At 43.8% G+C, this 72,089-nt stretch overlaps 1 pseudogene; it reads right to left on the bottom strand.

Annotated features, from left to right (window-relative positions):
- Nucleotides 1–28,247: 28,247 nt before the first annotated feature.
- Nucleotides 28,248–29,646, bottom strand: LOC147733223 (uncharacterized; annotated as a pseudogene).
- Between the last annotated feature and the right edge of the window lie 42,443 nt (nt 29,647–72,089).

Genomic DNA, 72,089 nt, shown 5'->3' with positions numbered 1-72,089 from the left:
TTCTTCTCTTCCTACATTTCTGATAGAAACTACTCCAACACAATTCCTATTACATGGTCATATTTCTTCACGTGCAAAATCAGTTAGTAAGTATATAATAATGCTCTGTTATACACCAACTGCTGTTTTTAAACACTAATTTACAAGAGTATTTAATTTTTAAAAACATTATATTTACAGATATACTGAGATTGTCCTATTTCTACACCAAAAAGGATAAAAATACACTAATTACACATGTAAGTATAGATGTGTTTGTTATGAAACAGCCAATTTTCTTATTGCACATTTCTAAGTAGGGAAGATGCTTTTTACATCTTCCCTATAGATCATTTGAAAGATCCAACATCAACTATAACAAAAGACAAGAGTACCCTTCTGAAAAATGTAAATATAATTGTAATGTGTCTAAAACTGGTCACAAAAACGCTAACTATATTCTTAACACCATGTTATATATTTTGAATTGCCTCTACAGATATTCTGAAAACATCATGGAAAGGGGCGACCACTCGGTCCCCCCGAACGTATGGTGGAGTACCCCGATACCCCCGGGAAACCATTTTGGGCGGGAGGCGTGTCCCGGCTGGTATGCCCGAAGCGGCGTAGCTGGGGCGCGCCTTTTCCCGCCCAAGAGAGGGTTGTCCTAGACACCGACACCGCCAGCCACGCCCGGGAGGCGGATTGGAGGAGGGTCTACGCCCGCCCGAAGAAGGATAAAAGGAGCGACAAGTCAAGGAAGCATCCTCTTGTTCCTGTGCTCTGAAGCTGCACCTCCTCGTTGCACGTGAGCTCGAGACGGAACGAAGAGCCAATTTTGAAATTTGTAATTTCTCTTTTTTCTCTTTTAGCGCGGTTTCCTCCGAGGAGCTGGGGTTGTGGACGGATTCGGCAGGGAGTGTTGGATTTGGCGCAATTTTTGGTAATCATCGGTCAGCACAAACCTGGCCGGCATGGTGGCACGAGAATGGGCTCACAGGTAACATTGGGTTTCTCGAGCTGTTCCCTATTCTGGTGGCCCTGACAACATGGCCTGAGGGATTTCGTGACCGCACTGTGGTATTCTGGTCGGATAATATGACCGTTGTTGAGTGTATCAATAGTCAGGCTGCCCGCTGCAGATGGATCCTGAGATTGCTGAAGGAAATTGTTCTGCTGTGTATGAGGCTAAACGTCCACTTTAGGGCAAAACATGTGCCAGGGATGTTAAATCAGGCGGCTGACGCGCTTTCTCGTTCCCGTATGCAGGCCTTCTGGGGTTTCCTACCCTCAGCGGACCCGGTGGCGGCACCATTTCCCGAAGCTCTCTGGTCTCTCGGTGCCCCGGACTACAAGACCTCGTGGGAGAGAGTTTAGCGCCCAGGACAAGGAAGGCATACGAAGGGGCGTTCCGTTCCTATTGGTCCTTTTTGGGTTCTGCTGGTGGGGAGCTTTGGGGCCAAGAGGAGTATGTCCTGAAGTTTCTGTTATCCTTACATCAGGCAGGCAAATCAGTGGCCACGGCACAGAGGCACCGGGCCGCCATTTCTTTCATGGCACGGGCTCATGGTATCCAGGACCCCACAGCGTCTTTTGTTGTACAGAAGGCGCTGCGAGGATGGCAACGCCTTGAGGGTCGCAGAGTGGACGAAAGGTCTGGAAAGGTTGGCCCTATTAATGTCCGTACTCCCTGCAACATGTTCGTCTCAAGCAGAGACAGTACTATTTCGAGCCGCTTTTTCATTAGCATTCCATGGGGCTATGCGGGTAAGCGAGCTGGTAGCACGGAACAAGCAGGATACGGGGGGGGGGCTGTGCCGAGAGCACATCCAAATTAAGGGGGAGACAATGGTAGTCTCGTTTGCCAGGTCCAAGACCGATCAGGGAGCGATCGGGGACTGTGTAGTAGTACAGCGGATTCCCGGATCTCCCGTGTGCCCGGTGGCATGCGTTGAAGAATATTTGGCGCAGAGGGCGGCAGCATGGGGGGGAAGCTTACTAAGGCACGCCGACGCCACCCCACTGACAAGGTTTCAGTTCCAGCGGGTGCTTGTGATGGCAATTGCAGCCGCAGGCTTGAACCCGTGCGAGTTCGGGACCCATTCCTTCCGGATAGGGGCTGCTACTGAGGCCACAGCCAGGGGTCTGAGTGTCGAAAAAGTAAAACAGTTGGGGCGTTGGTCCTCGAATTGTTATAAACGGTACGTGCGGTTGCACATGTTGTGAAGCTAATGTCATGCACTCACGCTTCTTGTTTTTGTTTGGTTTACAGTTTCGCAAGCTTACGAGGCGGGGCAGACTGTGCAGTTGACCCGACACCTGGGGACCAGCGGTCAAAGAACACCGGCTGAGGAAAGAGTGGTGTGGGTCGTGGGACACTCATACGTGAGGCGTGCCGCAGACGTATTCAAAACAGGTGACATGATTCACATGGCTGGGGAATACGGGTACAGGGTGACCTTCTACGGAAGGGGCGGGCTCTGTATTGACCAGTTTCAGAATTTTATGGAGGGTTTGTTAGGGCGGACGAGGTCACCGCCATCTATAAACATAGTGCATCTTGGGGGCAATGATTTGGTGACCATTGGTCGACGAGTACTTCTCGAGGTGATACTATCCACTGTAAGTTGGTTGGCGAGAAGGGTCCCGGGGTGTACAATTGCATGGTCCCACATGATCCCACGGAAGGTGTGGCGGGGGGCTAATTCTGTGTCTGCTTTAAATCATTCTGTGAAGAAAGTGAATAACAAACTTGGTAGATTGTTTCGTACAAATACATTGCATTCTATTCCGCATGGATGTATCGGGGGGATCAGATGTATTTAGAGGACGGGGTTCATTTGTCCCGGGTGGGGAATGCTTTACTCATAGGAGACTTCGTAGCTTGGTTGAGGAATTTGCAGCCATGACCTTTAAGTAGGAGTTTTGTGGGGGGTCCGGATAGCCGGTCAACTATCCGGGCCTGTGGCGGTAAGGTCATGATCGGTGAGCAGTAATTGGAAGATCCCTAGAGGTTTGGGAGTCACCCATTATGGATGAGAGCGCCCGGGGGGAGGCGGCCATTGGCCCCTCAAACGGGAGGCGGTCCCCTCTAAGGATGGGGACGCCGAAAGGGAAGGCGGCCATAGGCCCCTCCCTGGGGAGGAGGGGCTACGGACCCCTCCTCGGAATTTCCCGGGGCCCGGACATCTGCGACGGCAGATGTGGTAAGTTGTGTGGGGTGGGAGGGGGGTCTACCCTACCTTCTAGACACCTCACACGAGTCCTCGGACGACCACTAAGATGGCGTCGAGTTAACAGGGGGCCCCCGCTAAGACAAGGGAAATTGGAAGTGGGCACAGAGGTACAGTCCGATGTGCGACCGCCCCTCACAAGTGAGGGGGGAATTGGTATTGGGGATCTGACACCGGTTACGACCTTGCCGTTGGCCCGTAACGTTAGGATGTACAATTTCAATGTTCAGAAATGCATTTGCAGGATGTTTAGTATCGGCTAGGAGAACCTTTGTATTAGAGATGTGTTAAGGTCAGCCAAGAACATCGTAATGTGTAAATGAAATTGTACATGATATGAAACTGTTATTTTAATGTTTTAATTTTGTTTCATATTTTTAATAAATACGGCCGGGAGGGTAACTCCCTCCCGCCTTCCAAAAGTTCAGAACTGTTTCCGTCTTCCCATCCTTGGGGATTTGTGTTGAGAGGGGGTGGCGGGTATCTCAGCCATATACATCTATTCTACATATCCTATGAAAACATCCAACACAAACTATACCAATATACAAGAATACCCTTGTAAAAAATGTAAGTATACTTGTCATTTCTCTAAAACTGCCGAAAATAACACACACTATGTTCGTAACAACATGTTATCTATTGTATATTTCCTCTACAGATATTCTGAATACATCATACAGCTATTCTGCCTACAACAAAGAAAACGACTTATTTAGAAGTTAGTATACTTTTAAATATTTCCCATTTTCAAATGGTTCAATATAAAAATTATAATAATTTTCATTTATTTCTTCTATCTACTCTACAGATCAGACCTGTACTAACTTGATGTACTCCACCAATTACTACAACTGTACTATTTAAAGAAGTAAGTATATGTAATTTTTACATCAAATGTACAAGTAAGCAAAAATGACAACTGCTTTTTAGTAGGAAATACGTTTGTTATGTGTAAACATTAACGTGGCTTTTCTATATTTTCATACCAACAGCAAATAAAGACATACATACAAGAAAATCCTTCAGAAGACATTTCTGCTTTTGTGACTACTACTTTGATTAACTGTAAGTATAAATACATCATTAATGATGTTAGCACCACAAAAGTAAAAATATGTGTTTTGATTTTGTTTCTTTCTACTCTTTCCTAGAACAAGTAAATCAAAATGACTGAAGGTGCAGAATTTGTCATGTCTCAGAAAAATAAATTACTATTATGCTACATGGGTTATGTGTATAATCAGGAAAGACAAAGTGGTAGAAAAGTTTTTTTGGAAATGTACCAAATATTACTCCAACAAATGTTATGGGAGGGCTACTACAGAGGAAACTAATGTGCTATTTACTAGGGAACACAATCATCCCCCAAATGTCACAGAAATTGAAATTAGAGATGCTTTAGAAAGTATTAAAAGTGCTAGCACACAAAGTGATAAACCAACAACACAAATCCTTAAAGAAGAACTGGTAAAAGTCCCAGCCCATGCTTCAGGTCAACTACCCTCTATTGACTCCCTGAAACGCACAATTGCACGCACTAAACGACTCACTAGCACAACCCAACCCAACCCAACAACTTTTGAGGAAATAATTATTTCACCAGAAATGGCCATCACACACAATAAAGATAAATTTATCCTTTTTGATAATGAAAGCAGTACAAACAGAATAATTATGTTTGCAACTGCAAGTAATTTACGAAAAATCCAACAATGTCCCCAATGGATGATGGATGGAACATTTAAACCATGCCCAAAACTTTTTTATCAACTGTATTCCATCCACGGTTTATACCATAATTCTAACATACCTTTCATTTACTGTTTGCTACCCAACAAACAGCAAAACACTTACACAGAAATATTAAATGTTCTCAAAACGGAAATCAATAATTATTTTCCTGAAAAAATAATTATTGATTTCGAATTAGCTATGATTAATAGCATTTTGAGAACATTTCCCCACCCCACACAGCAATCCAGGGTTGCTATTATCATTTTAATCAGAGCATATGGAGGCATCTCCAAAAATCTACTTTAAGTATACTATATTCTACAGATAGCACCTTTGCCTATCAAGTTAAAAAGTTAATAGCCCTGGCCTACGTCCCTGTTACAGATGTAGCGGAACATTACAATTTATTAATTGACAGCACATATTACAAGAGGAATGAGGATAAACTAACCCCATTCCTGGACTATTTTGAAGACACTTGGGTGGGAAGGTTGCACAGATCTGGACATCGACGCCAGCCCAAATTCCAAATCCCTTGGTGGAATGTCTATCTTAGTACTTTAAACCAAGAGGCTAAAACAAACAACAGTGTAGAAGGGTGGCATAATGCTTTCCAAGCAACTACAAACAGAGGCAAACCCACATTCCATAACCTTCTAGAAGCTTTGAAAAAAGAACAAAGCTATCAGGAACGAAGAATGGAACAATCAGTGTCACAAATAGGTCCAAAACTCACTAAACAAACTAAACAAATGTTCCGACTACTTCAAAGTCAAGTCACATTATACCCTACAACTAGAGGATTAGAATACCTGTCAATAATAGCTAAAAGTCTACTATAAAAATGTCAACTAAATATACTAATGTCTTCTTACAATAATAGTAAAATTTAAATGTCATAAACATATATAATCAATTATAAATAATACATATTTGTTTGACAAACATATTAAAATTATGAAAAAAAAATCGTAACAAATATGCAATGTTTATAAATTCATCACACATACGCATAACATTAAAATTCGACATTTCCCACCCAATGATAAATGTAAATTAAATACTTACAATTTTTGGAGATGAGAAAGACGCAATCAAGCAAAAAGCAATCCATACAATCCAATCCAATATCTTACAATTCCAATATGGGTAACCCTCAAAAACCCGAAAATAAAGTATAAAACTTAAAAAAACGCTCCAGGAAATCCCGAAAACAGTAGTGTGGACACTGTAGTATTTAAAGTGATATACACACAACTTTTAAAAAACGGTCACGCATATCAATGTATCAATCCGATTCGAAACCCTCCAAAAAACCTGAAAAAGGTAGAAAAAGTGTTAAAACTGCTCCTGGCAAACACGAAAAATAGGAGATAAATGTCAAAATATAAGCATAATAAGTCAAACATTTGTTTCTCCGTAAAAAAACACGCTTCCTTCCATGTAGTTTTCATGCGAGGAACCGGAACCTGTAAAATAACATACATAACGAAACCCACCCACAAATACCCCCTTCACATTTGTAAATATACTAACAATTAACATTAACCATGTAAGAAGACATTTCGGAACACTTAAAATAACACTTGAAGCAAAAAAATCACGAAACATCTATAACGGAGACTTTTCACCAAAACGCTTCTTAAACAATTAATACATACACCAAAATACACTACAAAGTTCGATTATACCCTCAAACATGACCACTTACTTATAATTTGTAGGTAAAAATAACCTTACCTCTCTCCACGCGAAGCAACTCCCAACCGCGAGCTTCTCCAGTCCAGAATGGAGCGCAATAACCTTACGCGGTAAAAAAGTAGTCCCCTTAACCCATTTGTGTAAAAGTATAATAGACAATACAATGTAATAGTTTAAAAATATAATACATACACATGTATAATTTAACAAATTAATACACTATACTCATTACAATTTTCCTTATTTAAGAAAAATAAATATATTTAATATAAATTAATATATAATAATTATTATATATTAATAATATTAAATAAATATGTAAGACTTTGAATAAAAGATGTAAATATTTGGTTATTGTGTACATTTATATGAATAAGTTTGTGTTTATTTTTCAGTAAACATTATAAATGTTTATGGTAATAATTAATAATAATAAATAATATAACTTATTTATTGTTATTAATATAACAATTTGAACCATTTACTATATAAACAATTGCCAGAAAAAAAGTATTTATTTTATCTGTGAATGTATGTTTTTTAGAAAATAAGAAATGAATGTTTATGTTTATTAATTAATAATAATAATAATAAATAAAATAGTTATTATTTTTATTAATTATTACAAAATGTTTTAGAATAATTTCTAACTATAACAAAAGTATATAATAGCTTAACTAATATTTTGGCAATACCAGATATTATAATTAAACATATTGTTTCCCTATACAATTATAAAGTTTACAACCGAATAGATTTCTATGTTTAATTTTAAAACAACATTTTCTGAGAAATATACCAACAAATATTTTATTTTGTATTTCAATTTCTTCTAACAAATGTAATAATAGTCATGTTACTTGTTAAAATAAAAAATGTTTTATATATATTTAATGATATTAATATTTAATATTAACATTATTAAATATTAATGTACAAAATGTATTAAAAATCATTTTTTTATGTATTTCAATATAAATACTTGTAACTGTAAGTGAATGATGGGAATATGTTAAATTTACTGAAATAATGTTGTAAACACTTTTATTTTTATTATTGACAACATGTATATAAATGTAAATGTGCTATTCTATGAATACTAAAAGTCAAAATAATGTGATGTTATTTTTGTTTGTGATTGTATTGTAGTACACAATAAAAATTTTGAAAATTGTTTAATAAAGTTTTTTGAAAACATCCATGTAGCATTATTTTTTTATATTAAAAGACAGTAATGAACAAATGTATGCAAATGTGCTGCACACTGACCAATTTAATATGGCCTATTGCTACTCCAGTCAAGCTAATATCATAAAATGTGGTGGACACTGACCAATGTTTATTTAGTAATCCAACTCCAGTGTAGGTAATATCAGTGTTGGTGCTGGACACTAACCAATTAATAATTAGAATTCCAACTCCACTCTAGCTACTGTCTGGAAAGATGCTAATACATATATTTTTTAGATAAAAGTAAAACTTAATAATGTAAAGTTATATTTCTTTTATTTTCCTGTAATAGCTTTAATGTATAAGTGTTGTATTTTACACTATACACCAGCACTCCAAAATACCCTAAACTGTCCCTGAACACTAAAAATACCCCTTCACCCCAAAGCCCAAAACTGACCCAGAACCCTACAAATACCCCTTTATCCACAAACTTAAAACTAACCCTGAACCCTACAAATACCCCTTTACTCAGAAACTGAAAACTGACCCTCAACCCCAAAAATAAGAACTTAAAATTGACCCAGAGCCCCAATAATACCCCTTTACCCACAAACAGAAAACTGACCCTGATCCCAAAAACATACACCTTTACCCAAGAACTGAAAACTGACCCTGACCCTTTAAAAAACTCCTTTACCCACAAACTGAAAACTGACCCTGAACCCTACAAATACCCCTTTACCCACAAACTGAAAACTGACCTCAACCCAAAAAATACCCCTTTACCCAAGAACTGAAAACTGACCCAGAACCCCAAAAATACCCCTTTACCCACAAACTGAAAACTGACCCTGATCCCAAAAAATACACCTTTACCCAAGAACAGAAAACTGACCCTGAACCTTTAAAAAACTCCTTTACCCACAAACTGAAAACTGACCCTGAACCCTACAAATACCCCTTTATCCACAAACTGAAAACTGACCCTCAACCCTAAAAATACCCCTTTACCCAAGAACTGAAAACTGACCCTGAACCCCAAAAATACCCCTTTACCCACAAACTGAAAACTGACCCTGATCCCAAAAAATACACCTTTACCCAAGAACTGAAAACTGACCCTGAACCCTACAAATACCCCTTTACCCACAAACTGAAAACTGACCCTCAACCCAAAAAATACACCTTTACCCAAGAACTGAAAACTGACCCAGAACCTTTAAAAAACTCCTTTACCCACAAACTGAAAACTGACCCTGAACCCTACAAATACCCCTTTACCCACAAACTGAAAACTGACCCTCCACAAAAAAACACCCTTTACCCAACACCTAAAAACTGACCCTGAACCCTATAAATACCCCTTTACCCACAAACTGAAAACTGACCCTAAACCCTATAAATACCCCTTTACCCACAAACTAAAAACTGACCCTGACCCCAAAAAATACACCTTTACCCACAACCTGAAAAAACTCCCAAATCCCACTAAATACACCTTTACTCACGAACAGAAAAATGACCCAGAACCCTAAAAAATTACCCTATACCAAAAATTATTTAACTGACCCTGAACACTATAAATAATAATGTACACAACATTAAACATTAATATTTAATTTAAAAAAAAAATAATTAACAAAAACAAAAAGAACATATATTATCACATTAGCTATAATAATATATTTGATTAATTAATATTGTTTAATTCCAATTAATTAATTAACATGAACATACATTTATACATTAAATTTAAATGCATCCAATTAATGTAATTAAGTCATTATTATTAATTAATTACCAATTAATGAATTAAAATAATATGCAAAATATTAATAAGATAATTAACTCATTATAATTAATTTTTAACCAATTTTTAAATTTCAATAATATGCTAATTAATAATAAAATAAATCACTAAGTATTATTAATTAATAACAATTTATCAAGTAAAAAATATACACATCAATAATACATTTTTTTACTAATTATTATTAATTAATTACCAATTAATCAATTAAATAATATGCTAAATACTTAATAAAACAATTAACTAATTAATTTTAATTAATTACCAATTAAAATCTAATTAAAACAATTAACAAACATATATTAATTAATTAATTATTATTAAATTACTTCCCACCCTATTCCCCTATAAACCCACAACCCGCTCCTAAACATTAACTACTATTTATTTATATTATTATTATTTTTTTTTAAACATTTTTTTCTACATATTCTCGATATTTTTTACTTTCACTATTTTTCGATATTTTGTCTGGTCGATATTTTTGAGTCGATATATTTGTATTCGATATTTTTTGGTCATTTTTTCTGTCGATATTTTGTCCAACGATATTCCTATAGTCGATATTCAGTTAATGTCGATATTTTTCCGTCGATATTTTGTCCATTCGATAATATGTAGTCGATATTATGTCCAGTTACCTATTTTGAGGAACCCCATGAGCCCGCACTACATGCTGGTCGAATATCTGCACTAACTGAAGTGCCCAGGGCACTGCTTTTGGTGGAATGAAGTGTCCCATTTTAGAAAAACAAATCAACCAACACTTATATGACTGTGAAACATTGACTGGATGGTAAATCTACAATTAAGTCTAAGGACACCATATGCCAAAGATATGGTGTATTGGGCAGTGGTTGTAACAGTCCCTGCTGGGCTTGTCTGCAAGGTTTCCCTTTGATGCATAATTCACAAGTTGAAACATACTGTCCGACATGAGCCGCCATGCCTGGCCACCAAAAAAATCTCTTGATCAGATCTAAAGTTTTCTTAACGCCTTTGTGACCAGCCAGACGATCATCATTACATCCTCTCATAGCTTTTTCTTGCATTTCTTTCGTGGGAAGGTACAATTTCCCCTCATGATATGGAAGACCTTCAGTAATTGTCTTCTTGTTGTCTTCTCCAGCCCACTCCTTTAACATTTTGTCTGAAAAGTGCTTCTGAATTTCCTCTGTAAACTCTTCGATATGGACTGCTCCTATGATTTTGTTCAAAGGAATAATGGGTTCTTCAGGGGGAATTTGTATATCGTCAGGTGGATTCATTCGAGATAGCGCATCGGCTTTCCCGTTATTTCTTCCCGGCTTGTAGGTGATCACGAAATCAAACTCGGAGAAATACAAAGACCATCTTAATTGGTGTGGTGTGAGTGTTTTTGCTGACTTAAGAAACTTCAAATTACGATGATCTGTGAACACAGTCACACAGTGTTTGGCTCCTAACAGGTAGTGCCTCCAATCTTGCAACGCTTCTTTAACCGCAAGCAACTCTTTGTCAGCTATGGAGTAGTTGGTTTCTGGTTCTGACAATTTTCTCGACCTATAAGCCACGGTATGAAGCTGACCCGTTAGTTTATTTCTCTGAGAAAGAATTCCGCCTGTCGCAAAGTCAGAGGCGTCAGTGTCCACATAAAAGGCCTGGTCCAGGTCAGGGTGCATCAGAATTGGAGCAGGGACAAAGGTTCTCTTGAGAAATTGAAATGCCTACTCTGCTTCTTTGGATCATTCAAACTTCTTCCCTTTCTTCAACAATTGAGTGATAGGTGAAACCTTAGCGGAGACATTTGGAATGAATCGTCTTTGAAAATTTGCGAAGTCAATAAAACTTTGTATTTCTTTCATGTTACTTGGAGAGGACCAATCTTGTATGACCTGAACCTTAGATGGATCCATCGCAACTCCTTCAGCAGATAACACAAACCTGAAAAACTCCACTTGGTCTGCGTTGAATGAGCACTTTTCAAGTTTTACAAACAGATGATTCACAAGCAATCTTTGTAGCTCTCACATGTTTCACATGATCCTCCATGCAATCCGAAAAGATCAAGATGTTGTCGATGTACACAACAGCGATTCGATCCAAGAATTCACGAAGGACATCCTTGACCAGATGCTGAAAAGCTGCTGGAGCGTTGCTTAATCCATATGGCATCACTTGGTATTCAAAAAGGCCATATTTAGTCCTGAAGGCTGTTTTCCATTCATCGCCTTCGGCCACTCTCACCAAGTGATAAGCCGCTCTTAAATCGAGTTCGGCATAAACCTTGGCCCCCTTGACCTGATCCAGAAGTTGTGAAATAAGGGGCAAGGGATACCGATTCTTTACCGTTACTTGATTCAAAGCCCTGTAGTCGATGCAGGTGCAAAGAGTACCTCCCTTCTTTGGTCGAAAGAATAAAGGCGATGACAGTGACGGTGGCGATGACGGTCTGATAAAACCAATCTTCAAATACTTATCTAAATATTCCTTCAGATAGACATTCCCCGCCTCTGTCAGAGCGTAGATGCAACTGCACGGTAAGGTGGCCCCTGGTTCCAATTTAATTTTGCAGTCGTATTATTATCGAAGACACTGGGTAAATCTTGATATTCTTTGAGAATTTCTTGTGTCTCCAATACACATATGCTATTGGTAAGGTGTGCTAACTCGGTGGCTGTTGATCCTTCAAACTTTTGACTCGTTCTTGAAAAACAGTTCTTTTTGCAATGCTCGGAGTTCATTTTCACTGTTCATCTCTCTCAATCAATTGTGGGGTTATGTTCAGTCAACCACCGCAATCCTAGAATCCACTGAAATTGCGGGGCATCAATATGGTTAAACCTTATATATTCATGATGACCCTGTAACCCAACTAACTCCAAGGTCTCAGTCTCTTCAGTGATTGGACCAGAGGTGAGATTTGTGTCGTCCACAGCCTTGACCACCTCACAATGTTTCTTTTTGATGGCCTTAATTCCAATTTCTTGAGCATATTTCAGATCACAAAGTTCCCTGTTGCACCTGAGTCTATCATAACTGATACACCTTTAATTCCAAATTTTACATCGAATGAAACGGTTAAATACCGCTGATTGCAACGTATTGACTAGCTGCAGATGCTCTGGAGTTAACTCTCCTAAACATCCCACCAAGGCAACTCCCTCTATTGGTGGGATTTGTCTTTTAACCCCAAATTGCCTTTGGTTTTTTTAGGATACTTTTTTCACGAAATGTCCCGGATCCCCACAGTACAAGCATATGATTTTTGTTTGTTGCTTTTCTTTTTCCTCTTTAGTACGAGGACCTCTAATCGATCCTATTTGCATAGGTTCCTCACCACAACCTGTGTCGGTTTTAGTGCTTTCTGACTTGATACGATCTAGCTGAGGAACAAAGGATCTGAACTCTTTCTTCTTTTCAGATCGTCTCTCAAAAAGTCAATGATTTATTTGCAAAACTAGGTCGATTAATTCAGAAATTTCCTGAGGTCTCTTAGGAATTTGAGTGAGATCATCTTTTAATTCATCCTTGAAACCACTGTAAAATATGGCCGATCATTTACCCTCAGGCCAGTCAGTCTCTACTATTAGCTTGTTAAATTGCGCTATGTAGGCTATAAGATCATGGTTCCCTTGTTTAAGGTCCAGCAGTTTGTTGTCTGTCACTTGATTTGCTGTTCTTCTATCAAAAATTCTCAAAAACTCCTTCTTAAAAAATTCAAAATCATACAGAGCCGTATAATTACCAGAAATCAAGGGCATCGACCAGGCAGCAGCATTGCCACTCAAGTAGGACAGCATGAATGCAACCTATGCTTGATCCTCCTTAAACACTACAGATCTGCATAAAAAATGTAAGGAGCACTGGGTAAGAAATATCTGAGCTTTGTGTGGATCTCCACTAAACTTCTCAGGATTGGCTAAAGGAACTATCGGTAGCGACTTCTGCTGCTGATCTACGACTTGGGTCTAACCCTGGTAATGGAGTTGTTCCTGCTAGTAACTCCTCCATCCTTTGTTTTATCTGATGAGTCTCCTGCTGGGACCTTTTAATCTCCTCCCTCAGACTTCTGTTTTCTCAGCTGACTGCGCCAATTGATTCTGCAACCCTTTTAAGACTCCCGCTAGGGACTTTAAGTCAAAACCTTCAGCCATATCGACTCGGTGGACAAAATGGAACTTCAATCTGTCAGATGCCGGTGTGCCCACAGGGGTCAATGCTACTCCCACTGCCCCACCACCTCAATCACCACCTGAAATTTCCTCAAGGTAGTGTCTGAAGCAGGGGGTAAAGGGGAAGTGGAAAGAGAGACTGCCTTTGTCTTGTAGAGTTGGTATCTTCTTCACTCTAGGGTCGTGTGGCACCTTCTAAATATGCACCTGGAGAGGACACAAGATGTAAACACTATGCCAGAAAACATTCAAGTGCATTAACAACTAATTGTAAATCTCATTACCCACGATACATTGGCTCTAGCTTCTCTCTTGGTTGATAGTTGTTCTGGCTTAAGCAGTTTCAATGCTGAAAACAATTACACCATGGCATTAGAGATAAATGCGTGCATATGTTTAGTCTAAGACTGTATTCTTTAACCCTCCCTTAATTACCTGGTCACTGCTTATGTAAGTGTGGTAATTCTTCAACTGAACTTCTTTTAATAGTTGTCTTAATAGCAATACCCACGGCTAATGACTTAACTACTAAACCTAACTATGAGTAAAGTAAGGTTAACTGTCTTGCTCAGGGTTTGCTTCCAATTATTACGCTAAACAAGTTCGGTACCTTGACTGCTTAATTTATGGACACCCCAAATACCAGACTTTGGCAGGACGAGTCCCGCGCCGGCTCAATGAACTTTGGTTCTTTCTCTATTTCTTCCGAAATTCTCTTCTCTCAAAAAGGCTTGAATCCCTCGTTGTGCATGCGTTCTGTTCTGTCAGCTGTTCTGAATTTCTTCGCGCAATAACACATTGCGCTAATTTATGGTCTTTTGTGACTAAACACCATGCACAACAAGGAGACACTTCTCCTCACTGAAAAGCTACACTTGAAGTGCGCAGTTCCAATTAGGAACGCGCACGTTGTTCTCTCTGCTGATCGCACACTGCTGAACACTAAACTGCCAACCTGCTCTCTGCCGATGTCGGTCTGTTCCGCCATTTCCTGCACTACATTGTTGTAATGTTTTCAAACAGTTTTTTAAACAGAGAATGGAAACTAAATTTCGTCTCTTCCAACGGAGGTATTTAGACAATTTCTTTAGATTTTTATTTGTCTTGGGTTTAAGTCTCGCATGACTAGTACCAGCCACAGCAGTCTTGACAAACTGTAACAGGTTTTCCACCTGCCTAATTTCAGCTGGAAGTTTATTCCAAGCTCATGCTGCTGCATTACTGAAAGCTCCACCTCCTGTATTGGCTTTCCGAACCCTGAGCACTCTTACCAATTTAGCAGAAGAGGAGCGGAGGTTGCGCACTGGAAAATACCACTCAAATCTCTTCTGTAATGGCTTGGGCCCAAGACCATGCAGAACCTTAAAAACAATGCAGAGAGACTTAAACTATCTGCATGACTGGAAGCCAGTGAAACTCAGAGAGAGCCTGGGATGCCGACGATTGTCGTGGTTTCCCCAAAGCTAGTTAGGCCGCCATCGACTGGATTCTCTAGAGTCTCCCAATCGGATATCTGTAAGACTCCAGCAGTAACGTGGTACAATAATCCAGTCTACTTAAAATAATGCTCCCTACCACCAATGATCTTGCTTGTATAGGGAGCAACGGCAGGATCCCTCGCAACACTCAAATCAGAGCAAAATAGCTGGCAAATGTCTTAGTCACTTGGGGCTCTAAACTTAGATTACAATCACAACTGACACCTAAATTACGTACTACTTTAACAGGGGTCATTGGTGCTGTCACCGGGAATGGTCAGAAGTCTGTTGGCAATGGACGGGAAACCTTCCTGACTGGACAATACAAAATCTCAGTTTTGTCCCCATTGAATTGCAAATAGTTATTACGTAGCCATGCAACAGTGTCTTGCAGACATTCTTGCCATATTTCCAATGAAAATGAATGGTAGTCTTCTAACGACAGATATAATCCATGACTTTTTCTGAATCTGACTGCTTTAACTCCGTGGCGCATCTTCCCGATATTGCAGCCTTCTGAACGACCGCTAATACTTCCTCCAGCGGGGAATCCTTATTATCCACAGTATTTCCTGGATGGCTGCATTGCTAGAATGCATGACTAAATCGTCATGTAAATTGCCAAATATGCAATCAATAGACAATTTTTATATTCAGAAATGAGTTAGTTGAGGAATATGTTACGGCTTTAAAAAACATAACCCTCACTTGTTGTTTAGTCAATGTGCACGGTGAAATGAAACGCAATCAAACTGTTATGCATGCAGCATATTCCCACTCCGAGAAACATTCATGGGCCAAGGGTAACTTGCCCATACAGTAGGCTGATGACATAGTTTAAAAGGGCAGAACTCACTGGACAGCATGCTAAAGCTGTCTCATGTGAAGAAATTGACACAGTGGAGAAAGAAACAGTTGTGAGGATTAGTTTCACAAAAACTACATCACACCATCAATGTGTTACTGGAAAGAAGGATTGTTTCGATAACAAAAATCATCTGCAAGAAGAATCCATTTAACATTTTTTTTACAGGGGATGTTACTGGTGTGGAAACACTGGTTATCTGGAAAATGACAAAACTGTCCTGCTCGCAAGCAAACATGTTCTGGGTGTGGAGTATTTGGGAATTTTCATAAAGTGCGTTGCACAAGGAATGATAAGTCTGTGAAGCTGGTAGAATAGGATTCAAACTCAGAGTCAGAAGACACAGAAGAAGGGGAAGGTTTAAACCTATGTGTTTTAAACATTAACATTGATGTGTTAAATGTTAGGGTTGATGGAAAGAAAAAGTATCTGTAATGTCTATTGATGGGGAGAACATTTTTGTAGTTGCAGGTTCAGGTTCACCTTATAAAATTGCAGACAATGATGTTTGGCATGATAAGTTTAATCCTATTTTAGGGGTGGATGTAGAACCTGCGGACATCAAAAACGTTCACTAAAGAAAAAATTGACATGGTTGGCTATAGGAAATTTCTGTTTAATTTTAAGGCTAGGAAAGCATAAGGTAAATGTGATTGTAAGTCAGTGGACCATCATTGCTGGGTTGGAGAGATCAGAGTGAGCTGGATATTACTTTGAATCCCAATAGCCTGAACCAGTTTTATCACTTTAACCTGAAGAAGAATTTACATTTTAAATTCTCACACCAAAATATTTACAGGAAAAGAGGCAAACTGTTAGGATTCCTGTCACACCAAGGGTCCCTCACCTCTGTGGAAGTAAAGATCTTCTACCACTTCACTCTGAGGTTCATCTATGGTATCAGAAGAGATTACTAATACCGGTGACTAACCCTGGAGAAAGGTGTATGGGAGAGAGAGCGAATGAGAGTCCTGGTGTGCCTGGAGTTGCCATGCAAAGAATGGTGAGTGGGTGTTAATTCCTATGAGCTAGACTTCTCAAACTCCAGTGGTAAGGAATTCTCCTTATGCCAGGAGAAAAACTATGCAACAAGAACGCAATCACTTTGGACAGCTATACATGAGTGCTCTACAAGTAGCCTGAGGTGTAGGTCCTTAATGGAACATACCTAACAAGAATTACTATAAGAAATTTGAGTTCTTGTGGAGGGCCCTTGAACACTGACAATCCCTGTGCTTAATCCTGTGCTTGTATCCTTTAGTCTCTACTCAGATGATTCTGAACTCTTTATCTGTCCTTAAAATTGTGTACATTCATACAACTAGACCTTTTCCTTCATCCAAGTATTTCTTATTCAAACTCAAATTGCTAGGGTGTCTTTGAAGATAACTTGATAACAAAACGAGAAGTGCCTGGTTAGTGCACTAACCGAAGGTCCGTGCAGTGGACCAAAATAACTTGGGCATTGGGAGGGTGTGACAGAATGAGGGTCGTAGTTAAGATGAAGGGGGTATGGCCCCACCACCTAAACAAACAGAATCAAAAATTTGCTAGCATTCGCGACAAGAATTTTCAATTCTATTAAGGACACGGAGGCGAGGATTATGCTTCTCAATCTTTACTGCATAAAACACAGCAGCCAATGAAAATTAATATTTTCACAAAAGACAGTAAATAAACTTCATTTCCCATGAACACACATGAATATAGGCACGCCCCCATAGTCAATAAGAACCCCTCGCGTGCTCTCATCATCCTCTTTCTTTGACGCGAAACAAGTCCAACGAACTTGAACAATCACAACTCCTCCAACGTGGAAGAGCATCTGTAGATTATCATCCTGACATCCGAGGTCATTCAATCCGACTTCTTATCAGATCCTGAAAGAAATAAATAACACCACCGTAATCACTGGATAATAGGGTGGGCGGGCAAGATGGCCGCCGACAGACCGTAGGAGGCAGCAGCTCCTGACCACTCTCCAGTAGTTAAAGGCTGGGAACACGGTTTGGATGAGGAGAATCGAGTGATATGGTGCATTTTTAGAAAACTAAAATGAAGTAACAGTAACAGTAACAGTTAAGGAGTGGTGAAGTAACTCAGTTGTGTTACATAGTGGGATGCTTACGGACCTGATCAACTGGTTTGATTTAGCAGAGTGGCCTTTAACATGGGCGTTCGTTAGCTCTGAGAGAGGGCCGAACATCTTCTGGCGGACATTTGGAACAGTGATTGAAGAGACGCTCCAGCGATTTCAGAATACTTGGCACACTGGGAAGCGACTCATGGCTCCGAAAGTAATGAAGGTAGTTAAGGATATGGCTGGAAGAGAGGTCGAGGATTTACAAACAAGCGACTCTGAAATACAAGCAGCAAATCTCAGGGCGAAGGCTCGACATAGAGCCCAATTGCGGAGAGAGGCTGCTAGGACACGTGAAGAAGAGAAGCTGTCTGCAACGGAGAAGAGAAAACAAGACAAAGAGACAGAAAGGAGGAAAAAAAAAGAAATATCTGGAAAAGGGCTTACTAAGAGCATGGACGCTGGCTCTGAGTCTTCGAGGGAAGCTACTCTGCGGCAGCCGACACTGTTTGAATCATTCCCGGTGCTAAGAACTGAGAACGCGCCCGTGAATGCCGCCGGATCGAACGACTTTGACGGGTCAGCTGGGGTTACAGAGCGGCTGACATCATTGAAAGATGTAACCGAGGCTGTGCTTCTAGAGGCTGAGCTGGAACCGGAGGGTGACGTCAACGAGACGAGGAGTGTGGTGCAATCCGGAGCTGCAGCTGCGGTGAGTCAGGGGGAAGAACGGCATGACACGGTGGAAATTAGCAGCGGCTCACGGAGAGGGTCGACGGCAGGCAAGGAAGCAGCCCTGGAACTTGAGAATGGATCGGTCGCCTCAGATCGCGGGGAAGTTTTTTAATAGAAAGGGGCTCCCAGAGGTGGCGGCAGATCAGGAGCAGATAATTGACTTAAAAAGATAAATACAATGCTTGGAAGCGCAAGGGGGGAAATGGGAGAAAAGGATCTACAGAACAATGATACAGCAAGAGAAGCCGTCGTAGAGGTTGAGCCTCAGTCTACAACGTTAATACTTGAGAATCAAGTCCAGACGGGTAAGGAGCAAGTGGGGGGTTGGCAAGTGACCAAGAGTACCTTGATAGCTGAAATGACACAGCAACCTCCTGGCAATAAGGAAACAATAGGTAGACCCACCTCAATTAACAACTCAGGAGATAACCTCGCAGATAACCCAGCAGATAAAACGAGCAAGGTTAAAAATGGTATTAAGGATAATACCTCCGAGGAAGTTCCAAATTACTCTTAAGCAATGACTGAGGGGGCGGATAAGGGGGTTGCCGATAATAGGAGTAATTATCTGCCTGCAGCTACTGGCTCACCTAGCGATGACTGTTTTTTTACTGGAAATGATGATGATAAGGATGATAATGAGGAGAATGAGGAGGAGGACGAGATTGAAGAGTCAGATCTAAGTCATAACTTATCTATTAACTTAGATAATTCATCATCACCCACGGAAAGTGGCTCGGCGGTATCACAGATAGATACTTCAGAGCTAGAAACTGAATCTGAGTCAAAACATAATACTGTATTAAAACGAAATCAAGTGAGTAAGACAAGCAGAACCAAGGGAAGGACCCGTAGAAGAGCAAAGAAGCGGGGGAGCATAACACAGTCAGGCGTGGCTAAAAAATTGGATTGGGACTACGCAGCCACCTCACAGCTGTATCAGGAGAGTGCGGCAGGCAGCTCTGTACAACCAAATAAATTGCAGGCTCAGGCTCAGACCCAGGAGAAAGACTATGCAGCAAGTTTTGAACTTTTGTTTTCAACCCTAAAGCAGATTCAGGGGGAGGCTCGGCGGGAGAGTCAAAGAGCTAAGCACGCAAATAAGAAAATACAAGGGTCTTTGCGTAACGTTGATAAAATGTATGCGGAAATATCTGGTAGACTGGTGGAAGTGGAGGAGAGGACAGGCAAAGTAGAGGATGAAGTTGTAAAGCTGCGGGAGTACAGAGACGAGCAATAAAAGATCTCATTGGACGTTTTGTGGAAGCTCAAAGATTTCGAGAATAGACAGAGGCGCAACAATATAAGACTGCTCGGTATTGAGGAAGGGAAGGAGGGGGCGGATGTACGTGCCTTTGTTGTAGAGTTGTTGAAAGGAGCTTTTCCAGAGATGGATAAGTGGGATTGGGACAAGGAGGTGCAGCGGGCACACCGTTTTCCTTTAACGCAAAGAAAAAACACAGGCTCTAAATCAAGGGCCATATTAGTGTACGTGGGAAATTTTTTGCTAAGAGAGGAAGTAATTAGAAAGGCAAAGCCAGTGGCCAAGTGCTCATATAAAGACATAATTTTTTTTGCTCGCCCAGATTTCTGCCACACTACTGTGGAGAGAAGGTGGCGCATGAGGCAGTTAATAACACCCTTCCAAAATGTGGGATGTGAGATATACTTGATGTTCCCCTGCCGACTCAAAGTTGGCTTTAATGGCCAGTTTAGGTTTTTTTTCTCTCAAATAGTGGCACAGGAATACTTGACTTACTTAAAAGAAGGGAAGGCACAAAGAGAAGGAAAAGCGCAAAGTGACAGGGCTGCAGCTATAAGGCAAACTGCTCATGTGACACAACAAAAATGAAGGAAGCTAGAGCTAGCGAGGGAGGGAGCAGCAGGGATAACCCTGGCGATGTAGGATCAAGAAAGGGATACTGAGATCCTGGGAGAGTGGAGGGGGAGAGGCTTCCCGGGGGGGACTCAGCTGTCAGACACAGGTCACTATTGACCTGCTTGCCAGTAGGGGTGGGAGGGAGGGCAGGGGTCAGGGAGGGGGAGGGGGGTACAGGGCACGGTACAGCAGCAAAAGGTAGAATCACTTATAGAAGTGGAGGCGGGAGAAAGAGGAGACAAGATAAGAGATTTGGGGCTGAAAGGAAGGAAAGGTCTATCTGGTGGTGGGCACAGATTTGAGAAAACAGGAAATAACAAAAAAAAAATTTGTATAAATATATGAGTATATATGGCAGCAAAACAATGAATCATTTATGGGGACTAGATATGTAACATGGAACGTGTGCGGTTTAAATGATGCTCAGAAAAGGTTAAAGGCTTCAGTGTTACTAAGGCAAATGAACGTGGATTTTATTTTTTTGCAGGAAACACATGTTATGACTTCACAAGAATTTTATTTGAAACAATTGGGTTTTCAGGTATTAGCAAGCTCACAGCAAAGCGTAAAAAAAAGGGGAGTAGCTATATTATCCAGGAATAGAAATTTGCTGTTGAGAAAAAAGGCGCAAGATCAGTGGGGGAGATGGGCAATGGTTGAGTGTATGATAGATGGGGAGTGGACTACGCTGATAACTGTATATGGGTCAACCGAGGATGACCCAGAGATCTTTCAATTCTTGGATGTGGAATTAGCTACCTGGGCGCCTAGAATTATCATGGCAGGGGATCTGAATATCAATGGCGCTGATGGTTTGGGCTTGGGTTCATTTGGTAAATATTCAGGTAGAAAGAGGCGGGTATGTCATGCCCTACAGGGATTAGTTGTAAATAATGCTCTATCCAATGTCTGGGGGAAAAGGAGGGTAGGAAATAAGGGTTTTACATATTATTCTGCCCCACATAAAATCTGTGTAAGATTGGATTATTTTTTTGTTTCGAACACACTCTTATCGGAATCAAGGATAGAAAGACTCCCAAGGATTTTAAGTGATCATAATCCCCTAATCCTTACAACAACAAAGTCAATAAACACCAAACAGCAAAGAGTGTGGACTTTTGAAAGAGGGTTACTGCAGGAAGAAAAATATGTGGATCACATGAAAATATGGATTAAAGAATTTTTTGAGAATAATAGAGATAGTTCTACTGTAGGGGTAGTATGGGATGCCTTTAATGCGGGGGTGCGGGGGAGACCCTGAGTTTTAATTCCTATAAGCGTAAACAAGAGCAGATGAGGAATATAGAACTTGCAGGGGCAGTACTTAAGGCTGAAGAGAAACTAGAGGAGTGTATTATGAGTGGAACCCCATTAGATAATGCAATGATGGAACTCCTAAAAGCGAAAGGGGATGCAGAGGGAGACATCGCCAGAAAGGCTGCAAAACTATATACAACAAAAAGAGAGAAATGTCACGAATTTAGTGAAACAGTAGGTAGAACTTTGGCTGTACGAACAAGGCAGCAAGAAGCGCTAGGCACTGTGAGGGGGATCAGGGATACCTCCGGTAGGATTCATACAGAATCAGAAGAAATAAGGGAAGTCTTTAGAAACTTTTATGAGAAACTGTATGGGAACCGATAAGGGGAGATGCCAGTAGAATTAGAGACTATTTACAGGAAATTCCGGTGGTCATGTTCACGGATGAGGAGGCAGAAAGTTTGGAAGAGGTTCTTCAGGGGGAAGAAATAAAAAACGCTATCTCGAACCTCCCCTCTGGAAAAGCTGCAGGCCCGGACCAAATTCCAATAGAATTTGACAAAGTATTTTGGGATATCTTAGAAGTTAATATAATTAGGACAATGCAACAGGCGCAGATAGGTGAATCTATACCTGGGATATGGGGGGGAGCTGAAATAGTGATAATTTTAAAAAAAGGGAAGCCTCCGGAAGAACCTGGGTCATATAGGCCCATTACACTGGTGAATACGGACACTAAAGCCTTCTCTAAAGCATTAGCAACAAGATACGCTAAGATAATAGATAGGGTGGTGAGTAAGAACCAGCATGGCTTTATACCTGGAAGGGGCACCACCCATCATACGCGCAAGGTGATAACTCTATTCGATGCTGCAGCAGTCTCAGGGGACCCGATGGCGATCATGTTACTAGATGCGGAAAAAGCATTCGACCGGGTCTCCTGGGACTATCTGTGGCATACCATGGAAAGATCAGGTGTTAAAAAAAGATTTATCAAAGCAATCCAGGCACTATTTGTAGACCCAGTGGCCTCTGTACGAGTGAATGCGGGGACTACAGCAGAATTTTGGATAAGGAGAGGTACGAGGCAAGGTTGCCCTTGCTCCCCATTGTTATTCGCTATGTATATGGATCCACTGATCCGGAGAATAGAGATTTGCGATCTAATAAAATCACTACCTACTCGAATTGGCCATTGTAAAATATTAGCATACGCCGATGATGTTGCAGTAATTACACCAACTCCAACGGAGGCTATTGCCCAAGTGGAGATCGAGGCTTTAAGGTTTGGAGAAATCTCGGGCTATAAACTCAACACCACCAAGACGCAGATAATTAAAAATCGTTATACTACATGTGCAGAATGCCGAGTTACTCAAGCAGGAACATATCTGGGGGTGACTATTTCGGCTGATTTAGATCACTTAGTGGAAAAGAATATAACACCCTTAATTAATAAAGTGTGGAAGGACCTGGACGGATTAGATAACTTACACTTATCAATTGTGGGGCGGACGAACGTAGTAAAGATGCTGGTCTTACCTAAGTTCCTTTATTTTTTTAGAGCAATACCTTTACTATTTGAGGCCACGTTGTTGAAGAAGATTGAAGATTTGATTAATAGATTTATATGGGCAAAGGGGAAAACCAGGAGAGCACTCAGGTTTATGACACTTCCACGGGAGAGGGGTGGGTGGGCATTGCCAGATTTAAAGTTTTATTATTGGGCAGCAGCCTTGCAAAATATGGTTGGCTTGGCAGGGGGGGCAGAATTTGAAGGATGGAATGAGCTGGGATCATTGGCAATTTATGGCTTGATATTAGGGCCAGAGGCGGAGAACCTGTTCTTAAAATATACTGAACCTAGCTATTTCAAAAGGACACGGTTCAAAACGCTTATGGCGGCTCATACTGTCTGGAAAGCTTTCACTAAAAGATTTGGTTTGGGGAGGTAGAATTCATACACCAGACTGAAAGGAAACCCAAATCTACCGGAGGAAGTTGTTGCTGGTCCTATACTTGCAGAATGGGAAAGTAAAGGAGTCAGAAGGATAGGAGACATTCTGGGTCAGCAAGGGGTCTATCAGTTCTCTGAACTGCAGGCCAAGTATGCACTAGATAAAAGACAATTCTTTAAGTATTTACAAATAAGGAGTTTTTTGTATAACAAAAAAGGTGGCCCATCAGGATTTAGCAAAAATTCAATCATGGAAGTGATTCAAGCAGGGGAGGATTGTACAATAAAGAGATTCTATGCTGAACTATTGATTTCAAAGGAGGATGATATCGAAAGATGGGCAAATAAATGGAAATGTAGTCTGGATATTAGTGAGGAAAGTTTCTACGCGTCTTTAGAAAGGGGATTTACACTGCTGTGCTCTGCGCCTCTTCAGGCACAACACTATAAAACCATATATCATCTTTACCACACGCCTGCAAAGATAGCTCAGTGGGGAGGTACAGCAGGAACCACCTGTTTTAGATGTGGAAAGTTAGATGCAGATTTAATACATGTGTTTGCAACATGTCCTCACCTGCAGTCGCTCAAAAAAGACATTGAGGGCTTCATAAATAGAGTATTAGGAACAGATACTCTCCTAACCCCCTCAATAATTCTTTTGGGTGTAAAGGAGGAGGAGGGACAACAGCAGGATGGGGGGAATTTTTATTTGTAGCTATGTCAGTTATGAGACTTTGCATCCTGTTTGGTTGGACCCTTTGCCACCTTCATTTCATCATTGGTTGGCTAAATTGCTAACAATATATAATTTGGAGATTGAGATTTATGCAAGGAAGGGGAAAAAGGGAAGGAAAATTGGTAAACAGATTTGGGATCCTATTACTCGCTGGAAAGAAGGGAGTAGGGATTGAAAGGCTTGAATTATATACGTTTAATGTGTATTGGACTGCTTAATTTATGTTTTGATGCCTTGCTTAGCGGGTTAGATATTTTGCAACCCCGTTTGGACTTTAAATTTCCTCACTTTTTTCTCTTTCTTTCTAAGTGCTTGGTATTATTTTTGTCTGCTAATCAGCATACTAAAAGGAGCGATAAATAAAAGGGAATGGATCGGGTAGAATAGGAAGGCTGGCAGTATGCTGATTAATGTTGCATTTTTTTTTATTATTGTGGCTGACTCTGTAAATGAGAAGGAAATTGTAACAAATGGAATCTTTTTCTTTTATGTCTTTGTTAAATGTAATATATTCCCGTGCCCTGTATGCAAAAGTGGGAAAAAAATCATTTAATAAAAAGATTTTTTTTAAAAAGGATAATAGGGTGGGCAAGCTTATTACATACTGTACATTAAGCCGGGTGGGATAATCCTCGCCTCCGTGTCCTTAATAGAATTGAAAATTCTTGTCGCGAATGCTAGCAAATTTTTGATTGTATTACAGGACCGGAGGCTTCAGATTATGCTAGTTTAACGCTGATTAAATACCACTGAAGTAATATCTCCCACCGGCTCATAATAAAATGTTTTAAACGTTGACTCAGAAGACCAATCTGCACAACGCATTATATCTTGGATGGTAGAACCCAAACCATACGATTTCGACGCCATAGCGCCTCTTACTGAATGAGCACCAAAGAGCTGTGTATCAACACCGGCTTCTTTCATAACGAAACGAAGCCATCTGGCAATAGTTGCAGCTAACACTGGCTTAAAGGGCTTTTGAATCGCAATCAATAATTGAGTACAGCCCTGCGGCAGCAAGGCCTTGGTACAGTCTTCGTAAGCCTTCAAACATTGGACCACACATAATTTTTCATTATCAGGAAAAGAATTGTAAGTAATATGTCGAGACAATGTTTTAGTGCGACCTGTAATATGGAAAGAAACCCCTTCCGGGGTAAACACTCTACCTGCTACGTCGAGTGCTCGCACATCCAAAGATCTTCTGCAAGACGATAAGCAAAGTAACATGGCCAACTTCGCCAAAAATTGCTTCCTAGACATTTGTTAAATAAGGAGACAACTAAAGAAACGTCCTATAAACCCGTATACTTGGGTTTAGGAGGGTTAGCCACCCTGATTCTCTTCAATAACTTGCAAACCACTGGGTGCATGCCTACCGGTTTCCTGTCTACCTGAGCATGCCCCGCCGAGATAGCGGAACGAAAATTATTGACCGAACGGTATGCTAAAACGTCGGCAGCTTTTTTCGACAGAAAGTTTAAAACCTGGGGCAACTCTGCCCCCACGGGATCCACGTGTCGTCCCACGCACCAATCCACCCAGTTCTTCCAGGCTGCGGAGTAACGTTTCCTGGTGGAAGGTGCCCATGCCTGCCTGATGAATTTGTCAGCTTTGCTTGAAACTCCCGGCAAATGCCACTGTTCCCGGAAAGCCTCCATGCCATCAGCGACAGCCTGCCCTCCAACAGCAACGGATGTTGCTCCTGACGAGGGCCCTGCAGCAACCACTTCGAGTCCGGCAGTAACCGTGGATGATCGCGACTCCACTGTAACAGTGTGGGAAACCACGCTTGTGACGTCCACCACGGAGTCACCATGACTATTTCCGCCCGTTGTCTGATTACTTGAGTCATCACTCTGGGAATCAACAAAAACGGGGGAAAGGCATATTGAATTCCTTGAGACCAATCCTGCAGAAAGGCATCGGTCGCCGCCGCCATCGGGTCCAGTCTCCAACTAAAGAACCGGGGAAGTTGATAAGTCAATCTGGAGGAGGCAAATAGGTCCGTCTGAAAAGGACCCCAAATCGCTTGTAGCCAGTGAAAGACCTGGGGAAGCAGCTTCCAGTCGCTGTAATCCCTCAAATGTCTGGAATTCCAGTCCGCCACCTGATTGGCCTGACTTGGGATGTATTCTGCTATTACTGAGATCTGATTCTGGAGGCAATAGTGCCAGAAGTCCTTGGCTATTTGAACAAGTAGAGACGACCTTGTGCCGCCCAACGTGTTGATATACCTCACCGCGGACACATTGTCCAGGCGTAGGAGAATGCAACAAGATGTCTTCTTCGGGGATAACGTGCGAATAGCAAACGACCCCGCTAGTAGTTCTAAACAATTTATTTGAAGGTCTAGCTCTTGCGTTGACCATCTGCCGCCTGTGGAAACCTCTCCACAGCGCGCGCCCCAGCCCCACCTGCTGGCGTCTGACTCTATTACTACTTCTGGTTGTGATCCGAAGATCGCCCTGCCGTTCCAGGCGTCCACATGGCCTAGCCACCACTGGAGCTCGGTTCGGACTTCCTCTGAAAGAGGGACCGAGTCCGTATATAAGAGTCCCCTCTGAAGGTGCCTGATCTTTAGACGTTGAAGGGCCCTGTAATGCAGTGGCCCCGGAAATATCGCTTGGATAGACGATGCCAAGATCCCCACTACTCTGGCCAGCGCTCTCAGCGTGACCATTCGTTTGTCCAATAGTTTCACAATCTCCTTCTTCAAGTCCCTCAATTTCGCCTGGGGCAGACAGAGTTGCGCTGTCTGAGAATTGATTGTGAATCCCAGGAATTCTATCACCTGTGTCGGTACCATCACCGACTTCTTCAGATTTACTACGAACCCTAAGGCCTGTAGCAGCGTAGTAGTCATGATCAACTGCTGCTGAAGGACGGACTGATCCTGCGCCATGATCAGAATATCGTCCAGGTAAATGATCAGTCGCACTCCCCTTTCTCTGAGATAGGCTACCACCGGCTTCATCACCTTGGTGAAGCACCAGGGCGCTGAGGAGAGACCGAAAGGAAGGGCCAAATATTCGTAGCAACGGTCGTTCCAGAGAAACTGCAGGAACCTGCGATGTGGAGGAAAAATCGGTACAGAAAGATGTGCATCTTTGAGGTCCAGACGGACCAACCAATGGTTTTCTTGTAATAAATCTGCTAACAAATGAATACCTTCCATTTTGAAATGGTTGAACGTCAGGTATTGATTGAACTCTTTGAGGTTGAGCACTAGCCTGTTGCCACCCCCTTTCTTCTGAACAAGAAAGACATCGCTGAAGAAACCGCGATGGCCCGTCTGGCACTGAGCAATCGCGACTTTCTTCAGCAGGTCCGCCACCTCTATGTCCATGAAATTGTGATCTAGTTGGGAAAAATGGAGAGGTGGAGGGGGAAACGCTTGCGTTGGGCGAGAGTAGAACTCCAGCTGAAACCCTTGAATGGTCGCAGCACCCAAGCGTCTTGAGTCAAAGTTTGCCACTTCGGCAGACAATGGAAATAGAGAAACATCTGTGACACTCACCGGTATTTTGGCTTGACTTGAAGCTCGCTCTGTTGTTTCCCGACTGGAAACGACCTTTGTTGAACCTTCGTCTGGATGGGTAAAAGGTGCCACCACGGGTGGAGTCCCACTCTCCACGACCGCGGCTAAAGTCTCCTCTTTGGGAGCCTTCCTGGAAACCTCGGCCTGACGAGCGACCCCGCCTCGCCCGGCCCTGTTAAAAACCCCTTGATTTAGGGCTCGCTTTATCCTGCTTTGTGCCTTATCCAAGGCGGTGAAGGTACCCACGTATTTAGTGACGTCCTTGACGAAGCGGTCTCCGAATAGAAAAAAACCCCTGTCAGAGGACCTGGCTCAGCTTCGGCAAGTTCAGTCAGATTGCTATCCATCCGTAGGAGTAAGGACTTGCGCCTCTTGGAAGAGATCGCGCAGTTCGTATTGCCTATCAAGCAAATAGCGCGCTGAGCCTAGCCTGCCAATATGTCCGGATCCACCGAAGACGCCCCTTCTTTGGCCACCAGGGCCATCTCCAAGATTTTTGCCAAAGGCCCTACAACATCGAGCAGCTTGTCTTGGCATCCCCGCCAAGCCCGATCCAATCCCCTTTTGTGGTCCTTCGAGAACCTCTTTAAGAAGGATAGCATACTGGCGTCTATTTCTGGGGTGTCAGCCACCCCATCCGGGATATCTGGGCGAGGACACTCCGACCGCAACCTGTTACGGACTTCCCTATCGAAACTCTTCCTGAGGTTCTCATGGAGATAATCAGAAACTTCTTGCGGCGGGACCCAGTCTGAGGACCGTGGATGTACGATATCCGAAGGATCAAAGTTGAAGGTTTTGGCGTCCTTGTCCTCCGTCGTTTTGGGGACAACCTTTGCCTTTTTTGGAGGGGGAGGTTGTTCCACCGAAGTGTCGATGTCCGTATCGGTATCGGTATTGGTGGTGGTGGTATCGGTGTCCATTGGCGCCGATCTTTTGGATCTCGCCTTACTACACGCCTGGGGGTGGTCCGATGTCCCCTTCGCCGGCAGGGAAGCCAAAGACTGGGAATGTGGCCATTGCTGGTCGGCCGAACCCGCGGCGGCGGAAGTGGAGGCCGCCTGCTTCCCTTTTCTCTTCCTGGCGTATCCATGGCGTTTCGCAAAGCCCTCTAGCTGTTTCCGTAGAGGGCGCAGGGCCACTGCGAGTGCCTGTTGCACTGTCTGAGGGACCTTCGTCTCCATAGCTCGATTCACCGAAGCTTGGACCGAGGCATCCAACGCTTCCACAATATTGTACTCCAAGACAGCGTCCTGCTGTCCTTCAACCATCTCCTCCCCACCGGCATTTTCTTCGTCCGGATACTGTACCCAATCTTCCATGGTGCGGAAAGAACACCTTTGGTACGCGGGAGAACACTCTGGAATGTCTCACTCTGGGAGGGTAATGGGGGGGTCAGCCCAAGCACACTAATACGAAACAATCCGGTAACGTTACCCAAACCCCCTCAGCAAAGCTGTAGTCCAGTAGGTCAGTGACCTCAGCCCTTAAATCTCCTGAGTGTGTGCACACCCTGGGCCTTACTATTTTACAACCAAGTCCCTGGCGATCGAACAAGGAGCACGTCGGTGTGTGGAACGTGTGAGCACGTGCGTTCCTGTAAGCCAGGGTATCGCGTCGAGGCGCGCAGCCCAAAAGCGACCAAAATCTACCAAAAGCAGCCCAATTTGGTCGGCTATTCGGACGCTCGCATCGAGCGAGAGCCACCCGGTCTAAACGTCAGGGCGTATCAGGGGAGTCCATGCGCGCCCTAGGGCAGCCGGTACCGGGCTCCACTGAGAAGCGCGACGACCCCTTGCCGGTCAAAGACCGTTGGAATAAGCGCCTGAAGCGAACGCTTTACAGCGGAAAATAACAGCCGAAGCTGGAGGCCCAAAGCGAGATTATAAATGAGCTAAAGTCAGAGAGTGCGATAATCAAGAACAAATACATTAACAGCAATAATAAATGGCAACACAATTAGCCCCAAGTATAGGCGTAAGGTCCTGCAATAACATCAAATCATAGCAATATAAACCCCAAACATTATCCCAAACCACAAGCAGGTTGAGGGGACCCGAGGGGAGGTGCACTTAACTCTGACTTGTGAGCAGCAAAGAAAGAGGATGATGAGAGCACGCGAGGGGTTTTTATGGACTATGGGGGCCTGCCTATATTCATGTGTGTTCATGGGAAATGAAGTTTATTTACTGTCTTTTGTGAAAATATTCATTTTCATTGGCTGCTGTGTTTTATGCAGTAAAGACAGAGAAGCATAATCTGAAGCCTCCGGTCCTGTAATAGAATCCAGGGTTCAAGATTATTAAATGCTTTCTCAAAGAGACAGGTTTCCAAGAAGTGTGTCTGACCCCCAGCTTCCAGGCTACAGTGTCCGGTTTAATCTTGTTGCAGGAGGCAGGGCACGGAACTCATGGACAGCGTTGAAGAAAATACTCATAACATTAAGAGAAGAGGAGGCAAAAGAGCTCTCCCTTCAGACAGAACGATAAAGCCAACCCAAGGGCCATATTTGAAAGCCATATTTATAGCCTGTTGTGCAAGTATTTGTCTGGAGCCTTTTTGAAGATTACTGAGTATTTCTTGCTAATTACAAGGCTGTCTCTGGCAGGAATCTGGTGCAGGAAATGGAAGGTTGAGTAAACAAACACATTAGGGACTGGAGCCTTCTTGAATATTCCTGAGCCTTTCCTGTCAATTACAAGGCTGTCCTGGGCAGGAAATGGAAGTTTGGGTAAACAAACATATAAGGTAAACCAACTGCAAGGAAGTCAGCAGGAAACTGATGCCTTTAATTCGAAGGCAGAGCAGTTTAACAAATAACAAGCAAACATATCAGGCAGCCTTGAGCACAGCAGGAAACATTTATTCAAGCGAAAATTCCAAAATGTGCAATTTGTTAAGCAGATCTTTTGACAGTCTACACTTACTAAAAGTACATAGAAAGCCTTTGAATTTAAACACTCAGGGCCATATGTAGGTAAATTGCGAATACCGACTCCTTAATACCGAATTTTAACGAATCGGTATTAAGAATTTGGTAAACGTGATGTAGGTAAAAAATCGTTAAACTTTACCGATTCGTTACAATTCGGTATTAAATACCGAATCTGAACTAATCGGTAAAAAATCAAAAATACTGAAAGCCTAATACCGAATCGGTGTTACAGAATCCATTACCGAATTCGGAAATACCGATTCAGTAATTCAAAAAATCGTAATTTGGTGAATCAGCCAATCCTGATACACCCAATTACCTCCCAAACAGGAAGTGGCCACACCCAGCCAGGTTCACAGGACCAGGAGCTCACTGTGAGGCAGGCAGGCAGGCAGGAGAGCTGGGGAGCCCGCAGCAACACAGCCACAAGCAAGGCAGAAAAACAACAGAACAAGCATTGAAATGGCAAGCCAGGACAGGGAGAAGGAGGGAGGTGACAGAAAACGAAAACTCAAGTTCAGTGACAAGGAGCTTGAGGTCCTGATCCAGGATCTCAGCCAAGAGCACCACAAGCTTTTTGGAGCCCAGTCCCACCAAGTGCCAGAGTCACAGAAGAGGCAAATCTGGAGTGGCATTCGGGACAAGATCAATGCCATAGGTGTGACCCTGCGCACCATAGAGGACATCAGAAAGAGGTGGTACGACCTCAGGAAGATAGCAAAACTGAGGATGGCAGAGAGACAGAGGCAGGCTTGCAAAACAGGAGGTGGTAAAAACTGAGCCCCAGCACCAACACCACTGGAACAGATGGTGGAGTCCACCATCCAGCCGGAGAGTGTGAGTGGCGTGGGAAACGCAGATAGCTCAGCCAGAGCAGCAAGAAAACAAGGTAAGAAGCATGCCCAGCATGCTGCGCTACCCCCTCCCCAATCCCAATCCCCATAGTGGTAAAAGGGCTCCCACTCCACACCATGTCTTACTGGTTACCTGCAATGCATTATGGGTGATGTAGTCAGTGTGAACTCATGATCAGGACAGTCAGGCCAGCATACACAATAGCATGGTAAATAAATTGGATAGGTCAGGACAACCATTGTGCACTGTAGGCATGTAGTTTAATGTAATGCCATTGCAGACAGAGCATTGAGTATATTTACATGTGTGTCATTACAGGCGAGTCATCTTGCAGTGCAGCAGAGGGCAGCAGAGGCAGGTCAGCCAGGCCAGAGGGGAGGCAACAGGATGATGACAGCATCTCTGCAGGGACCACCAGCTCCGCGCCATCACAGGCAGCCAATCCTCCACCACAGTCATCACCATAGCGCCAAGGAGGGCCGCAATCCCGTCTCACTCAGTCACCACTGCGACGTTCACCAACACCACCACCACCACCACCACCACCACCACAGTCAGGCAGGAGGCATGCCGTGGTCACCCTCCAGCAGATGGAGGAGTCGGAGGAGGAGGGCAGATTGGGCAAACAAAGTCCCATAGGAGATAGATCCAACAGGGAGCGGGCTGGTTCTGCATCCAAGGGCGCCCACATCTCATCAAGACGCCGCAGGGCAAGGCCGGACAGTCCAGAAGTATCCGAGCAGGGTGACAGTGTGTTTGCTGGACTGGAAGGCATCATGCTGAAGGTCCAGCGCCTGCAATGGAGGGAGATGAAGGCAATGCACAGGGAGGTGGCAAACATAAACAGGCATATGCACAAGATGGAGAAGGACATCAGTGCCATGGGGAAGAACTTGTGTGCAGGGATGGAGAGAGTAGCTACCTCGGTGGACAACCTCTGCAGCCAGCTTGAGCAGGACCGTGTTGCCAGGCGCCGGGAGAGACAGAGACTCCAGGCCTATACCAAGTCGGTGAACCGGCTGGCCACTACTACATCACTGATGTGTCGCAGGTCCATCGCCATGCAGGAGGAGATGGCGCATTGCAGCAGGGATGTGGCCAGGGGGATGGTGTCCATGACCTTAGTGCTAGAGCTCATGCAGAATGCCAAGGCGTCCAATATGGAAGGGGGGGGACAGTGAGGAGGCTACCAGCCGTGGTAGCATTACACCCTCACCCACCGAGTGCAGAAGGTGTAGTGGACGAAAGGTGCCAGCACAGGAACAGTCCAACACACCAGACAGTGTCGATGGGGAACGTGCACGTGCAGCACGTGGACGCAGGATGTAAAGGACTATGGCTGTGTATTAGGATGTGATGGGTGATGTAACCCATGTCCAATTGGACAATGCTCGCAATACTGGAAGTGTGCCCAATAAACACCTCTACATGCAACTGTTAATGGCTCAGTGTCGTTACTCACTCAGAAATAGTTTGACGTAATCTCTGCCCGTCTCTCTCCCATCATGTTCAATAGCAACACCAGCTGCGCAGGGCTCTGGCTGAGGGTTGTCCTCGTCCTCATCCTCTGACTCAGTTAGTTCCACTGCTGTTCCTTTTTTAGTGGCCAGATTGTGTAGCATTGCACACGTAGCAATTATCTTGCAACATTTGATGGGGCTGTACAGACGTGCATCTCCTGTTTTGTGGAGGCAACGGAATCTGCTTTTGAGCAATCCAAATGTGCGCTCCACCACGTTGCGTGTGCTCCTATGTGCCACATTGTATCTCCTCTCCCTTCGGGTGGTTGGGTTGAGATATGGTGTGAGTAGATACGGCCGGAGGGCATATGCGCTGTCACCTATGATCAGAAGTAAGTGGCATTGATTTGTGTGACCAACAGCTTGAGCCAGGGTGTACATCAGGGTGTATCACATTTACTTACCTAGTATGTATCCGTCGCCAAATTCACCAGCAAGCAGACGTGTATGTATGCCACTGTTCCTGAAGATGTACGCGTCGTGGCTACTCCCGGGGAATTTGGCCACGATGTCAGTTATAATGTTTTTGGCATTGCAGATCACCTGCACATTGATTGAGTGGGTGGATTTGCGGTTTCTGTATATGTATTCACTTGCTGTAGGTGGGCAGATGGGAATATGGGTCCCATTGATGCAGCCAATGACGTGGGGGAAATGGGCAAGTTGGTAGAACTCCAGCTTGGTTCTCTGCAGCTCCGCCTGTGTACTGGGGAAGGAAATGTAATGTTCCATTCTGTCCATCATGGCGTCCAGGAAGGTGTTGAAGAAACTGGATAGACAGCTCTGTGACACTCCACCCACTGCAGCTATCACACCCTGGAAACTTCCTGATGCAAGGAGGTGCAGGCAGCAGAGTACCTGGACATGGGTGGGGATTGCGTGGGCCCTTGGTGTCTGATGCTCCAGATAGGGTCTTAGGTCCCGTATTAGGTCCAGGATGGTGTCTGGGTGCAATCTGTATCTTTCATGTATTTCAGGTTCTGTCAATTGGAGCAATGTGATGCGTAATCTGTATACCCGCTCTTCAAGTCTCCAGATCCTCATTCCTGCTGCTCTCAAGCGTAGCCGCCTTGCTATGAGGTAGAGGCCTGCCATTGTGTTCACACAGATGCATTTTGGGCCTGTTTATATGCACTGCACCTGATTACCACATGCTCTTGAAACGTGGTAAATACCGAATCGTTATTACCGATTTTGGTCATATTCGGTATTAACGAGGTTTGCTACATTGCATTTTTGGGGGGTTTACCGAATCGTTAATTCAGAATCGGTATTCATTGTTTCGGTAATTTCAAATCGGTAAATATGATTTTTTACCGATTCGTTATTATCGAATCGATTCGGTATTACGTACATCTCACATGGCTAAATAAATGTCGGTAACACCGAAAAAGGCCCTTTTTCGGTGTTACCGACCGGTATTTGGCCACCTACATATGGCCCATAGTAGAGCATTGAAGATAAAGTGAATAGCAGAGTCCATGTCACCTACCTAACTGGAATATAGTGTTGATAATGAGGAACAAACAGCAGAGGCAAACCGGGGTTTGTTAGATTCAAACATAAAATTATCCTTAAACCTAAGCGCTGTCCTTTGTATACACAAAATAGGGAATATGCCCATAACATTAAGAGAAGAGCAGGCTAAAGAGCTTGCAAAGTTGCACATGTCTGCTGTGATAGGAACAGTAGAATTCTTTGAATGGGTTGTACCCTTAGTAGTGGCGTAACTTCCCAATGGAAAGTTGAGATTGTGTCAATCTGAGAGACCATAACAAAAATGTTTTAGTAGACCAATTTCCCTTACCCACAATTATTGAAAGGCTGACCTTAACCAAAGGTGTTAAATGGTGCAATACTATATATCTTACTGCAGACTATCACCTGGTACCACAACATCCTGAGAGCAGGAGTCTCACAACTTTTGTTACCCTATTTGGATGTTACCATTTTCTGAAAGTACTGTTTGGCCTTGCCTCTGGTGCAGCTATTTTACAGGGGCCAATGCACAATCAGTTTAAGGATGCCAAATATCTGACAGTCTTCAGGATGACATCCTAATCATGGATAGGAGTAGAACTGAGCATGAATTGGCACTAGATTTTAACATATTAGAATAGAAAGACTTACCTGATGACTACAGAAAATTTGCAATAATACAACATATCTTAGTCATGAGGGAATTGGAGAGGGTATACATCCAAGAAAGGCTAGTAAAAGCCATAAGAGATTCACTTACACCTAAAATCAAGGATGATGTAAGGGCACTTTTAGGCCTAGATGAGTTTTATTTGAAATTTGTCAAAGATGTTTTGAGTAAAATATACCATATTCATAAACTTTTGAAAATCAAAAACAAGTTTGACCTATCATCTGAGAGTCAGATCTCTCTACAGGGGTGTGACTCTGTGTTAAAAATGTATAGTGAGAGCGGATGCAAGCATTAGAGGCATCGGTGTTCTTTTAACTCAACTGGACACAAGTGATAGTGTTACTGCTTTTGTTTCTTGTTCTCTGATAGCTACTGAAGAGAAGTATTCTGTTATTGAGTGAGAAGCATGTGTGTGGGGTCTACAACATTATACACAGTACATTTGGGATACACATATTATACTACAGTGTAATCACAAACCCCTCACAAAAATACTAACTACCAAGGAGTTGCACGAAGCGTGCAAACATTTCACACGATCTTCTGTTAGGTTATTAGATTATAACTATGAATAGAGTACACTCATGGGGTAAAAAAAGGTGACAGATTTTTTAGGCCATTTGCCTCTGCTTTTGAAATGTGTTCCCAATGGCTATATGAGAAATATTGTGTGGCATGGATGAAAACAGCGATATCACATATACCTAATGAAGAATGGTCAGTCACCAAGGAAAATGGTCAGGTGATGGTGATGGTGAAAGTATGTGAAATGAGAAAGGAGAGGGATGTGTTGTGATGGTATTTAAATAAGTATATTAGTAACAATTTATGTGGAATATATATAAGCACCAGTGCATGTGTGATATTGTACTGTGTTCATTCTCTGTAATGTAACATAGAACTTCTGAATGTGAGGATTCTTTGGAAGGCGGGCTCTCTGGATCTGTGTTGCCAATAAGCTCCCCAGTCCTATTACAGTTCCAGGATGGTTATGAGGAGAAATATAACTTGTCCTACAAAGTTCTGGTGTATTTATCTTTACAGCCAACTGTTGAAACTTGCCAACCTATGTCTTTTGTTGGCAGAATTCCAAAGGATGCAAATATTAACTTTTGACAATCAGTTCAAGAAGATGAAAATACATTGTATTTGCCAAGATAGCCATCTGAATATTAGTGCATCATTTCTGATATGATCTACTTTCTTTTGCACTGTGCTTTGGATCTGCTTCTTACAAGTAGTCAAATTAACATGCTTGCCACAAAGACCCACTAAATCTGCCCATTACCACGTCGCCCATCTTCCTCTTCACAGTCCTAACATGTGACATGAGTCTTCACCCTGGGGATTCCTATTTTTTTTTAAATCTTTTTTTTAAACTCAGCCCTTCCTTGGTATATCTTATTCCTGGTCCACAGCACTTCCTGTCTTGTCTCTCACCTCCTTTGGAGATAGGGTTTTGATGGTTTCCCTTTCAGTAAGTGTTCAGACAGCTTTCCTTTCCATCAGTTTCACTGCTGTATCTTGACAGTCTGTTTGAACTAACTATGCACTTTTGATTTGTGTACTTGCAGGTCAGTATGTGATGTCAAGGTCCTACAACAAGCTAATTCTGCTTACAGTATGTTACCACTGTGTTACTGACTCAGCGACAGAGTCTGCTGGCTCATATGTTCTTTCAATATGTGACGTTCTGTAGGTTTTATATTGGATATTAGTTTTTTGTTTTCCCTGTCCTGTCTCATCACGGGTACTCCTTTGGTGGCATGCTGCAGGGGACACAAGGCATGGTCAGCACTGCGGAAGTGGTGGTTGGGCAGACCGTGCTGAGCTGGTCTTAGTTTTAGTGTTCCTATGCCATTTTGGCTGTAGTATGCACTCCAGGGATTGTATTAAACACAGGGCCTCGTTAATGAGATACTCAAGCAGGGCAGCACAGCACAGAAAGTCACCTTGCTGTGCTGGACTGCGTGCCAGGGAAAGGGCAGGATGCGCCCTATTTAAGTCAATACGGTAAATTCTTGTCCTTTCCCTTGCACTGATGCCCTTTTGTCAGCCTAGCACCAACGCAGGAACCCGTGCAAGGGTGCCTGTGTTGCATGCAGGATTGTTTTGCAGAATGCAGCACACATGGAAAGAGGAGGAAAGGAGGGGAAATAAAGATATTTCTCTTCGTTACTCCTCCCTTGGGAGCACCCACGCAACGCCCAAGGAACTCCTACCCATGGCAAAGTAACTCAATGCAGCAATTTTTGCTCGGCTGCGCTTCTCCAGATTTTTTAAACCATGCAAAGTAGCTTTGCGTGGCTTCAAAAATCTTACTTGGAGGTTTGCCTCATGCATGTCCCACATTGCGTGGTGCAAACGTGACGCGACCCTGTCATAAATGAGGTCCTAGGTGCCTGGGGTGTATAACAGGCTTGTCCACCTGCTTTCTACACTATGAGGGCCTTTTGCTATTGCCATTACAGGAGAGACCACAGATGCTTATGCATTATAACAGGTTGCAACAGTGCTACATGTGACCAGGGAGGATTTCAAGAGAGCATTCCCTCATTTGCATGGGGTGTGGACCCTAGCAAATGAGGAAGCACTTTGCCTCTGCACATGCACCATATTACAGATGGTAACAGAAGGGAGTGAATAAACAACGTTCAATTTTAACCCACAGGGGTGTAAATAGAGAAGGTTCCAAGAGGAGCCAATGAGAAGCTTGTTTTAAACAAAAAGCCTTGTGATATAACCGAAAATCTGGAAAGTTTACTCCACCGACAAGTCTCGGTTCCCTTATGTGAGATAAAGAGATTCTAGACTTTTTGTTTTTCCACAAAAACTTGGAAAGAAGAGAATCTATTTTTTAAAAAAAGGTAACAGGAATGAGGACTGTAATCATAGAAAAATAGTATAATAGAATTGGAGTAAACATCATCTTGATAGAATCAAGATGACCCCACCAAGAAAGAAAAAGGGGATTCCAAGAAGGCAAAAGCTTGGAAATATGATCAAGAGCAACAGTCATGTTTAATTTAACAGAATCTGTAATAGAATTAGAGAACCAAATACCAAGATATTTGATTTTAGTACTGTTCCAGTGAAAACCTGTAGGCTCAAATTGTTGTTTAAGACAACATTTAGTAATTAGTAAGAAAGGGATGGAGGAGTCTGGATTAGTAAATGAAGAGTAAATATCGTCAGCATAAGCAGATAATTTCAGATGATCATCACCATATGGGAAACCAGAAATAGAGGAGTTGTGGTGAATACGAGAGAGGAAAGGTTCAAGAGAAAGAACAAATAAAAGTGGAGATAGTGGACAACCCTGTGTGACACCACGATGAAGTGAAAAGTATGGCGAAATTTGTCCATTAACGATGGTGGAAGCACAGGGAGTAGAATATAAAAGAGAGACCAGAGCAATAATGTTAGCACCAAATCCATGCCAACGAAGAGGTTTAAATTGGAAGGACCAGTCTACTCTATCAAAGGCTTTTTCTGGGTCGATGGAGATAGCCGCAAGAGGAAAAGGTAAAGTATAAGCGTTGTTTAAAACATTAAAGAATAAACGAGAATTGTCAGAGGTTAGTCTACCCTTGATAAATCCACATTGTTCTGGACCTATCAAATGAAGAAGAAAGGATTCAAGACGTAATGCTGATAATTTGGCGAAGATTTTATAGTCAACATTTATAAAGGAGATAGGTCGATAATCCTTGCAAAATTTGGGATCCTTACCGTCTTTATGAATAAGGCAAATGGAAGCCTCCATAAAGGTACCGCTTGCTTTGCCCATGGAGAAGTGTTGAAAAAGTTTTAAAAGTTTTGGTAACAATAGATTAGAGAAGTGACAATAGAATTCAACGGAGAATCCATCCGGACCCGGAGATTTGTGCAACTTTAAGGAATTCAAAGAAGACGAGATTTTCTAAAGTGAAAAATCTTTACCTAAGGAGCGAAATCTAAACCCAGAGAAGGAGAAGGAGGAGGAGGAATAGTCCTAAGCTAATCATCAATTTGTGAAGGAGATGGGGGATTTTCAGGAGTATAGAGAGCGCCATAAAATTTAGTAAACTCATTTAGGATTGCCTGATCATTGAAAAGAATTTTACCATCCGAAGTTTGCATGGAATCAATGAATGTTCTTTCTTTTCTGGATTTTAGATATTTAGCAAGACGAGAACCAACCTTATTGCACCCACCGTAATATCTGGCACTACTACGAAGTAAAGTGAAGGATGCATTGTCTGGTGAAATTTTATTAAAATCCATCTTTGCCTGAATAAGCTCTTGGAGGATGGAGTCCGAAGAGGAAGTATAGAATTGATGTTCTAATTGTTTGAAATAGGCTAATAAAGCCTTGTGTTTAGTGAGGGTCTGTTTCTTCTTCTTGGAGACAAAACCTATAATAAAGCCAGTGGCTTTAAAGCTATAGAGAAGAGTTGTCATTTATAGAAAATAATTCTTCCGCAAAAGAAGTGAAGGAGAAAGATGGATCTTGTATAAGATAATTATTAAATCTCCATCTCATCTGGCAGCACACTGTCTTAATCTGCGTCTGACAGAATGTTGTAAGTGGGACAGTGTGCTGTATCCAAAATTCTGCCCCTGGGCCAGTATAGCAGATAGACTGCACTGCAACGTGGTGCACCTTTAACTGGGTGCATACCAGGTCAGTATGTCCTATACAAATGAATGTGGTCTACCCAGTGCAGACAAAAAATGTGTGCCTGCACTGGGAACAGCGCATTAGTGAAAAGTGGAGCAGCTGTTTGTAGCAGCTGGTCTGCCTTTCACTGTGCAGGCAGCAACCTGACCTTTGTTTTAAAGGCGGTCAGAGATACCCATGCAGTAAGTGAAAACACTCGCCTGCAGGGAAATCTCTGGGGGAGGCATAGGATCCTCTTTTCCCCCTTACAAGGGGGGCCATTGAGGGCAAAACTACTGTGCACCACCTCTGTGTAGCACACAATCACTACACATTATGACTCTCTCTTTGCAGCTGTGCCCATGTCAATAATGTAAAAGGAATATGGGAAACCCAATAAACCCTTGGAGGCTTGGTACATGTAGCAATTGATAGGTAAGGATGCCTACAAGGACCGAGGTAAATCAATGTTTTATAAAAAAATATATATAACATTGATTTACCTCGGTCTTTGTATGTAGTTATATTACCTTGTACCCTTACCATTTGCTTTAATTAAATAATCTGCTTTGTCAAAATATGCACACCCGGGTCTAAATTGTTTTTTGGTTGATTTATCATGATACAAATAAGCCAACTTGATTTCTGGTTGTTCATTAGTCAGTCACCATTGGTGGGCTTGACAATAGATTCATTCAAGCTATTAATGTAGATTCAGTTTTTCTAAAACAAATCTCTTCTAGGCATCCATACCTATCAATGTCTATAATGTGGCATGGAAGTTAATGAATGCCACCTGCATTTCGCACCAGCAGACATGTAATGCTGGCACAATCTGTAATACAGAAGGCAGTCACACAGGCATCTGCAGTCGCTTCTGTAATACCATAATGCTCCAAGGTGGCACAAAGTGGACACCCACCAGTTGCTCTCTTGGTTATATGGACCCAGGTCTACTCATGGGACAGTCTTTTGCGGTGTGTTGGGTAGATGGCTTTTTTTTTAATATGGCATGAGTTTCTATGGCTTGATTGTTGACTTTATAATGCAGGAAAGCTGGAACTGCAAATTGTTCCTGGTCCAAATATCTATATCTCGGTTCTTGTGCTTTTGGCACTCTAGTTTCTGTTCTAGGAGTGGACAGGATGTAGATTATGACATACTGGGTGGATGTTTGTTCCTGCTTATGTGACTTTTCTGCTGTGGTGTTCAGGATCTTGGGTAAGTTGGTTTTCATAGTTTGTGGGAATCATCTACTGGATGCGTTAGGTTTTTTTCCTTCTTTGCTTGTGGAGACTAGTCCTGGGTGCTGTGGCTTTATGGGACTTGCTTCCAGTCGCTCCTCGTTGTTTGGCATTATATAGCAGCTTTTCACTTTACTGAGTTTCGGACACGTGCTTTGCTTTGGGGTTTGTGTTTTCGCTGTTTGGTTCTCTCTTGCAAGACTGTGGGCCGGATCGCAAAATATTTTTGACTGGCATTTCATGTCCTCTTGGTAAGTTTAGGTGGGGCTTGGTGCAAAGACCTTTTACTACTGTATTATGAAAGCAGATTTCTGGAGTAGAGATCAAATGTGGCTGGAATGTTTGTGTATTTTTGCCTTGTGGCACTTTATTGTGGTGATATGTTCTGTTATTGTTTGTGCTGCATTAATGTGACGTATTCCACTGTTGTAGTTGAGTTATGTTATTTTTTAACTGTTTTGTTGTGTTGTACCCTGTTATTTTTCAATTGTGATTTAATTTTTAATTATGTATGCTATCTTGCTATGTTCTAATAATGTAGACATGTAGACATAGCAGCGTGTGATGCTACATTTCCAGCCAAAGGCAAAATATGCCTTTGAAGTTCCACAAGCAATCTTTACTATTGTGTAGTGTTATAAAATAGTGCTGCTCCTGTTCTTCGACTCAGTAACTCAGCCCAAAACTGCGGCAGACTCATTTTCTGAAATTAACATTTGCAGTGCTCAATGTATGGGATGCGGTCCCCTCTCTGCAGTGTGCAGTGCATGAAGATGCAGGGTGTTCTAAGACAGTGTCTGGACTGTCAGATAGTTTCTGTTTTCCTCCCCTACATTCAGATATATGTGTCTGGCTTACTGTAGGTTTGGCCTCCGGTTTGTGTCTCTGCAATGCGTATCCTGCTTCCTCTTCTGTGGGTTGTCTTGGCTTTCTGTTCCCACTCCAGGTTTCTTTCTTTGGTCACGGGTTTTTTCCAGAGGCTGCTGGTCTATATACTGCAATGCACATCTGTTTTCTGACACCTAGACACCCCATGTGGTCGTGCCTTGTACCTATGCTCTGACACACTGTGATGTGTGGTTTGTCTGCTATTTGGAGTTTTCCTGCTAACCTAGTATCAGCCTTTTTCTCACCTCAGGTTACACTATCAATTGCCACACGTGTATTACTATTTCAGACATCGAGGCAGCAAGTCCCGATTTAGATGGGTGGTTCCTGACTTTTTTAAGTCAAAATGGCTCATAGTTTCTCCCACTTAACGCCAGGGTCGGGCTGGGGCAAAATATAGGCTTGGGCACAAAACAAAACTTGGATAGCTAAAAAAGTGGTTCACATTTGCAAGTCAGCCAGTTGTTAAGTTTAAAGACCCGCTGTAAAAATGTTTTGCAAGCTAGGGAAGACTGATGGTTTTTGCCAGTTGCGGCCGGCATGGCTCACGGGTGGGGTGGCGGGGGGCGAGTGGTCGCGCGGAAAGTGGGGTGTCGCGCGGTGAGGCGTGAGTTTAAATAATATTTTTTTTTAAATTACCATTCCCAGATCACGTATCTTCACTGCTGGGTCTGCTCCTGCTTTCCTGCCTCCGCGGGAACAAGAGGCAGGCAGCCCCCCTCCCCTCCCCTAAGCCAATCACAATGCTGCAATGGCAGCGTTGCGATTGGTTGGGACACCGACCACACAGGCGTCTATGGTGAGGCCATTTTCTCCATGTAGGCTGCATGCAGTCTCCATGCAGAAAAGGGAGTGTGCGCATGACTGGTTTGGTGAGCCCCAGAGGGCCGATCAACCAGTCAGGGCCCGCAGCATTGGGAAAGCCACTCCTCCCCTGCCCTAGTGCAAGACCCGCCCACCCTCAACCAAAACCCTTCTGCTTTCTCACAGTGCAAGAAGCAGAAACATAAAATGGTACTTATAATATCATTTGATGTTTCTGCTTCTCGCACTGTGAGAAAGCAGTGGGGCGACGCTCCTCCGCCCACATGGAGGAGACGCCCCTGGTTTTTGCCTTGGTGCAGGCAATGTCTGTGGTAATATCAGGGAAATAAACAGTACAAACCGGCACATCTGGCCATAAAACAGGCCCAGAAACTGCTAAAAAAGAAAAAAACTGCCCACAAACTGATCTGTCAGACCAGCCCATCAGGCACTCTCTGATTGCCCTATAGGCCAGCCAGTCCAACCTTGCTTAAGGTACCCTCTTATCTTTTTCTAGATAATTGCATGTGTTCCAGTGGCTTTTGTTTGTCGTTCCTTGGGTAACTTTCTTTTGCTTTAGCCTCTCTGAGTGAAAGTCGTGGGTTCTACCCCCATGGTGGCCATAGCCCTAACACTGTTTAGCGAAATTGTGAATATTTTTTGTTATGTGTAGATTTTCCTTAATTCTTATAATTGCAGGTTGGTTCTGTAAGGCAAATACTTGTCTTTCATCTGCACATCATCAGTGCAAGTCCCTGGTGAGGCCTATTCAGAAATTCAGGCATCTGACCTTGCTAAAGTGAGTACTGTTTAACTGTCAATAATGTTTTTTAAATCTGGATGCTACAGTGCTGCAGCTTGTCATATGGGTTGAGGGCAGTTCTTGTTGTCCTCCGCTGAGTCCCTGGTTTCTTTGGACTCAACATGTATTAGGCTCTTGCTCTTCCTCTATTCAGCCTTGCAGTTTGGTGATTCCTGCTGCTTTCTCTGGGTGTTGGTGGTCGCTTGGGTAATGGCTACTCAAGGCAGATTTCGCATTTGCCGGTTCTGATTGCATGCTCTTGAATCTGCATGGCCAGAGTATTAGCCTTTTTATGGGTTTTGAGGACTTCTCTGGCTATTGTGCTTGGCTATATGGAAGTAGCCAAGGCTTTTGTGGTGGTCTCCTTTTACTTGTTACATGGCCTTATTGCTCAATGGCAATGCACTCATTTGTGGACCTGGGTTATATCATGTGTGCCTCATTTTGTGTGGCATTTGCGCATGGCCCAAAAGGCATATTCCAACTGAAGCGCAGAGACAGGGGTAGGTCGTCGCGAGTTGCCCGCCGGGAAACTTTTTTTCAGCCGGCTAGTAGGCGTTGCCTCTGCCACTACCCGATGGGGTAAGATGAGCAACAATGATAGTAATTGGTGAGAAACAAGTCGATCATGTTTTATACTACGTTTTGAGCAAGATTGGACAATCGTATCCACTTCCAACCACTTATTGTTTTAAGCATAACAAGGGGACCCCGATATTAAAGATGCCAGGATGTGCCTTAGTTAATTTTAGACCCACATCACACCAATCTACTTCTCAGCATACATAGTGCCCTAACTCTCGCACTTCACATCGGGAATACGATAAGAGATCCGGCAAAGAGCCCCCGTGAGGGGACTGTTGGGCATTGCAACGCTGGGCCAAAAAAAAGCTGCCCTAGGATGAAGCATGACACCCATTAGGGTGTGTGAGGGCCACTGCTCCTGAGCAATCATATCCCCTGATATGGTTCCTCAGTTGATCTCCGACCTCATCCCTGTTTCATCTTTTCTGATAGGAACTGCATACTCTTTGTATTCACATATTCCAGCCAGCTTCTGTGGTGCCCTACCTGTGTTTGCTATATGCTTGTCTTTGACCCTGTACATGGCTCCACTGTTTTTTGGCTAGGTTTGCGCTATAGAAGTGCAACATGCATATTTACCTGTTTGCTGATCTATCAGCCTGGTGGAATCTTGGGTTGCTTGGTTTTTTTAACTTATCTACCATTTTCTTGCCTATGTTTGGGTTTGTTCCTGATTTCCTACATAGTCATTAAGACATTCATAGTGCCTTGATTACATATTCTTCTTTACAATTGTGGTGGGTTGTCCTGTACCCTTGCCGTAGCTATTCAGTGCTATGATTTTCTATGATGGTGAGTTTGGTGCTGCTGCAATTAGGTTGAAAAACCCCATTTAGTTGCAGAATATTTCCATGTAGTTTGCATGGCTCTATGGCTTCCTAGATTTCTCTTCTTCTTGGCTGATTCAGTTTACTTGAGCACTATTCTACCCTGGGGTGAGAGGAGTGTACTTGGATTTGAACTGGGTCGGCTGTGTCAGCTCTCGGGCACTCATTCTGCCTGTTGGCGGTGACCTAGGACCCTGTTTCTTCCTGGGCTCTCTCATTCAGTAGTATGAATCTCTGGTTTCATAGGGCTGAATCCCTGGTTTCAAGGATCTGCATCTCCAGTCTGGGGGTGTCGCTGTCCTCGTAGGGCTCCCTACTCTGGTTCCTCACCATGCTAACTTGTTAGCTTTGTTTGTTCCCTGCTCACTTCTGCAGTTAATGTTCTGTGCTTCATCCTTCTGGGCTCTTGCTGTCCATGTTGACTTTGTTCTGCCCTGATGGGTGTACGGACGTGCGACCTTTTCTTTCTCAATATTTTAGTAACACTCTATTTCCTTCGATCGGGCAAGTCAGACCCCATCTATACCATCCTGTGTCTGGCATAGGGATTGTTTTCTCATTTGCGTTCATCATAGGCTGTATATCCCCGTCAGTGTGTTCCTGGCAGGTCCTGGCCTTCTTATGGGATACATTTATGCAAAGTCTGGCAGGTTATCTTGTCTGGGTTCTGAAGGTGGCAACTGGCAATGTTTGACACCCAATGTCCTGTGATGAACTCGTTTGTGCCCTCTTGGACTCTGCCCCTGGTTGTTTGTGCTCCTTTTGTGCCTGTCATCGTCTAACATTCTCTGTGTTAGAGTTTTCTAGCGGTTCTTGCCTCAGCTTCAGGATGGCCATTAAGGTCACTTTTGTGTATCGCTACTTGTTTACAATTTTCTTCCTGGTAGAGTGTCTTTTTTCATGAATACCTCAGGGTCCCTTACTTTTGGGATCTGGTTTTGCAGGTTGTGTTTTGGGCTCCCATTTTTACAAGGAGTGTTCCCGTTGCATCCCCATCGTGTAATGGATCCTCTTTGTGTTTGTTGCTCGCATGACTCCCTTCTACATGTCAAAGGCTGTGTATGGTCTGCTTAGTCCCTGAGGCCCTAGGCAGGGTAGGCATTCAGTTCTCCCTCTCAGACACTGATCACTGATGCATGTTTTTTTATTTTGGCAGATTCCTTCGCTTCTGGGTTCTAACTCTCTCATACTGATGAGCTTTATGCTCCTGCTACTATACGAGGGGAAAGTTACAGAGAGCAGGTTCACCTACGTTCCCTGGTGCAGCTCTGTGGCTTGTCCTTCGACATTTAAAATAAATTTTACAATCTTATGATTGTCATCTATGTCTTCGGTGCTCAATAGGAAATCCATTACCTTGACATGTGGTCTCATCCAAGCCTTTACTAAGACCTGCCTCAAAACCATGTGTCCTTAATTCAACTTTCATAAAAGTGCAACATAGAGATCATTAGGTTGGCAGATTCTCTCAGATAACTAGTGCTCATGACTATGTCACATCATTGTCATTCCAGGAGCAAACTGGATTACGTCCTCACAATAACCTTGTTTGTTCGGAAGACTTCTCTAGATGGCAAGGATTTTAGAGGGACTAACAAAGCTGTGCATGTTCTTTAATACTTTCAGTACCTGTACATTGTACTAGTCTGCAACACGACTTTTCTGAAACTATCCGTTTTGAATTCCCTTATAAGTTTTCAGGCTTGAGCCTTCAAGTTGCCACATGTCTGCAGCTTGTCATATCTCCATCCCCCATTCTTGCAGCCTTTGCTTAGCCAAGTCTATCTCCCTCAAGTTCAAATGCATCACTTTCTTTTGTACCTATTCACATGCTTTTTGTTGCTGGTTAGCATTGGTGTTAATGTGTTTTACCCTTTTCTTGATATGACTGGTCCAGAAGGTACTTCCTGTAAATCACAGCACTTACTATTTCTATTCTTTGACGAATTCTTCTTCCTTGATATCAAGAGTTAGTCTGTATCTTTGTCTACCAACGCTAAGGTCTACCACTTTTCTTGTCTACAATTTCAACTGTAATTACCCATCTTTGAAGTCAATTTGGCTGCACTAAGGCTGTTCTAAAATCATTTGAGACTGAATTGAAGTAGCGCTGCCACAAAATGATATAAAAGGGATTTATTGGCCACAATGTTCAGCCTAAGTGAGTCATTTAATCCCAGAATCAATTGGTAGTCAAAGTTTTCAAGGTAAAGAAGAAAAAGGATGGATTCCAGGCAGTTCTCTTATCTAAGCTCCTCTATTTTGTCAAAAGAAGTAGTATTCCTTCAATTAAATCCGTAACTTACTGCTACAACATCTCCGCTACGACCACACCACTGACTCCCGACCCCAACCACCTACAATGCATCCTTCTCAACACCCGCTCGGTCCACAGACACGCCATTGACCTATGGAATCTACTAGACACCACTTCTCCAGACATCGCCTTCCTAACAGAAACATGGATGAATGCTTCCTCCGCACCAGACATCACCATTGCCATCCCTGAAGACTATAAGATCACTCGCAAAGACCGCACCAGCCACACAGGAGGAGGCATCGCTATCGTCCATAAGAAATCAATCCGCATCTCAACCAGCTCTGACGCCAACCTCGCTAACTCCGAACACCTTCACTTCCAGATCCACATCGACCCCAAAACAACACTCAGAGGCACCCTCCTCTACAGACCAACAGGACCCCGCGCAAAATTCAGTGAAGACATCACGGATTTCATCACCCCACATGCGCTCCCCTCCAAAGACTACATCCTTCTGGGAGACCTCAACTTTCACCTTGAAAAGATCAACGACCGCAACACCGCCACCCTCTTAGACAACCTCGCCAACCTCGGACTTAAACAACTAGTCACTTCCCCCACCCACATCGCAGGTCACACACTCGACCCCATCTTCACCTCCAGCAATCATGTCTGCTTCAGCCACACTACGGATCTCCTCTGGACTGACCACAGCTGCGTTCACTTCACCTACAACAAGCCAAAACCCACCAACCACCTCCAACCAACTCTGCAAAGAAACTGGAACAAAATCACCACCGACCAGATCTCCGCATCGCTCCTTCGAAACACCCCAGCCCTCTCTTCTAACGCTAACGAAGCCGCCGCCAACCTCACCCTATGGTTATCCAACACCGCCGACACCTTAGCACCACTGAATAAACGTCAAAGCAAACCTGGCAGCAAGAAGGCCTCATGGTTCAACGATGATCTTAAGAAATCCAAGAAACTCTGCCGCTCCCTTGAAAAGGCCTGGAAAAAAGACCCAACCACTAGCACCAAGGACGCCTTCAAAAACGCCACCCGCACTCACCACCAACTAATCCGAAAAGCCAAGAAAACAGCATTCAAGGATCGACTCGACAACAACGCCCACAACAGCAAGGAACTTTTCAACATCGTCAAGGAATTTTCCAATCCCTCGGCCAACTCCAACGACATCACCCCCTCTCAAGCCCTCTGCGACTCCCTAGCCTCATTTTTCCACAACAAGATTGCAGACATCCACAACAGCTTTGACAACCAACCCGGAAACCAACCCACCCTACCATCTGCTGAACACTCTCCCCCGTGAACATCCTTAACGACTGGAACCCAATCTCCACTGAGGACACCATCCGCCTGATGAACTCCATCCACTCAGGATCCCCCACAGACCCATGTCCTCACCACATCTTCAACAAAGCAGACTCCGTCATAGCACCGCACCTCCGAGACGTCATCAACTGCTCCTTCAACTCCGCCACCTTCCCGGAAAGCTGGAAACACGCTGAACTCACCGCCCTTCTGAAAAAACCCACGGCGGACCCCACCGAACTCAAAAATTACCGCCCCATCTCGCTTCTCCCATTCCCGGCCAAAGTCATCGAGAAAGCTGTCAACAACCAGCTCGCCGCCTTCCTCGAATCCAACAAATCTCTCGACCCCTCACAATCTGGCTTCCGAGCAAAACACAGCACTGAGACCGCCCTCATCGCAGCAACAGACGACATTCGAACTCTACTGGACAATGGAGACACAGTCGCCCTCATCCTCCTTGACCTCTCTGCAGCATTCGACACAGTCTGCCACCGCACCCTTTTACAACGCCTCAATAACATCGGAATCCAAGGAAAAGCACTTGATTGGATCACCTCGTTCCTCACCGGAAGAACCCAGAGAGTCCGCCTCCCACCTTTCAAGTCAGAGGCCACCGAAGTCATCTGTGGCGTACCACAAGGATCCTCACTCAGCCCCACCCTCTTCAACGTATACATGAGCCCCCTCGCGGCCATCGCCCGCCAACACAACCTCAACATCATCTCCTACGCGGATGACACTCAACTAATCCTTTCTCTCACCAATGACCCCAGCACCGCCAAAACTAACCTACACGAAGGAATGAAAGAAGTCGCCGAATGGACTAAACAAAGCCGTCTGAAACTGAACTCAGACAAAACAGAAGTCCTCATCTTAGGTACATCCCCCTCTGCATGGGACGACTCCTGGTGGCCGGAAGCCCTCGGAAAAGCACCCATCCCGACAGACCACGCACGGAACCTAGGCGTCATCCTGGACTCTTCACTCTCAATGAACAGACAAGTCAGCGCCGTATCCTCTTCCTGCTTCAACATTCTTCGCATGCTCAGAAAAACATTTCGCTGGATCCCCTCCGAAACAAGGAAAACAGTCACCCACGCTCTGGTCACGAGCCGACTGGACTACGGAAACACCCTCTACGCAGGTACTACCGCGAAACTCCAGAAGAAACTCCAACGAATCCAAAACGCCTCAGCCAGGATCATATTAGACATCCCACATAACGAACACATCTCTGGTCACCTTAAAGACCTCCACTGGCTACCCGTCAATAAGAGGATCACTTTCCGACTGCTTACCCACGCTCACAAATCACTCTGCGACATCGGACCAGAATGCCTCAACTCACGTCTGTCCTTCTACACCCCCCCCCCCCCGCCAACTGCGTTCTTCCAACCAAGCCCTCGCCACTGTACCTCGCATCAACAAGTCCACCATGGGAGGCAGATCCTTCTCATACCTGGCTACTAAAACTTGGAATTCACTCCCCGCTTACCTTCGCCTTACCCAGAACCACCTAGCATTCAGAAAGCAACTTAAAACGTGGATATTTGACAAATAATCCTCCTCCCCTTCCTAAGCGCCTTGAAACCCTCTGGGTATGTAGTGCGCTATATAAATTATCTGACTTGACTTGACTTGACTACTGGAACTAAGCAGATGAATATTGTGTGCCACTACAGTTGTAGAAAATAATAATCTGCCTGTTACTCACGGCTCTCATTATAAGTGGCCTGGAGCTTGGCCTGATATATATCAGTTTTGATGAAAATCCAACTGCATTTAGTCTGAATTTTTAAAGGGCAATAAATGACTCCCACTTAGGAGTTTGTCTCTAAAAAAAAGTGGACTAACTCGAAGATGGTGGTGCTTATCGCACCAAAATCTGTATTTCCCAATAATAACGGGTATTTTTAATCTGATAAATTTCGGCAGGTTTGACAGTTAGAATTTAATCGGAGGGAAAACTGTGGGAGTTACCATACACATTGCAATTAACTGGGCCACTTATAATTAGGGCCCTAGGACAAAAAATCTACATATAGATTACACTTACTCACTTCCAAGTATATTGGCTACTATTTTGAATGCCAGACATTGATCGATTGAGTACACTTGGTGAAAGACTGCATGGTTGTAAGTGGTCATTTTGGACTACGCTCCTTAATTTTCTATATGTTAAAATCGACATTTAATGCATTTTACACAGGATATTTTTTCTAATAGTTAGGTTATGTATTTGAGCCCTTTTGATACAGAAGTACCATAACTCATCAGATGCAGGATCCAGGCATATTCCCTGGGAACATTGTGGATTTAAGTCTCTGAGCACTTTTATCTACCATTCTTGATTTAACCTAAATGGATGTGAATTTTGGTTCTCACACTCAGACCTCCCAGTCTTTTCGCACTTCAGGGATGTTGAAGTTCTTTAGCGTGGTGGCTGTGTGTGAATGATTCTACCTCATTAACTTCTAAGGTATGACTAACAAAAAGTATTTTCTAAGATGTCAATCAAAAGCTATGAAATGACTGGAGAGCCAAAATATAGTATATGCCAGAATTTCCCTAAATACTGAGTTTCCACTCGCCACAATTTAACAAATCCTGTCCTATATAGCAGGTGAAATGCCTTCATTTAAAAAAAAATCTGGTGTAATAAACTTTACTGGGAAGAGGTTTTCTAAGAGCACTACTGGAAATGAAAAACAGTCACAGGATTCCAGGTGTACTACTGAGGATTAATTTTTTTAATTCCTGCTTTTTCCATGCATTCACAGCCACTTGCCCATGCACAGTTGTGCACAGTGTACAGTTGGACGCTTGAAAAGGCAGTCCAGGAAAGGCTTGAAAGGGAGTATTGATTGCAGCAGGAGAAAGAAATGTAAAGATTGAGGCCAACTCCTCACTTAAACAGTCAAAGTACATTTTCTTGCATGTCCTCTCGTCCATTCTCACACATCACAAGCAGACTATGTCCTTTCTTTGGCACAGTGTAGTGCTAACTCAACCTTTTGAAGTGCAGAGAACAATTTCCAATTCAATTCAAATTCAAATAGTGCTTTATTCGAGTAATTACTCATAAAAGCAAAGCATACACAAAGGGCCATATGTAGGTAATTTGCGAATACCGAATCCTTAATACCGAATTTTACCGAATCGGTATTAAGAATTCGGTAAACGTGATGTAGGAAAAAATTTGTTAAACATTACCGATTCGTTGCAATTCGGTATTAAATACCGAATCTGAACTAATCGGTAAAAAAAAAAAGTACCGAAAGGCAATTACCGATTCGGTGTTACAGAATCCATTACCGAGGGCCATATGTAGGTAATTTGCGAATACCGAATCCTTAATACCGAATTTTACCGAATCGGTATTAAGAATTCGGTAAACGTGATGTAGGAAAAAATTCGTTAAACATTACCGATTCGTTGCAATTCGGTATTAAATACCGAATCTGAACTAATCGTTAAAAAAAAAAAAGTACCTGAAAGGCAATTACCGATTTGGTGTTACAGAATCCATTACCGAATTCGGAAATACCAAATCGGTAATTCAAAAAATCGCTTTTTGGTGAATCAGCCAATCCTGATACACCCAATTACTTTCCAAACAGGAAGTTGTCACACCCAGCCAGGGCCTGGAGCTCACTGTGAGGCAGGCAGGCAGGAGAGCTGAGGAGCCAGCAGCAACACAGCCACACAGCCACAAGCAAGGCAGAAAAACAACAGAACAAGCATTGAAATGGCAAGCCAGGACAGGGAGAAGGAGGGAGGTGATAGAAAAAGAAAACTCAAGTTCAGTGACAAGGAGCTTGAGGTCCTGATCCAGGATGTCAGCCAAGATTACCACAAGCTGTTTGGAGCCCAGTCCCACCAAGTGCCAGAGTCACAGAAGAGGCAAATCTGGAGTGGCATTCGGGACAAGATCAATGCCATAGGTGTGACCCTGCGCACCATAGAGGACATCAGAAAGAGGTGGTACGACCTCAGGAAAACAGCAAAACTGAGGATGGCAGAGAGACAGAGGCTGGCTGGCAAAACAGGAGGAGGAAAAAATCGAGTCCCAGTACCAACACCACTGGAACAGATGGTGGAGTCCACCATCCAGGCAGAGAGTGTGAGTGGCGTGGGAGACGCAGACAGCTCCGCCAGAGCAGCAAGAAAACAAGGTAAGAAGCATGCCCAGCATGCTGCGCTACCCCCTCCACAACCCCAATCCCCATAGTGGTAAAAGTGCTCCCACTCCACACCATGTCTTACTGGTTACCTGCAATGCATTCTGGGTGATGTAGTCAGTGTGAACTCATGATCAGGACAGTCAGGCCAGCAAACACAATAGCATGGTAAATGAATTGGATAGGTCAGGACAACCACTGTGCACTGTAGGCATGTAGTTTAATGTAATGCCATTGCAGACAGAGCATTGAGTATATTTACATTTGTGTCATTACAGGCGAGTCATCTCGCAGTGCAGCAGAGGGCAGCAGAGGCAGGTCAGCCAGGCCAGAGGGGAGGCAACATGATGAAGACAGCATGCCTGCAGGGAACACCAGCTCTGCGCCATCATAGCCAGCCAATCCTCCACCACAAGCCATCACTACAGCGCCAGGGAGGGCCACAATCCCCTCTCACTCAGTCACCACTGCGACGTTCACCACCACCACCACCACCACAGTCAGGCAGGAGGCATGCCGTGATCACCCTCCAGCAGATGGAGGAGTCGGAGGAGGAGGGCAGACGGGGCGAACAAAGTCCTATCGGAGATAGTTCCAACAGGGAGCGGGCTGGTTCTGCATCCGAGGGCGCCCACATCTCATCAAGATGCCGCAGGGCAAGGCCGGACAGTCCAGTGGCATCCGAGCAGGGTGACAGTGTGTTTGCTGGACTGGAAGGCAACATGCTGAAGGTCCAGCGCCTGCAATGGAGGGAGATGAAGTCAATGCACAGGGAGGTGGCAAACATAAACAGACATATGCACAAGATGAAGAAGGGCATAAGTGCCATGGGGGAGAATTTGTGTGCAGGGATGGAGAGAGTAGCTACCTCGGTGGACAACCTCTGCAGCCAGCTGGAGTAGGACCGTGTTGGCAGGCGCCGGGAGAGACAGAGACTCCAGGCCTATACCAAGTCGGTGAACCGGCTGGCAAATACGACATCACTGATGTGTCGCAGGTCCATCGCCATGCAGGAGGAGATGGCGTATTGCAGCAGGGATGTGGCCAGGGGGATGGCGTCCATGACCTCAGTGCTAGAGCTCATGCAGAATGCCAAGGCGTCCAATATGGAAGGGGGGGGGGACAGTGAGGAGGCTACCAGCCGTGGTAGCATTACACCCTCACCCACCGAGTGCAGAAAGTGTAGTGGACGAAACGTGCCAGCACAGGAACAGTCCAACACACCAGACAGTGTCGATGGGGAACGTGCACGTGCAGCACGTGGACGCAAGACGTGAAGGACAATGGCTGTGTACATGCATGTGATGGGTGATGTAACCCATGTCCAATTGGACAATGCTCGCAATGCTGGAGGTGTGCCCAATAAACACCTATACATGTAACTGTTAATGGCTAAGTGTCGTCACTCACTCAGAAATAGTTTGACGTAATCTCTGCCCGTCTCTGTCTCCCATCATGTTCAATTGCAGCACCAGCTGCGCAGGGCTCTGGCTGAGGGTTGTCCTCGTCCTCGTCCTCTGACTCAGTTAGTTCCACTGCTGTTCCTTTTTTAGTGGCCAGATTGTGTAGCATTGCACACGTAGCAATTATCTTGCAACATTTGATGGGGCTGTACAGACGTGCACCTCCTGTTTTGTGGAGGCAACGGAATCTGCTTTTGAGCAAACCAAAAGTGCGCTCCACCACGTTGCGTGTGCTCCTATGTGCCACATTGTATCTCCTCTCCCTTCTGGTGGTTGGGTTCAGATATGGTGTGAGTAGATACGGCCGGAGGGCATATGCGCTGTCACCTATGAACAGAAGTAAGTGGCATTCATTGGTGTGACCAACAGCTTGAGCCAGGGTGTACGTCATCAGGGTGTGTAACATTTACTTACCTAGTATGTATCCGTCGCCAAATTCACCAGCAAGCAGACGTGTATGTATGCCACTGTTCCTGAAGATGTAAGCGTTGTGGCTACTCCCGGGGAATTTTGCCACGATGTCTGTTATAATGTATTTGGCATTGCAGATCACCTGCACATTGATTGAGTGGGTGGATTTGCGGTTTCTGTATATGTATTCACTTGCTGCAGGTGGGCAGATGCGAATATGGGTCCCATCGATGCAGCCAATCACATGGGGGAAATGGGCAAGTTGATAGAACTCCAGCTTGGTTCTCTGCAGCTCCGCCTGTGTACTGGAGAAGGAAATGTAATGTTCCATTCTGTCCATCATGGCGTCCAGGAAGGTGTTGAAGAAACGGGATAGACAGCTCTGTGACACTCCACCCACTGCTGCTATCACACCCTGGAAACTTCCTGATGCAAGGAGGTGCAGGCAGCAGAGTACCTGGACATGGGTGGGGATTGCGTGGGCCCTTGGTGTCTGATGCTCCAGATAGGGTCTTAGGTCCCGTATTAGCTCCAGGATGGTGTCTGGGTGCAATCGATATCTCTCATGTATTTCAGGGTCTGTCAATTGGAACAATGTGATGCGTAATCTGTACACCCGCTCTTCACGTCTCCAGATCCTCATTCCTGCTGCTCTCAGGCATAGCCGCCTTGCTATGAGGTAGAGGCCTGCCATTGTGTTCACACATTGTGTTCACACAGATGCATTTTGGGTCTGTTTATATGCACTGCTCCTGATTACCACATGCTCCTGAAACGTGGTAAATACCGAATCGTTATTACCGATTGTGGTCTAATTCGGTATTAACGAGGTTTGCTACATAGCATTTTTGGGGGTTTTACCGAATATATTGATTGTTTCGGTAATTTCAAGTCGGTAAATATATTTATTTACCGAATCGTTATTATCGATTCCATTCGGTATTACGTACATCTCACATGGCTAAATTAATGTCGGTAACACTGAAAATGACCCTTTTTCGGTGTTACCGATCGGTATTTGGCCACCTACATATGGCCCCATATGTTAAAAAGGAATTAAATTTACAGTCAATCACATTGGCAAGGCACTATTGAATCCATAAAATACATTCAATTAAAAAAGTTTCTCACAGTATTTGTTAGATAATTAAAAAGAGATTAACACATTGTTAAAAAAAAAACAAGATTATAAAAACATAATCTAAAAAGCAGTAGTAACAATTTCATGGGAACATGTATTACAGACAGAGAATAGTTAATTAACTAGCAGTCTCTGTCTGGTTACAAAATCATTAATAGTCTAAAAAGCAATAGAAACAAATTCATAAAGTCAAATTTTACAGACAGAGAATAGTTAATTAACTAGCAGTCTCTGCATGATCGCCCATGCCCAACCAATATATTTTGCTGTGGCTAGTAATATCCATGTAAGTGGGCTTGGAAATATAGTACGCAGGGCAACAGAACTACTGGTGGTCCCAAGGTTCCTACACATAGGTGCTAGCCAAACGCGCCTTGGAGCACAGTAAGCTTTACAGGAAAACAGAAAATGACCAAGTGTTTCCTTCCCCATTCCACAGGCTGGACAGGTGTCACACCCCCCCTGAGCCCCATTTGGCTGTCAATTATCTTATGGGGAGGGCTCCAGCTCTCAATTGGAATAGGAGCTTCCTGTCACCCGGCTTTGAAATAATATCCCAGTACGACTCCAAAGCCGGATACAGTTTGACCTCAAGAAAACCCGCAGACATGGACCCATTGCTAGAACTACTCAGACTCCTGCTAGCAACGTTTTCCCAGAATATATTTTTTAGGACAGACTTGGTGGGAAATAATGCACCTGCTGGATCAAGCCATATTGAACTTAACCCAAGCTCAAACAATGTTGCTTTCAGTGAGTTGAGCCAACTAATTTTATGAAAGCAGTCCGCCTTTATGACATCAATAAAACCTTCAGCATAGTGCGCAAGCTCGGGAGTTGTCCAGAGCCTTCGCCAGTACAAGATTGGTCGTAGTCTGGCTAGATCCTTGATTTGTTTCCTACCAAGATCATATCTTAGAGGCAACAGTGGAGTGCTTTTCGGGGTACCAGTGAGTAGCCATAAGAATTTGTTCTCTGAACCTTGTAAAGAGTTCAAATGTTCAAAGCCCCACATCTCCGCGCCATAAAGTGCGGACCCAATTGCCTTTGCTTTGTAAACCAGCAACGCTGGCTTGACGGGTTTGGTCAAAGACTTCCTGTGCTGCGAATTGAAGGCACACGATAATTGCTTGTGTCGCAGGGTAGCAATATTTATGTGCTGACTACACCTGTTGTTATCTGCGATATGGATTCCCAGATATGTAAATGAGTTTACCACCTCAAGAGGCCGCCCACTCATGACAATTTTAGACTTAAAGCTGCGGTGTGGCTTAAAAATCATGAGTTTAGTTTTAGTTGCATTCACCTCTAATCCATGTTCCCCACAGAAATTTTCAAAAATGGACAGAGCACGCTGCAAGCCACTAGGGGTTTTAGACAGAATAAGTGTGTCGTCCGCAAACATTAATATAGGGATTTTTAGCCCTGAAAGAGAGGGAGCATCTACTGGAGCTGTTACCATGCGGGGGACAACACCATTTATGTACAAAGTGAACAAGGTTGGAGCCATTGAACACCCTTGTCGAACCCCTCGCTCTACGGGAAAGTCATCTGTGACCATACCATGACCTCCCCACTGAATTTTAGCAAAAGTAAGTTCTTGGAGGCGCATTACCAAGGTCAGTAGTTCCTCAGGGACCCCCAGACTCTGTAGGACTTGCCACAATTTGGCCCGTGGCACCAGGTCGAAGGCAGCCCTTAGATCGACAAAAGCCGCGTATAGGCTGCCTCCTCCCAGCACCACAGTCTTCCATTGAAGCAATTGGAAGCGGAATACTTGGTCCACCGTGCTTGTTGCCCTTCGAAATCCCGCTTGGTAGGGTGATAGGATGTTATTGTCCTCTGCCCAATCAAGGAGCCTGTTTACAACCACACGGCCAACTATTTTTTCACGGTGTCGATGAGGCTTATTGGCCTATAATTACCCGGCTGTTCCCGGTCTCCCTTTTTAAACACTGGGATGATCACAGCTCCTCTCCAAGAAGCCGGGACCTCAGCACCCTTAGCCATGAAGTTGATAAGTAAGTGGATATATTTACACCATCGCTCTTTGTCATTTAAAAAAATTTCTGCAGGGACGCCATCTAAACCAGGAGCACGCCCTCTATTCACAGCATTTATGGCGGACATAATCTCTTTGCAAGTAAAAAGATTACCTTGTGAGAAGGACATAGTAAAACTGTCCTCACCTGTAATCTGAGTATTAAGAGCATACTGTGAGCTAAATAATTCTACCCAGTCCTCTTGTGGTACATTGTTGTTAGGGGGTTCCTCTACTCTCTCATTACCCCATTTGACGATATTCCAGAACACTCTGGAATCCTTTCTGTCGCTAGCTTTTTTCAGTTTACACCAATGTTGCTCATCCCAGGCTCTTTTGGCTTTCGCTATGCAAGCTTTGTAACCCTTTCTGGCTAGGCGGATGGTTTCGGCCTCCCTCTTCTTGATGGCATGGCCCAGAGCAAGTCGTGCAGCCCTACATTCGGCATTATACCATTTTGCATCTTTACTAACTCTTGCCCCATTGCGCCTAGCAGGTTTCAGAAAGTGTTTTTTGATCTTGACAAAAAGGGTATCATGGATATTGACCACATTCCCCAAGCCAGAGGGAGAAACGCTAATTGTTTCCAAAGCTACTATAGCTTTGTCAGTTTCATGATTGATATTATCAATGGCCTGTTGGTTGGTCACTACGCTAGCCCATCTAAGCCTGCGCATGTTATTTTCTGGGATGATCAAAGGTGGAACAGGAGCATTCGGGCAGATTGAATTTGTCCCGGCGGACCACCATTTGTGCTCCACACATAGGGGGTTGTGGTCGCTCTCGGGTCTCACGACAACCTCCATGTACAGATTACATAGTATATTCTGCTTTTATGTCTCCCATTATCAAAGGTCATAGAGCCTTTTTTGTCCAGTGCTGTTCTTCCGTTCAAAGCTCTCAGACCTTTTTCGAGGCACATAGCATTCAGATCTATTATGTCCTCGGTCCAACGTGTGACTGGCTTCAGATCTAACTCAGGGATACCCTAATGGGAGTCCTCTTCTGCTCCAAGGAAGGCCTCACATGTGACCAAAGGCTCAAAAGTCTGATTAAGGTCACCTGCTATAACAATGTTGTTGTCGTGGGAAAATGTGTCAAGAAAGTTACCCAAGGCAATTAAAACTTCAGATCGACCACCCTTAGCACTTCTAGCATATATATTGTAGATATTGAGTGACCCTGATACATCATTAGTTATCCTGATCAACTGGATGTCATTGTGGCTAGTCACTATACTTTTGATTGAAGTTTAAGGGTCTGTCGAACCCAAATTGTAAGACCCCCCATAGGTCTCCCTTTTGGACCCTTTATTGCTGGCACAGAGAAATTTAAATATCCTAGCACAAAAACAGGTTCACATGCCCAGGTCTCCTGGAATATGCATACATCGTATAAACTAACAAAGCCAAGCCAGTCCCCACAATCTAATTTAGAACACAGCCCAGCCAAATTCCAAGAGATTAGGTTCCCCACCCCAGTCGAACAACCTACTTGCACTTCAGGAGTAAAGTTAAAAAAACTAGGCTCTCCTGCTACTAATACTGCTGGACTTGTCTGGACTACATTGCTTGAAGCATCCGGTTGGGCAACCTTCTTGCCAAACACAGCCCCAGGCCTAGTCGCCGTCCTATTTTTGTAACAATTGCCATTTTGGGCAGGCAAGCCGCATAGACTCTGGTCGATTGTAGCTGATAGTGCTAAGCTTTTGCCCCCAGGGAGTCAATCACAGTTGTTCAGATTGGAGAGAGCTGAGAACCTATTCTCCAGATTTAGTCCCCACTCAGTGGGTTTGGCAACCCTCCTCCCCTTGGCTGAAACCACATTCCATTTTGTCCTTAGTGTACACCGATTAGGACCCCTCCCACTCCGATAGTAGAAAAAGTCTAAGGTAAGTGGGATAATGTCAGTGGATCTTCGCTGTGGCGGTAGGAGGTTGGGCAGTATGTTGGTTAATACCTCAGGGTCTGAAAAATTCAGAACAACACAATCACCCCTAAATCTTTTTGGACTGCTTCCAATCCACTCCACCCTCCTGGCCATAACTAGTTCCTCTGCCAACTGTTGCTTTCCCCAGGGAGTTATCACCATATTGTTAGTCAGCCAGTGTAGGGCCTTGGACAGCAGTGATGAGGTGGTTTCATCCTGTCCTGGAGCCAATGTGGGGACATTGGCTAGAACGAGGACTAGAGGGGAAGCCTCAACTATAAGCTCAACCGAGCCTTTCACAGGTTCCGGAGCAGTAGATACAACTGGAGGAACAACTACCCCTTGCTCACCATCCACTATGGATACCTGAGGAGCCGCATCATGATTAGGCAAGGGAAAAACTCCACCGCCACCCTCAGATCTAGAGGTTCCCTTCTTTAGCTCAACCCTGTTAGCGACTTCGACAGGCAATTTTTCTACTTCATCTAAAGTTTTATTCAATAGGTCCCCTAATCGGTTAACCTCGCTAGTGAGCTTTTCTATCCTGCCTACCAACGGCTTTACAATTCCCTTAATCTTAGTACCTATCATGCCCAACAGCTTCTTAAATTGCTCATTAGTTAAAGACATGCAAACTTCGTCAATTGACCCTTCTTCCTCCACCACAATGTTACTAGGTGGAGAAACAGGCTTTTTCCGACTTGATCGAAGCACTCCGCGCTTGGGCTGACCCTTTCTAACTCCTCTAGTGGTGCACGGCGCAGGCACTGGGGTAGGGGCTTTTTCCTCAGATGAATGTAGTTCAACCTCCTCCTCATTGTCACTATCGTCCACTACACAGTTAGTCTGAACCGAAATAGCATTGTCAACATATTCAAGTATAATAGCAGGACTGTTACTGTTGGCTGAATCAGGGAATTGGGCCTGGTCAGGTGCCGGCAAAATGGATGTAGGTGATTTAGGAGATACACCCAACCCAAGTGAGGATCTCCTCTCACTATTGATTTTAGCAACTACCTGGACTAGGTAGTTGTCCATGGTATTTTTTTCCGGGGATAACCTTTTACTAGACATAACTCACCAGTGTGCAGTACCCTCCCAAGTACACTGTGTAGATGCGTAGACAACGTGTACCACAAACCCTCAAGGCAACTTAGCCACAGTTCATACAAAGTCTATGGCAAATAGTGTCCTGGTTGCGCCTCGAGCAATGGGAAAGTCTCACCTTGAAGTTACGGACAGAGTAACTGGCCCAGTCCAGTCTCTACCAGTCTCGGACTGTCTTAGACTGTCCGCCCTTAGTCCGCTTCGTCCGGCGCGTCCCGCGCGCCAAGGGACCTGCAGGTGCTTTATGCGCCTCCTGGCGCGCTGGTTACTGGCGTCGTCGCTACCCCCCTAGGGATGCTGGGGGATGTAGTCCGGCCGGCGGAGCCAAGCCCGGCCAGTCGGTTTCTGCAGAGATGTGGCGGAGCCAAGCCCGGCCGCTGTGCTGAGATGTGAGGTGCCTCAACGAGACTTCAAGTCAGGCAGCAGGGGTAGACAGAAGAAAGACGGGGAACTCGGCCCCTGCCAGTGCTTTATGCGCCTCCTGGCGCGCTGGTTACTGGCGTTGTCGCTACCCCCCTAGGGATGCTGGGGGATGTAGTCCGGCCGGCGGAGCCAAGCCCGGACGGTCGGTTTCTGCAGAGATGTGGCGGAGCGAAGCCCGGCCGCTGTGCTGAGAGGTGAGGTGCCTCAACGAGACTTCAAGTCAGGCAGCAGGGGTAGACAGAAGAAAGAGAACAATTTCCAGTTCCTATATGCATATAAACAAACTGTCATGTACAATAAAGTGCAAACCCTCTATGTGCTTGTGTCAGCTAATAGTATTTGCAGAATGGGGTTGTATTGTGAAACAGGCAGCTGCAAACATGATGAATTCCTCCTCCCATTATCCATCCACCCGAAGCCTGCCTCAGCTTTGCTCTGGGACACATTCTACACTTTTTCACATATAGCCTGTGGCACTAACCAGGGGAGGAAGGAACAGTCTCTGCAGATATTATTAGACTAAAATAAGTTATTCAGGTAGTAGGGCTGGAAGCAGATAGAAGGAAAAGATAATGGAATTGGTTTTCCAAGACGGTTTGCGCTATGAAACCATGCCGTATGCTTTTTGGAATTCGCGTGAGTCGAATCAGCTCAGAATGAGGCTGCCGAGAAGTTATATTGCTGCCATCCAGCTAATGTCTGAAGACCAGCATCCCATGCGCCTTCTTCAAACTGTGCGAATGTACTGCCTAGGTATTAAGGGCCAGATGTATGTACCTAGCATTTTGCAGTTCTAAAATAGCTATCTTTACCGAATCGTTGTTTTGGAAATGTGAAAGGCTATGTATGTAGGAATCACATAATATGTTGTGATTCCTTATTATTACCTAAATGCCATTTGGTAAATAGCTAATCACTATTATATAATATGATTCCATTCATTCAAGTGGACCCACAGACCCATGGGAATGAACGGTATTACATTTGCTATTACAAAATTTGTAATCGAAAATTAGCGAATGAAAAGCCAAAGGTGCCCGGGGCCTAAGGCCCCCCTGAAGCACCCCCAAAATTTAAATAGTTCACATGTAAAGAGCACACATGCCCGTAGGACATGTGTGCACAGCATTGCACTTTGAAAAATGCATTTATTTTGCATTTTTCGCCATTCGCACATGGTTACCATCAACTTGAAGTTGATGGTAATTAACGTTTCCTAAATGCACAGTTCACATTTAGGAAAGGCTTCTTACATGTGCAATAGGGATTCGCAAATTGGGTTTCCCTATTTGCATTTGCCATTTTGGTAATCGCGATTACCTATATTGTGAATGCCTAAGACTTTCATAGGGAAAGGCCTTTTTCTGTTCGCAAATGGGCTGATTCTGCGAATCAGCCCGTTTACGAACACAAAAAGGCTTAATACATCTGGCTCTAAAGGAAGACAAGGAAAATATTTTCAGCCAGTAGAGAGGGAGTATGTGCTCTGCTTAAAATGTATACACATATTTATTGTATATCCTCTGTAAAAAGGTTGACCACCAGGGCTGCCAAATTAATGTCCCGGACATGCCTCTCCACATGGTGCTGGTCCCACAGCACAGTGCACAGAGCGCCATTCGGTCTCTGGATGCCCAGACAGCAGCATGCATAACCTGAAGGAACACACTTAAAAAATAATATAGGGATTGTAGGGTAGGCATAGGTAGAGTAGATGAGCTTGAAAAAAATTAGATTTCAACTTTTTATCTACAGCATTTTGTTCACTTCTATCAAATCCGTCTTTGCGTACTGAATGCAGTAGCAGTTGGAGATGCACCTCGTCTCTGGTTGTTGCATCAGTGCAATACTGTTGGCTTCTTTGGCTGTCTTATTTCAAGTGTAGGATGGGAGCGAGAGATGACGCCATCTCACATCTGATTTATTCCCAGAATCTGACTGGCGCTAAGGAAGAACGATGAAAAGTCAAACATAAGCATACGGATGACCGAGCCATTTAGAAATGAACAAGGAACAGTGTGTGTTGTGTTTGCATATCTACAAGGAAACAGCACGAGGGAAACAGTGCTCCAATGAGCGACAGAGGCTTTAGCAGGGACAATTCTCTTCCCCAGGATTAGTGTTGGTAAATTTGCTGCGATGCAACAAGGTTTTTCTTCGGTTTTGTGCTGGAGCTGGTTCATCTGTCAACATAAAAACCAGAAGAAAACAAAACCAAGCACATTGGAAACAATTAGAGGCAATGAGAGGAGAGGATCAAGGGCAAGGGGCACTAGAACCAGGTCCTGCATGCCTTTTGTCCTGGTACAAGATGGCAGTCTTTAAAAAGAAGGTCTAAACAAAGAGACCATGCAGTTGGATCTGGTCATTACCTTGAAGTCAGTGAGTATACCCATGTTCTCAGCTGCTGCACGCACATTCTGAATTACTACAATAGCCTTGGCATTCTGATGGGCTCTATAATGTTGATGCACTTAGAAAGACTGCAGACTGAACGTGCCGTCCTTTCGGGATCGAGGGATTGCACTTTCGTTTGTTTATCCCGTCGGTAACTTAAATCTTGTTTAACTTTGAAGACACTCCCACCAAGAAAGAGAGCACCTCGAAAGAAATGTGAGCACCTTGTAAACCAGAGGCGCCTTGTGACATGAGAATCCTGTGCTAACTGGACAGCTAGGATCTAAAAGCAGACTCAAATAAATTCATGATACAGAAATGGTCGAAATGTTAATCATTTTGTTGGTTGTGCATTCCAGCTCAAAATTATTTTGTTAACGCTTTTATTTATTTTTATTTATTTATTTGAGTTTTATATAGCGCAGGCTAGACCCGGAGTTATTAGAGCGCTTTACATGAGGTTCCACAATGTTACAAAGTTACATCAGTTACAAGTTACATCTGTTGCTAGAAACATTTGAAGAGCATAGAAGACGAGAGAAGTGGAGAGTAAATGGGTGAGGGGTGAGGAAGAAGGTTAGGAGAGAGATAGGGCAGACAGACAAAGGAAAGGGAAGGAAGGAGCCGTAGCAGGGAGACGAAGAGGAAACTGTGCCCAATGGCCGGCTGGGTAGGTGACGGTCGAGGGGAAAACCGGGGACAATCTCCTCTAAAGCTGTCTGGCAGCTCCACCGGGCATCAGCCATGTTGCTCAGATCTCAGTGTTCAGAAAAGCAGATTAGAATCGAAACATGAGCTACAGTTGCAAAGTCAGGAAGGGGAGGAACAAGTCCCCACTAGGGGGCATAGGTAAAAAGGAACGGGGAGGGGGAGTAATCCAGAGAAGGAACTGGGGCTGTCTTTAGGCTACCCGGAACGAAGGCAGAAGCGCCCACCATATTAAAGTCAGGCACATCATGTCCAGACATCTGTGGAACCCTGTGTAGGACCTGCTTATGCCCACCTTGGATCAGATGTGGTGCCTGTTAGAGCTTGCAGCGGTTGGAGTCAGAGTCAAGGCCCTCATAGGGGATGCTGGGCAGAGAAGAGAGAACAGTCGGGTGCTACTGTAGTGCATGGGGGATCGTGGACAATGGACGACGCCTGACATGGGTAGATCCCACATACCTCGACTCAGCTGCATGGTGGTCTCCGGCGTAGTCATGCTTCAACAGTCACTGAGGTATCCTCAAAGGTCCACTGTTCCAGTGCTGGCCGCCAGGGCTCTGGTCGAGTCCTCCGTGATGTGGAAAGACTGCAGCAGGGAGCAGTGCTAGAGGTAGCAAAATTGTGCCATAGGGCGGATGGGCCCAGTGAAAAATGTTCCCCTTGCTGAGATCGAACGAGATGCCGGTCCTCCGGTAAATAAGGCGGAGGAATGCCTAACAAGCCCACATCGGTCTGTCAGCTAACGGGCCAGGTTTAGGAGTAACAGAGAGAGAGGCTGCGAGGAGGGTTGCACTGGGTGGCGCCGGAAATCCAATGGAGCTGGCTACCACTGCCGGGCAGCCGGGCTCCGGACGCAGTCCCAGAGACTGCCGAATGATGCCGGAGAACAAGTGGGGGAAGAGAATACTTCCTCCCTGCTGAAATCAGGCGGCTCCGGTCGGGTCCTCCGGGATGCGGGATGAAGCCAGCAAAGAGGAGAGCAAATGGTGCTGGGGAGTTTTGCCCCCCTGATGAGAACGGGTGAGATGTCGGTCCTCTAAGGGTGGAAGGGAAAGAACCACCGTTCAGGTGCTGGCCCCCTGGGCTCCGGTTGGGTCCTCCGGGATGAGGAACGACGGAAGCAGGCATTTGTGCCAGAGGCAGCAAAATGGCGCCGGGTAGAAATGGCCCCGATGAAAATTGCCCCCTAGCTAATGTCAGGCGAGACGATGATCCTCCGGGGGGGATCATGCTTGTGATTACGAAAAAGTCATTCCAATATACAGCTGCACAGTTGATTTACACATGATATGCACACATCACACACCAATTTGTGTTCTCTCCAGCTACCACATTCCAGGCACTGTCAAACAGACCATGTCTGGAATTAAATACAGTAGTGTGATTCAGTTGAGTTATACTCAGCATTTGTATCGCCATCTGATTGTTTGGTTTCTGTTTCTTTTGTTCTCCCCTGAACACCCTTGGTACTAGCTGCTTTTCCGGTCTCATCGGTAAGTCCTCATTCTAAGTCCTCTAGACAGTGCTGCTAGATTCTTCTCTGGTGCTATCGGTAATTCATCATTCTAAGTCCTCTACACAGTGCTGCTACCTGCTTCTCTGGAGCAAGTTCTATAGACAGTGCTGCTTGCTGCTTCTCTGGTGTTATCTGTAATTCCTCATTCTAAGTGATCTAGACAGTGCTGCAGCTGCTTCTCTGGTCCGAGCGGTATTCCTCAATCTAAGTCCTCTAGGCAGAGCTGCAGCTCTGTCTCTGTTCACACATCCACTACACTAGATAAAAGGCATTGTCATTTATAACAACAATAGTTCTAACTCTAAAAAAATGCGAGACCTATCGCATTGCAAATGCTTGTTTTAAGTAGCATCTGTTTATCCAGGAACAGAGCCTGCTTTAAAGAAAAGGTTTCCTGTTTCGCAATGTGAACGCAAAGATGGAAATCTACAGTCCCTTGGAGGCCACCATTTTTTTGTTGGTGGCCAGGCCCATGAGTTCATATTAGTGTGTCGTCTTCTTATTAATAATTAGCTTTGTCATTTTTCAACACCGTGTTAATGGGTAATTTGCAGTGTGGCATAGGCTGCATTGAAAAATTATGCGATCATCACAAAAATGAACCACTGTATGTATATAATATATATATATAAAAATATATATATATATATATATATATATATATATATATATATATATATATATATATATATATATATATAAATATATATATATATATATATATATATATATATATATATATATATATGTATATATATTTGCAGTCGCAATTGTCAAGCCAAATAAAACTGGCACAACAGGTAACGTGTATCTTCAGCTGCTTTATTTTTAGGGAATTTAAACACTGACGCGTTTCGGCTTCCACAAGGCTTTTTTCAAAGTGTACATAGATGTATGTATATATACATGCCTAATTTGCCCCAGTGTTTTGAAATGGTGGACACCGGGGCTCATTTTTTGGGAGATTGAGACGTCTGTTTCATCATCAGAATGTGACCCAGAGGACGCGCAGAAAAGGTAGAAAGATGTAATGGAAAGATAAGGAAACAGTAACTAAGTCAGAAATCAGGGTTGGAAAAGAGCCGGTAAGATGGAGATAAAGAGACAGGTGGTGTAGAGTCATGGAAGAAAGAGGCGCGACCTGTAAATAAAACTAGGGAGCCATGGTATTTCGCAGCCTCAGCATTCGGCTGTCCTAGAAGTGAGCTCTTAGGAAAACCTTTGGGCCCCTGCACTTAATTGTTTACATATTAACCACCGATAGCTCCACTCAATAGGCAGGTGAAATCCAAAAAGGGAAGGCCAAGATTCCGTAGAATCAAAGAGTGCCAATGACCTCATCCTTGATTCAGAGGATGTGTGGCCCATACAGCTTGGAGCCTCTGGGAAGTCAGGTCTCAACAGTGAAAGGAGGATGGGATTTGATATTGATGTACTTGTCAATGATGATGAGACTTTTGGAAGTCTTTTATTCTCCGTTTGTAATACGAATCTTCACTTTCCCAAGTTGCTCTATATAAATGTAAATGTTATAGCTATTTCTCTAATCTTGTGACAAAATGGGGGATAGGCTATTATAATTGGTGATAGAAATTGAATTGTTTTGGTACATGTAGCAATCAAACCAAATTAATTACAAAGTCTGGAGGAAATAAATAGACAAGTGTTACGACAAGTCGGTAATTATAACCTTTTCATCGTGTTGTACAAAAGAATCAGAGCCTTGGCAGCTAAAAGCAGATTTTCAGAAGAGTGGCTCAAGATAGAATTCAAATTTTAACGACTATACCAGGCAATCACTGTGTGAATAAAAATGTAAAATAGTATATTTACAAGACAAAAAAATATTACAAGACTATTCTCACAATTGAAACTCAATTATGCGGTCAGGAAGAGAAATTCACGGGTCATATACTCTGTTGGTGAACTGATTAGGTGAAGAGATTGAGAGTGTGGTGAAAGTGAGAGATTTTTCTGATAAGTGGGGTGACTGAGCATAATGTGACCAAGCCACTCTGACTTAAGATCAGAGAGGACTGATGGAGGAGGCTATGTGATGAGTTTGCAAGATAGAGCCAGGTAAGCGATGAGTGTGAATGAGTGAAAGGACTGAATAAAGGGAAGAGTTACCACGCAAAGGGGCCTATGGATTGAAAGGGTGGATTGGGGAGTGAATGTAAGCGTGCCTGAATAAGTGATGGGGCTGATGGATGACAAGCAGATGTGATGTGGGGCCAAGTGAGGCAGGGAAATATTAGGCTTATATTTCATTATTAAGTAGGGAATTTATTAGTGAAACATACACTCTAAAGAGTATGTTGGCGCTAATAGGGACATATGCTGACCATATAGCCAACAGAGGTTGGAGATATGAAGCAAGTTGTTAAACAGCCAAGTTTTAATGTTTTTCTGAATTCAAGCAGAGAAGGCTCAGGTTTGACTGGGCGAGTCTTGGGAAACATGATGACAAGCGTTTTTACCATTAAGATCCAGTACTTCCTGAACATGGCAGCGCCAATTTGCTCCGCCAGAATCATTCCAAAGAATATGCACGGTTACCTCTAAAGCAGAAAGTTGCAAAGAAAAACCTACCTTCTGTGCAAGCGCGGTCCAGTCATGCTCCCAAGAATGCCCCACAAAAAAAATGAAGAACAGTACAAGGATTGTACAAGGTGTACATGTATATATATATATATATTTATTTTATTTCACACATTACTGCCAAGAGTTACATGTGTCTCGGAGCTGGGTACAGGTGCACAGTATATGACATCACCATCGAGTTGTTCCCGTGTACTTGCCAGGGGATAGGGTAACAATTTTTCATTAGTCCGCCTGCCTGGTTCACACAATGACATACCAAGTGAATGCTAGTGTCTGCTACAATCAAGGAAGCAGTGCGAATGCTAGGGGACACGGCGCCAGCCGCGGCACAGTGCTTCGGGTCACAATCATGGGACAAGCTAAGACTACTTTAGGTTTCAATCTAGTATATTCTATAGTCTAACTGCATTATTGCATTTATACGCTTGTTTCTTTAAAATTCAAAGTAAAGTAGGTACAGAATTGGGGCATGGGTGGGAGAAGATGGACAATCAGTGCTGTCTATTTAGGAAGTGATTTGCAATTCATTCAAAGTGTCGGCAAAAATTGCATATTTCCAGAAATATGTGTGAAAAATTGTTAGGGTGGTTTTCCATGTCTTGGTGCTGTCAACTCATTCCCACAGCTTCACCTCCTACTGCCCTCTTCTGAGTCCAGCCATCACATTGGTACAGGAAACTAGAAACACGTAGTAAATGAAAAGTTACCTTTCCTCATATGTGTGCATTTTACAATTGCCACCGAGAATGACTCACGGGACGGTGTAGGCAGCCAATGGTGTTGCCTAACTGTACAGACCCATATTTGAGTCTAGTTGCATGTTTAAGCTTTGCTTGTCTCACAAGGGTCATTGGTTGTAGTGGTAAGAGTTGCACAACTAGAGTGGACAGCTTAGTAAGAAAGAGTGTAAATACCATACCGAAGAATTGAAGAGACCAATCACCAAGATAACAACTACTATGTCTTCTGGTGAGTCAAGCGAGTGGTCAATTGCAACAAGCAGTAGGCAGTGCAGCTTTTGATATTGCCCTAAGATCAGTTGAGCCTGCTGTACCAGTGTCCCCTACCTCCCCGCCGAAGCCCTTCTTTCCATGTCTGACAAGTGGCCTCCCTCCTCCATCAGCTTCTTCACAGGGAACATGTGTTTCCCTGCCTACTTCCCTTCATCTGATGCCACAAATGGCTAAAAGGTCTGTCAGGCAGTGCTCATCTGAGTATTTGTATTTTAGGCCACTTCAGCATCCACTCAATGCGCTTAGTCAGCGTTCTGCAGGCGTATTCCGTTATTTTAACATGATAGCCAGTAAAACAGAGAACTAAAAATATTACTCTCCATTACTCAAAAAAACTACCACAAAGAGCAACAAAAGTGCAAAAAGAAACTTAAATCTTTTTAGAACTACACCGTCTTCCCTGATGAAAATGTATACATAGGTATTATTTCAATAGTAAGTACCCGTATGTTTTGTACAAGTGCCACTAGGAAATGACAAAAAAAAGCAGAGTCCATTTTATAAGTGGAAGGAAATGTTAGTTACAAATCCGTTCAATTGGTAAGGAGGGTGAAAGATAATCGAAAATGTATTTCCTGACTAAGAAGGTGCCGAAGAGACACCTAGGCAAAGTGTTCTAGTGAGACTGACATATACCACGAAATTAGTTTATCTTTTGTGATAAGATTAATAGCTATTTTTGAAATGGCAAAAAACGATTCAATACTTAAAATACAGACTACAAATTCAACAAAAAACTAGGCAGAGCCATTATGTTTATACTACTATGAGTGCTACTACTAATAAGTATATAATTATAATATCCAGAGATCCAATCTCCATCTGAAGAACCTTGGAAGTTGGATGTTCAGCCTCAACTCAAAAAATTAATCAGTAAGGGCCCGTCTTCCTGAGTATTCTTTGAAGTATCATTTTACTGAGCATCCAATCCCATAAAGGCCTCAAATGCTGCTGGTACCAATATCCAACGTCACTCTTAAAACCAGATAGATTTTGGACAGGAAGACCTACATTCCAAATACCACATACTTACCAAAACTCCTTTGCCAAATATCTTACTCCCATGACATTGCCCATTATCAATGTTTTTCCACACTGTTCCCCACAAACGACACTGCTAAAAATTCCAGACAATCAATATGTAACTTATGCTCCACCAATGAGCCCTTTCCCCTAGTAACGTAAAATCCATTAAGGTCCATTGTAGGTTTCTAACCAGTTCTGTACGACTACAGGGTACCACTTAAACATACAGCAGTATCATCTATTGCGCAACAGCCCACATCAAGAATCTCATCCTTACAACTTCCCTGAAAACTCTTCTGCATTTCTACATATTGTGTTACCTGCAGAATTAATGGTCTGCAGTCCTTATCTAGTTTGTTTGCAACCCTTTTATGATCCTAGAGCAATTTGCTGAAAATAGGTTCTTTTTGCAGATCTCCGCAGATTAAGCAGTGGGTGATGGATTATGGGAACCTTCAGGGGTAAGAATTTCTAGTGGGCCTGTCTAAAGGGATTTGTATATATTTACAACAGGCCAACACCTCCAGAAGGTTGGTAGAGAAGGGTCTGAATAGGTCACAATTCCAATGAACCTGGCATATAGCTGATTCTGCCACTAGTCAGACATATGGCCTGTCCATCACTGAGTTAGAGCAGGCACTAAAGCTCATCCTTGCTGAAAACAAACTCATATGTACTCAAAACATCCCCGGCTCTTTCTCAGTATCACTTTTTGTGGAGGGGTCACTTCAAAATGTTATGTGAGATAATATAGAAGAAAGAAAGGAGATAGCTGAGTATTGCTAGACTTCAGGTAAATTGATCAATGTTATGATCAATGAAACGTTTCGGCCATGGTTTCCATGTACGGAAAGACTGACTCATTCCAGTTGAGGTCACAAACAAGCATCTTGATCAGGCAGAGGGAAGCCATAATTTAGTGCAGTGTATAAGATAGTATATCAGCCAACTCA

Source organism: Lissotriton vulgaris, chromosome 2_1, assembly GCF_964263255.1.
Source record: "Lissotriton vulgaris chromosome 2_1, aLisVul1.2, whole genome shotgun sequence".
In the NCBI taxonomy this organism is placed as follows: Eukaryota; Metazoa; Chordata; class Amphibia; order Caudata; family Salamandridae; genus Lissotriton; species Lissotriton vulgaris.
This window is presented reverse-complemented; position numbering and strand designations above follow the sequence as displayed.